Source organism: Helianthus annuus, chromosome 14 (genome assembly GCF_002127325.2).
Source record: "Helianthus annuus cultivar XRQ/B chromosome 14, HanXRQr2.0-SUNRISE, whole genome shotgun sequence".
Taxonomy (NCBI): Eukaryota; Viridiplantae; Streptophyta; class Magnoliopsida; order Asterales; family Asteraceae; genus Helianthus; species Helianthus annuus.
The window spans coordinates 39,714,305-39,786,393 of record NC_035446.2 but is presented as its reverse complement, the minus strand read 5'-3'; positions in this window follow the sequence as shown (position 1 = coordinate 39,786,393).

The window sequence follows — 72,089 nt, the reverse complement described above, 5'->3', positions numbered from 1 at the left end:
GAATTATTATTGTGGGTGCACACATAATAATAATGTGGGATCCATGTGAGTCCCAGTGAAACTTGACAAGTGTGAAAAGGGTTCCGCTATGTCAGTTGATGTTATGTTAGAACGTAGAAATCTGTAGAGATCATAGTAATGCTTGCCTCCTACTTGTACTTGCATGTTGAATCTTTCATTTTCTCATATATAGAATCATGAGCGGACGTGGCGGACGTAATGGTGGACGTGGTGGAGGCCGCGGTGGTGGACGTGGCCATATTGCTATGACTCAGGTTGAGTTAACCAATCTCATTAACACTCGCGTGGCTGAAGCCTTAGCGGCTTATCAGGCTGGTACGATGTGTACCAAACACCCTTTATCCTTACTTCGCATGCTTGAGTCTTACCTGTTTGTTTCATGTTCTTTCGTTAATAGGTTAACAGGTGCAATAGAATCTGCACCATCCGCCTGTTTGCACGTTTAAAACTTTCATGGATTGTAAGCCGCAGACCTTCAGTGGGACTGAAGGGGCTGTAGGACTCTTGCGCTGTTTCGAAAAGGCAAAGTCCGTATTCGCGATGTGTAACTGTCCGGTTGGGGACAGAGTGAAGTATGCTGCGGGCACGCTCGAGGATGGTGCCCTGACATGGTGGAATGCCCAGGTTCAGCTGTTGGGCATCGAGGCGGCGAACGCCACAACGTGGGACGACTTTAAGGAGTTGATGAGGGAGGAATATTGTCCTTGTGATGAGATACAAAAATTAGAAAACGAGTATTATGATCTGAAAATGGTGGGATCTGAGATTGAAGCATACGTGAGCGGTCGTATCAGTTGGCTGACTTGTGTCCGAATTTGTCCCGACCTATGCCTCAAAGAATGGAGTTGTTCATTAAGGGATTACCTCCACGGGTGAAGGGTTTGGTTACTGCAGCAAACCTCAATAACTTAACTCAGATTGTCCGTTTGGCTCACAAGATCGTTGACCAGGAGGTGGAGAGCAATTCGCTGCCACCACGTGTTTCTGCTACTACTACTGTCTCTACTACTACCCCCGCCACAGACAGCAAGCGTAAGTGGAGTGATGCGGACAAGTCGTCCAATTCAGTGCAGTCACAGAAAAGGGCAGATACTGGCAGCAATCGTAGTTTCAGCCAGTCTTCTTCAGTGAATCAGTATCAGGGTAACAGTTCAGGCCAGGGTTCTTATGCGGGAAAACTACCGAAGTGCAGTAAGTGCTCGGGCATGTCACAGGTGCAACAAAGTGGGGCACATGGCCAGCGATTGTAGGGTTCTACTCCCAAACCCGCCGTAGCCGTCACAACAGCAGGGTAGATAGCGGCCTCAACAGAACCAGAGTATTCATAAAGGTTGTTATCAATGTGGTGCTGAGGGTCACATCAAGCGAGACTGTCCTCAGCTGAATCAAAATGCAAGTGGTAATAACAATGGGAATAACAACAATGTTGGGAACAACAATGGGAACAATGGGGGAAATGGTGCGCGTGGGCGCGGGTTTACTATTGGAGCTGGGGAGGCACGAAATGACGGCAACGTAGTGACTGGTACGTTTTCAGTAAATGGTATATTTGCTTCTATTTTATTCGATTCTGGTACCGATTGGAGTTATGTATCAATGGGATTCAGTCGTCAGTTAGGGTTGAGTCCTACACCACTTGTAACTAATCACATAGTTGAAATAGCTGATGGTAAAACTATTGAAGCTTCACACGTACTTGTTGGGTGCAAACTCGACCTCATGGGTCAAGTGTTCGACATTGACCTACTCCCCATTACTCTTGGAAGTTTCGATGTTGTTATTGGCATGGACTGGTTGTCCAAACATCAGGCGGACATTCTCTGCAAGGAGAAAATCGTGCGTGTTCCTCTCCCTAGCGGAGAATCCTTATCGGTTCAGGGTCATCGTAGTGGCGCCACAGTTAGCATTATTTCGGCAATGAAGGCTCAAAAGTGTCTGCGTAAGGGTTATCCTGCTATGTTAGCCCTTGTTACTGATTCGCAGTCTGATGAGAGGAAGATCGAGGATTATCTAGTAGTTTGTGAGTTTTTTGATGTGTTTCCAAAAGAACTCCCTGGTTTACCTCTACACCGTCAGGTAGAATTTCAGATCGACCTTGTGCCAGGAGCAGCCCTGATTGCTCGTGCTCCTTATCGTCTTACGCCAGGGGAATTACAGGAGTTGTCAAATCAACTCCAAGAGCTATTGGATAGGGGTTTTATCCGACCTAGCTCTTCACCTTGGGGAGCCCCTGTGCTATTTGTGAAGAAGAAGGATGGGTCCTTTCGGATGTGTGTAGATTATCGCGAGCTCAACAAGGTGACGGTCAAAAACCGTTATCCTTTGCCTCGTATCGACGATCTGTTTGACCAGCTGCAAGGGTCAAGTTTCTATTCTAAAATCGACTTAAGGTCGGGTTATCATCAGGTGCGAGTTAGAGAGGAGGATGTTCCAAGAACGGATTTTCGGACGCGGTATGGCCACTATGAGTTTTTGGTTATGCCGTTTGGGTTGACCAACGCACCAACGGTCTTCATGGATCTCATGAACCGCGTGTGCAAACCGTACTTGACGACTTTGTTATTTTTGTCACACCCCCAAAATCCACACGCGGAGTACCACCGCTTGGAGGCGTGACATGACCAGGATCAAGCCATCAATCATATCAAACATAGCATTTAATAATAATAAAAGTCATTTAAGTAGTTCATCATGACATGATTGATGTTTCAAAACCAAGCATTGTTTAAGTAGCGGAAGCATTGTTGTAAACCCAAGTTAAAAATACTGAAATGTCATAAGTGTCTAACAATGTAATACGATCCTTGTCCACAACGACCGGCTCCTCTTTGTGCAAGCTCCATGTACCTAACGATCTGCAAGGCATGTAACAGAATGATCAACAAACTAGTTGAGCGAGTTCACAGTAAGTAAGTACGTAACAGTAAGTAACGGGTGGCTCTACTGGGCCGATAGTAAGCTATATAGGTGGGGGCTTCCCATGTTATGTGACCACTAGACTATTCGTATCAACTACTCGTATCATCCCTGTTCTTCTTTCGAGAACAGTAGTGCGTATGAGGTGTACGTAGGTTTTACGCACGTATCCTTCATAACCGAGGATAGGAGACGCGGGGGTGTACGTGGGTTTCACGTACGTATCCTTTGTACCGAGGATAGAAGTAAGTAATGCGTACACGTAGGTTTTACGTGCGTGCCTGACATCCGAGGCAGTGATTGGCATATGACCACGTAGGTGTTATCCTAACCTACGGAACCGTCCTGACATCCGAGGATCATGGTTGGTGATAGTCTAGGAAAAACATATGTACGTTCTTAGTCAATGGTAACCTTTATCCCATTCCCACGACCCGGGAATCCCATGCCTTAGTAGGAGTGTGAACTCACCTTGGGTTTGCTCGGTATGCTAAGTATGTGCTCAAAGTAAATCAATCACGTCCTAGGGTATGCACGTATACACAATCAGTTTACATCCAAGTTGTTCACGTATAGGTAATCATAAAAGTATCAACATGTAGTCGTTATCACATAAGTTATGTACCCACTTAACAGCAGTTAAATAATCCAGTTAACCTTTAACAAGGTTAAATCATGTTACTGTGCATGTTATCCAAGTTGGCGAAACACACTTATTGGCGAAACACAGGTTGGCGAAACACAATGTGTTTCGTCAACTATTCTCTGACGAATCTAATTCTATTTCGTTGACATCCTTGGCGAAACACAAAAATCCTAATTCGCCGATTACTCTTGGCGAAACACAATCCTGTTTCGTCAAGGGTTCCATTACGTCAAGCATCCAAATTCGTCAACATCTTAATTCGTCAATATGCCAGTTACGTAAATAGTTACAATCAGTTATGAAATATCACAGAAACCCTAATCAGCCGTCACCCTAGTAGCAATCATACGGTGATCATTTAGCACAATCATCATCATTAAACAGAGTCTTCATACAGAATTATACAATAATTATTGAGTTGGACACACGGTTTCCCATCCGTAACGTACGACCAACAAGAGCCCCAAACTCGTTCACATACAAACATGGTATTAGATCCCGCATTACCCGTTTATTTGCTATATCGATCAATTCAGTTTAGTAACAACATACATCATACTTAAACCCTAACCGATTTGTCAAGATCATAGCCGTTCACTGTTAATCATGGCAAGAGTATAACAAGAAATCATGACAGTTACTTATCCGTATTCATTCTAAGAATCAAATAAGCATGTATGCAGACATATAACAATAATCAAAGTATCAAGTTAACCGATTCAATAAACACACACTAACCGGAATGGAGGAACGATGGGTAAATTGCTAAGGGCTTGGGGAAACACGCCTGGCTGCCGTCACACACAAGAGGGTTCTAGGGTTTTTCCTGTTTTCGCTAAAGTGTGACAAATGAAGAGGTTACGTATCACTTATACGCGTCTAACGTTTTGGGCCACTAATGGGCTTTGGCGAAACTGATGGGCCGGCGAATCAGATTGTTTCGTCGAACTGAAGTTGACGAGACAGGCTTCTGCTTCGTCGGTGGGTTATTTGGCGAATCAACTTCTGATCCGTCGAGTTGTTCTTGGTGAAACACACTATGTGTTTCGTTGAGTTGTTTAAGTGTTACTAGATTAAGTTTATCAAACAGACTTCAAGTTATACAATCGAACACACAATTATGCAATCACAAACACTTTAATTTATCACAACGTACACATTACAAGTCAAGCGAGTCAAACAACTAATCAGTCCAAGTCAACAGTCGAAGTCAACGGTCAAAGTCAACGTGCATTAAATACGAGTCAAAAGGTCGAGTTGTCACATTATCCCCAACTTGAAAGAAATTTCGTCCCGAAATTTGGTACGTACTTACTGAGGAAGCTAGATAGGTTGCATCGTTCACTGGTTTTCCTGGGGTGTCACATCCTCCCCCCGTTGATCTGGAATTTCGTCCCGAAATTCCGTGGTAGTAGCTTCAGCCTCAGCAGTAGTTGTATTGGTTCCGAATAACTGGGGATACTTTTCTGTCATCTGGTCTTCGCGTTCCCAGGTGTACTCTGGGAGTTCCAACGAACTCGAACAAGAGGGATTCTCTTGTTTTTGAGGACCTTAACATCCCGGTCCGTGATTTCAACTGGCTCCTTGACGAACTGCAACCGCTCGTCAATCGTGAGTTCCTTAAAAGGAACTATGAGGGTCTCATCTGACAGGCACTTCTTCAGATTCGACACGTGAAAGACATTGTGAACTGCACCGAGTTCAGCTGGTAGGTTCAACTTGTAGGCTACTTTGCCAATCTTTTCTATGATTTCGAACGGTCCAACGTACCGCGGATTTAGTTTGCCCCGTTTGCCAAAACGAACCACACCCTTCCAGGGTGAAACTTTAAGTAAAACCCGGTCCCCGACCTGAAATTCCAATGGCTTTCTACGCTTTTCCGCGTAGGCTTTCTGACGGTCGCGTGCTGCCGCCATGCGCTGTCGTATCTGTGCTATCTTTTCTGTGGCGTCCACTACAATCTCTGGACCCGTAATCTAACTATCCCCCACCTCTGCCCAACAGAGAGGTGACCGGCATTTACGCCCGTACAATGCCTCGAATGGAGCGGCTTGTATGCTGGTGTGATAACTGTTGTTGTATGAAAACTCCAACAAAGGGAGATGTTTTTCCCAGCCGTTGCCGAAATCGATAACACATGCCCGAAGCATGTCTTCAAGAGTTTGAATCGTTCGCTCAGACTGCCCATCCGTCTGAGGATGATATGCTGTGCTCATGTCCAATCGTGAGCCGAAGGACTTATGCATCGCTTGCCAAAGTTCTGACGTGAATCGTGCGTCGCGATCTGAAATGATGGAGATGGGCACCCCGTGCCTCGAAACAACTTCTTTGAGATAAACGTCTGCGAGAGTGGAGAACTTATCCGTTTCCTTTATAGCTAGGAAGTGTGCAGACTTGGTGAGTCGATCCACGATCACCCATATGGTATCATTCCCGCGCTGGGATCTAGGTAAGCCTGTAACGAAATCCATGGAAATTTCTTCCCATTTCCATTGCGGTATCTTGGGTTGCTGAAGTAGACCCGCTGGTTTCTGATATTCCACTTTGACCCTTGCACATGTCAAACACTTGCCGACGTAGGTGGCGATGTGGGCCTTCATGCTAGGCCACCAATATGTTGTTTTGATGTCGTGGTACATTTTATCCGACCCTGGATGTACCGAGTAGCGAGACTTGTGTGCTTCGTCCATCACAAGTTCGCGTAGACCGCCATACAGTGGGACCCAAATACGCCCCGTTACATAGTAGGTGCCGTCTTCCTTTTGTTCCATTTATTGCCTCGAACCACGTAAGGCTTCAGCCGTTACATTTTCCGGTTTCAATGCTTCCACCTGAGCATCTCGTATCTGTGCAGGAAGACTAGACTGAATAGTGAGCTGCAAAGCTCGTACGCGTCTAGGTAGAGTGTCTTTCCGACTGAGGGCGTCAGCCACAACATTGGCCTTGCCTGGATGATACTTGATAGCGCATTCGTAGTCGTTCAGTAGTTCAACCCATCTTCGTTGACGCATGTTCAAATCCTTTTGCTTAAGGATATGCTCGAGACTCCTGTGATCGGTGTAAATCGTGCACCTGGTACCGTACAGGTAGTGTCGCCATATCTTAAGCGCGAAAACAACAGCTCCCAGCTCTAAATCGTGCGTCGTGTAGTTCCGTTCGTGAACCTTGAGTTGACGAGAGGCATAGGCAATCACTTTATCCCGCTGCATCAATACGCAACCAAGACCCTGTATTGATGCGTCACAATAAACCACGAAATCTTCCGTGCCCTCTGGCAACGAGAGAATAGGCGCACTGCAAAGCCTATCCTTTAAGTACTGAAAAGCGGTTTCATGGGACTCTCCCCAGCGATAGGTGACACCCTTCTGTGTCAGCAGTGTAAGCGGTTGAGCGATTTTTGAAAAGTCTTTGATGAATCGCCGATAGTAACCCGCCAAACCCAAGAATTGGCGTATTTCTGTCGGTGTACGCGGTGCAGGCCAGTTCCTGATCGAATCTACCTTGGATGGATCGACATGGATCCCATCCCTGTTCACCACATGGCCTAAGAAGTGGACTTCACGAAGCCAGAAGTCACATTTAGAAAACTTGGCGTACAATTGCTCCTTTCGAAGGAGTTCCAAAATAAGACGTAAGTGCTGCTCGTGCTCCTCCTGACTCTTGGAGTAAATCAAAATGTCGTCGATGAAAACAATGACGAACTTGTCAAGATAGGGTTTACACACCCTGTTCATAAGATCCATGAATACGGCAGGCGCGTTCGTTAACCCGAATGGCATGACAAGAAACTCGTAGTGACCGTAACGAGTTCTGAAAGCGGTTTTGGAGACGTCCTCATCCCGGACTCTCAGCTGATGATACCCTGACCTCAAGTCTATCTTGAAATAGTAACTCGACCCCTGCAACTGGTCGAATAAGTCGTCTATACGCGGAAGAGGATAACGGTTCTTCACTGTCACCTTGTTCAGTTGACGGTAGTCGATGCACATCCTGAAAGTGCCATCCTTCTTCTTTACGAAAAGTACTGGTGCTCCCCAAGGCGAAGAGCTTGGACGAATAAAGCCCTTTTCCAAGAGCTCTTGTAGTTGCTTTGACAACTCTTCCAGTTTGGTTGGAGCTAAACGATACGGTGCGCGGGCTATAGGTGCTGCTCCAGGAGCTAACTCAATCTGAAACTCGACTTGGCGATGAGGAGGTAAACCGGGTAAATCTTCAGGAAACACTTGAGGAAAATCACGCACAACTGGTATATCCCCCAGTTTCTTTTCCTTTGCTGATGCGTCAGTAATGAGTGCCAGAATGGCAGTGTGCCCCTTTCGTAAACATTTCTGAGCCTTCAAAAAGGAGATGATGCCAACCACTGCACCACTCTTGTCGCCTTGTACTTCGAGAGGTTCGTGACCAGAACGTGGAATACGAATAACCTTTTCCTTACACAAAATCTCTGCGTGATGTTGGGACAACCAATCCATACCGATAACGACGTCGAAACTACCCAAAACTATGGGTATAAGATCAATCGAGAAGGTCTGACCAGCTAGAACGATGTTACAACCCTTGATTACATGTGCCGCTTCCACACTTTTACCATTTGCTAGTTCTACGACGTGTTTAGTGTTTAGGGGTGTTGATGTGCGTTTTAACAATTTACTCATTTTCAATGACATATAACTTGTATCAGCACCCGAATCAAATAAGACAGTAACATAAATATCGTCGAGAAGAAACTTACCCATAACCACATTGGGATCATTCACTGCGTCACCCCGACCTAGCACAAAAGCACGACCCCGAGCTTCGTTGCCATTGTTGTTGTTGTTTCCCCCGTTATTGTTGTTATTGTTCCCGTTGCCCTGATTGTTGTTGTTGTTGTTCTGGTTCCTGTTTAGCTGAAGGCAGTGTCTCTTGATGTGACCTTCAGCACCACAATTATAGCACCCCTTGTTGCCCTGTTGCTGATTCTGCTGTGCCGGTGGCTGCTGCTGATTCTGATTCGCAGGACGAGAGCTTCTACAGTCTTTGGCCTCGTGACCCATCTTGAGGCATCTTTGACAACGGCCCCTGTTACACTGGCCGCTGTGGTGCCTGTTGCAGTTGTTACACTTTGGGAGGTTCCCACGATATCCGCCCTGCCTGTGACTACCTGAAGAATGCTGGCTGGGACTCTGATAACTGTCAGTCTTTCGTTGCTGGGCCTGAGACTGAATTGAAGCTGATCCCTTGCTGGAATCTCCATCCCACTTTCTCTTGCTATCACTGGGAGTAGTAGGAGTAGCTGAAGTAGTAGCGGTAGTAGTGGAGCTGATACGTTTAGGCAGTTTGTTCTGATCCACTGCCTGGTCTGTGATGCGGTGAGCGAGGCGTTGAATCTCCTGAATGTTATCAAGATTAGCCGAAGTAACATGGCTCTGGATCTCTGGCGCCAACCCCTTGAGATACATCTCGATGCGCTTGTATGGAGGGTCTACCATAGTTGGGCACAGCACGGCTAGCTCATTAGACCGTTTAGTATACGCTTCAATCTCTGACCCAACCATTTTCAGGTTATACAGCTCGTCTTCCAGCTTGTGAATATCTTCACGAGTACAATATTCCCTCTTGATCAGTTCCTTGAAATCATTCCAGGGTGTGGCGTTAGCAGCTGCCAACCCTAAGATCTGAACTTGGGCGTTCCACCAAGTTAGGGCTATTCCTTCTAGCGTGCCAGTGGCGTATTTCACCCTGCGAGCCTCAGGGCATTCGCACATTTCAAACACTGACTCTAGCTTTTCAAACCAATGGAGGAGTCCCACTGCCCCCTCGGTGCCACTGAAAGTACTTGGACGACAGTCCATGAAGTTCTTGAAAGTGCAGACAGGTTGCTGCGCGTGCTGACCTATTGTGTACGAATAGGAGAAAGTTAAATACGAGAGTTATCGTAGGATCTAAAGATCCTAGTGTGAGTCTATACTGCAGGGTATACTACCTGCTTGAGCAGCTGCAAGTGCCGCAGCAACTTGAGCTTGAACGAGAGCCTCTAGATGGGCTTGTGTCATGTTAATTCGTCCAGACATGATCTTCATAGCAAATGCAACATGAGTTAGAGAGGTTCGCGAATAAAGCGATGACAAAAGAGTGTAAACACATAGGGGTTCTCATGTAATGACGTATAGTAAGCAATGTAATCTAGCATACTACGAGCAAAGTTCTAAGCAGTTCTAGCAAGCAGGTAATAAACATAAACCTTATTACCTAAGATGTCGAGTCTTGCACGTGGAGCGAAGCGTCGTTGTGGATCGTTGAGAGCACTGTTCTGGTTATAGTCTGGTTTTAATAAAAACGTTTTCCCCATATTAAAACCGAGTTCTCTATAACCAATGGCTCTGATACCAATCTGTCACACCCCCAAAATCCACACGCGGAGTACCACCGCTTGGAGGCGTGACATGACCAGGATCAAGCCATCAATCATATCAAACATAGCATTTAATAATAATAAAAGTCATTTAAGTAGTTCATCATGACATGATTGATGTTTCAAAACCAAGCATTGTTTAAGTAGCGGAAGCATTGTTGTAAACCCAAGTTAAAAATACTGAAATGTCATAAGTGTCTAACAAAGTAATACGATCCTTGTCCACAACGACCGGCTCCTCTTTGTGCAAGCACCATGTACCTAACGATCTGCAAGGCATGTAACAGAATGATCAACAAACTAGTTGAGCGAGTTCACAGTAAGTAAGTACGTAACAGTAAGTAACGGGTGGCTCTACTGGGCCGATAGTAAGCTATATAGGTGGGGGCTTCCCATGTTATGTGACCACTAGACTATTCGTATCAACTACTCGTATCATCCCTGTTCTTCTTCCGAGAACAGTAGTGCGTATGAGGTGTACGTAGGTTTTACGCACGTATCCTTCATAACCGAGGATAGGAGACGCGGGGGTGTACGTGGGTTTCACGTACGTATCCTTTGTACCAAGGATAGAAGTAAGTAATGCGTACACGTAGGTTTTACGTGCGTGCCTGACATCCGAGGCAGTGATTGGCATATGACCACGTAGGTGTTATCCTAACCTACGGAACCGTCCTGACATCCGAGGATCATGGTAGGTGATAGTCTAGGAAAAACATATGTACGTTCTTAGTCAATGGTAACCTTTATCCCATTCCCACGACCCGGGAATCCCATGCCTTAGTAGGAGTGTGAACTCACCTTGGGTTTGCTCGGTATGCTAAGTATGTGCTCAAAGTAAATCAATCACGTCCTAGGGTATGCACGTATACACAATCAGTTTACATCCAAGTTGTTCACGTATAGGTAATCATACAAGTATCAACATGTAGTCGTTATCACATAAGTTATGTACCCACTTAACAGCAGTTAAATAATCCAGTTAACCTTTAACAAGGTTAAATCATGTTACTGTGCATGTTATCCAAGTTGGCGAAACACACTTATTGGCGAAACACAGGTTGGCGAAACACAATGTGTTTCGTCAACTATTCTCTGACGAATCTAATTCTATTTCGTTGACATCCTTGGCGAAACACAAAAATCCTAATTCGCCGATTACTCTTGGCGAAACACAATCCTGTTTCGTCAAGGGTTCCATTACGTCAAGCATCCAAATTCGTCAACATCTTAATTCGTCAATATGCCAGTTACGTAAATAGTTACAATCAGTTATGAAATATCACAGAAACCCTAATCAGCCGTCACCCTAGTAGCAATCATACGGTGATCATTTAGCACAATCATCATCATTAAACAAAGTCTTCATACAGAATTATACAATAATTATTGAGTTGGACACACGGTTTCCCATCCGTAACGTACGACCAACAAGAGCCCCAAACTCGTTCACATACAAACATGGTATTAGATCCCGCATTACCCGTTTATTTGCTATATCGATCAATTCAGTTTAGTAACAACATACATCATACTTAAACCCTAACCGATTTGTCAAGATCATAGCCGTTCACTGTTAATCATGGCAAGAGTATAACAAGAAATCATGACAGTTACTTATCCGTATTCATTCTAAGAATCAAATAAGCATGTATGCAGACATATAACAATAATCAAAGTATCAAGTTAACCGATTCAATAAACACACACTAACTGGAATGGAGGAACGATGGGTAAATTGCTAAGGGCTTGGGGAAACACGCCTGGCTGCCGTCACACACAAGAGGGTTCTAGGGTTTTTCCTGTTTTCGCTAAAGTGTGACAAATGAAGAGGTTACGTATCACTTATACGCGTCTAACGTTTTGGGCCGCTAATGGGCTTTGGCGAAACTGATGGGCCGGCGAATCAGATTGTTTCGTCAAACTGAAGTTGACGAGACAGGCTTCTGCTTCGTCGGTGGGTTATTTGGCGAATCAACTTCTGATCCGTCGAGTTGTTCTTGCCGAAACACACTATGTGTTTCGTTGAGTTGTTTAAGTGTTACTAGATTAAGTTTATCAAACAGACTTCAAGTTATACAATCGAACACACAATTATGCAATCACAAACACTTTAATTTATCACAACGTACACATTACAAGTCTAGCGAGTCAAACAACTAATCAGTCCAAGTCAACAGTCGAAGTCAATGGTCAAAGTCAACGTGCATTAAATACGAGTCAAAAGGTCGAGTTGTCATAATTTTCTTCATCGTCGACATCTTGATTTACTCCAAGAGCCAGGAGGACCACGAGCAGCATTTACGTCTTATCTTGGAGCTCCTGAGGAAGAAGCAGCTTTACGCGAAGTTTTCTAAGTGTGATTTCTGGATTCGGGAAGTACATTTTCTTGGGCATATTATCAATGAGATGGGTATACATGTGGATCCTGCGAAGATTGATGCTATTAGGAATTAGGCGGCACCAAAGAATCCTTCGGAGGTGCGACAATTCCTGGGTCTTGCAGGGTATTATCGTCGGTTTATTCAGGATTTCTCGAAGATTGCTCAGCCTCTTACCTCCTTGACACAGAAGAACGTTGTTTACTCTTGGGAAACAAAACAGGAGAATGCTTTCCAACTTTTGAAACAGAAATTATGTAGCGCGCCGATTCTATCTTTACCAGAGGGTACCGAGGATTTTGTGGTTTATTGTGATGCTTCGATTCAGGGTCTCGGTTGCGTGTTGATGCAACGCGAGAAGGTGATAGCTTATGCTTCTCGTCAGCTGAAGGTACACGAGAGGAACTATACGACTCACGACTGGGAGTTGGGGGCTGTGGTTTTCGCGTTGAAGATCTGGAGGCATTATCTGTACGGTACCAAATGCACTATTTACACCGATCACATGAGTCTCCAGCATATCTTCGACCAGAAGGAGTTGAATATGCGGCAACGACGTTAGATAAAATTTTTGACTGATTATGAGTGTGCTATCAAGTATCATCCGGGTAAAGCAAACGTAGTAGCTGATGCACTTAGCCGAAAAGGGACGAAGCCTAAACGTGTTCGCGCATTACAGCTCACTATTCATTCTAACCTTCCTGATAAGATTCGTACGGCTCAGACTGAGGCATTGAAGGAAGAAAACATCGAAGTTGAGGGTTTACGAGGTATGAAAAAGCAGCTTGAGCAGACGTCTGATGGCATCTATTATATTATGGAAAGAGTATGGATTCCTCAGTTTGGTGATCTTAGAGAACTTGTGATGGATGAAGCGCACAAGTCACGATATTCTATTCATCCGGGATCGGATAAGATGTATCAGGATCTTAAAGTTTTGTATTGGTGGCCGAATATGAAAGCTCTCATCGCCACATACGTGAGTAAATGTTTGACTTGTGCTAGAGTCAAAGCAGAGCATCAGAAGCCTTCGGGTCTACTTCAGCAGCCAGAGATACCCACATGGAAGTGGGAAAAGATCGCTATGGATTTTGTTACAGGATTACCGAGGACTCATGCTGGAAACGATACTATATGGGTGATAGTTGATCGACTCACAAAGTCAGCGCATTTTCTGGCAATCAAGGAAACAGACAAATTTTCTCAGTTGGCAGCAGTTTATCTTAAAGAGGTGGTTTCTAGGCGCGAGGTGCCAACTTCTATCATCTCAGATCAGGATCCGCGTTTCACTTCTGAGTTATGGCAGTCAATGCACAAATCGTTTGGTTCACAACTCGATATGAGTACCGCTTATCACCCCAGACGGATGGTCAAAGCGAGCGCACCATTCAGACACTTGAAGACATGCTTCGGGCATGTGTGATTGATTTTGGGAAAGGATGGGAGAAACACACTAGTATTCAGGCAGCTCCGTTCGAAGCATTGTACGGGTGGAAATGTCGTTCACCTCTCTCTTGGGCTAAAGTGGGTGACAGTCAACTCACAGGTCCTGAGCTCATTCTTGAAACTTCACAAAATATTGTTCAGATCAGGAATCGTATGACAGCGGCGCGTGATCGTCAGAAAAGCTACACCGACAAGCGTAGAAAACCCTTGGATTTCGAAGTTAATGACCGAGTCATGTTGAAAGTTTCACCGTGGAAGGGCGTCGTACGCTTTGGGAAGCGCGGTAAGCTTAATCCGCGTTATGTTGGACCGTTTAAAATTCTGGAGCGAATCGGTAAAGTGGCTTACAAGCTCGAGTTACCTGTTGAGTTGGGTAACGTTCACGATGTCTTTCACGTTTCGCAGTTGAAGAAGTGTCTGTCTGATGAGACACTAGTTGTGCCATTTCAAGAGCTGAAGATTGACGACAACTTGCGGTTTATCGAGGAACCTATTGAGATCATGGATCGGGAGGTCAAAGTGCGTAAACATAGTCGTATTCCGATTGTTAGGGTCCGTTGGAACTCTCGACGTGGACCGGAGTTCACGTGGGAGCGTGAGGATCAAATGAAGCTTAAATACCCTCATCTATTTCCTAAAGAAAAGTCTAAATCTGGAAAAGCTGGTGAATCTCGGGACGAGATTCCTCTTCAAGTTGGGGATGATGTGGCACCCGAGCAAAATCCACAGCAACCTTGATTTCTCACTTCATTCTTTCATGCTTACTAATCAAATTTCGGGGCGAAATTTCTTTCAATTTGGGGATGATGTGACAACCTGAGCTTTCAAGGTCGATAACGTTCCCTCTTTTGATCTTTACTTCTCGATACCTCTCTTTATTATGTTAAGACGTTCTGTTCGTATAACCTTGTTAGATTGTTTGGTACAATAATTTCCGCACATTAACTAGGTCGCATCTTCACACCCGAGCCCAAATACATCATTTATTCTAAAACTGGATCATGGCAGCCCATTTAATTCAATTTAACCTCAACCCAAATCACTGTGTATTGTGTGTGCAGTATGGTTTCCGGCCCACCATGTTTTAGTACCGGCCCGCTTAAATAACTGAACTTCAAATGGTATATTAACTAAACGACAAATGGTATATGACTTGTTATTTTATAAACCCCCATCATTATTATTAACAAATAACCCACCAGTCGGTCAAGGCCAAAACCGCCCCACACTCTCATATTGGTTATATACGTAATATGTAATTGTTTAGATAATACTCTGTAAACCCTACTCCCCTCTATTCCCTGATTTGCGACGCACGGCAATAGTTGAACGCCCCCGTCGTAAGCGTCATCATTATATTTTCCACATTCATTCGGTTAGTACATCATTATATTTTTCCGCATCCCTTCGGTTAGTACGTGTATGGTGTTTGCAATTTTTGTATTTATTGGACGTCAAGCTTAGTTGATTTTGATTATGCGGTGTGTCGATTTCGTGTTTGTCGTTATGCTTCTTGGTTGGGGGGAGGTATCGTAATAGTGGGATTTAATATATAGCTGAATTGTTGGTTGTTCTAGGGAGTTGACATGACTCGATTGTTCACTAGATTACCTGAATAAATTGACTACTGGATCACTAATATGAACATCACACATACGATTTAGGGCTGTTGTTTGAATGAACGCATAAACAAATTACATGTATTAATTGTTAGGCTGTTAATTGATTTAGGGATTAGTTGGACTTATTGATTTGGGCCACACATGTTCTTATAACCTTAAAGAACCGCATATTGTGATGTTGAGAACTATTAATTGGTAGTGGGCCGCATATGTGGTTACCTCACTGTGAATGTGGATTGGAAATATTTAGTGGGGTAGGATAGTTGTTTCCTTGATTGCATAATTTTGTTGATTTTCGGGTCACTGACATAACATTAAACACATGATTGGACTTAAGTATGAACCAAGTACCTTAACAGTCTATACATATATTGTTGAGCTAATGTTTGTTATAGGGTTGTTAGAACTATTAATAATATTTACCTCGTTGGGCCGCATAAGTGTAGTGTATTTGTGTTAAATGCAAACTGTTAATGTATAAATTTCATCATTGGATGTGTTATCCAACATGGGACTAATCGTGATGTTATTTGACACGTGTTTTGTTAAGTATGATGCGAGAGGTAAATGTATACGTGAATCAACCCCCCTACTATGTATATGAACAAGGACTTGTATGTCGCATGAATGACTATTGTGAAGAGTACGACGCTATGTGCAATTTGTATGAGTGGACTACAAGTGTGGCATGTGTAAAAGATACGTGTTCCAAATATACGTTGAAACTGATCGATGTGTGTAATCATTCTAGGCTTGGTTGATCAAATTGTGTTAAACAAGTAACTAGTCTTACCGAGCAAATCAAAGGTGTGTTCACTACTTTTAAGCATGCGTCCCGGTGGTTGGGACAGTCAGTGGGTATCCCGTTGGGGGATAAGTCTTTTGGGTAACAACGGGTATATATTGGATAATATTCTCATTCTATCATTTTTAAGTCCCATTCATTGTTACCGAGGAGGTAACGGGTATTAGTTGGTAGCGCTACTTAGGTTTGGCACCCTCACCCCGTTCCTGAGAGAGGGCGGGTGTGAACTAATGACCCAGTCGGGCCCAGTGCTTTGATAGGAGCACTGGGGAAAGGGCAAAACATACATCAGGAGCCGTCTTGTTCAGTATCGATATATTATCAATATGCTTATGTTAATGAACTGCTTTAAACATTTGGTAACAAACGTTTTCATAAACTGTGAACTCGCTAGCTTTGTCTGATACACTTATTGCATGCTCGCAGGTCGTTAGGTTCTTGGATGTGGAACTTGCTGTTTGGAGCGGTTTGAGTGGTCACGGGTCGTGCTGATTGGATACACTTATTGGAATATTGGTTTTTCATGCATTTGTTTTGAGAATATTTAAATTATGGTATTGATAACGCTTCAGCTGAACACATTGGTTTGTCATATAAACTCATGTTGGAATTTTATATTTAAATGGAGAGTTTTATTTTGAAACTTGTGGGTTCAATGTAATTCGTGTCTCATTGTCAGTTCGTCACACGCCTAACAGGGACACTCTCTAGGTGGTATTTTGGGGGTGTGACACTTGTCACCTGGACAATCTGCTGCTAAGTGTCCTTTCCCACGACACTTATAACATTTGCGAACTTTCGCAGCATTCTTTGGACGTTCCTCATGACTGGTCGAAGATGATGAGGCGTTAGTGGGATTTTTCAAAATTTGATTGACAAACTGAGAGTTTGAACCTATTTTGATTTTCTCTTCTTCTTTGATAAATCTTCCCCTTTAACAAACTCAGTTTTAGGGATATTTTTCAAATTCTTTTTGGGTTTCTCACGAGACTTTGGTTCTGACTTCGCATTTTGAACTTGATTGAAAATTTCAAAAATTTTATTGCTTATCAAATTCTCAATGTTATCAAAGTTTAGCTTGTCACACCCCGACCACGTTAAAACAACAAACCGTGGCGGAAAGGTCGGGGAGTGTTGCAACAGAATTATTGTTTCACAACCATGGTAACCAAATGTTTTGTTTTATTGAATTATTATGTAATGTACATTGTCTTTAAATCAAAACAAACAAACTACATATTGTTATGACTGTTTTTAAGTCACTAAGGCCTCGTCCAGGTCCTATGTGACACAAACTTCCTAGCAAGCATCATCAAGCAATATCACCTGAAACATATGTAAAAAGTAAAGTCAGCAAAGAAATTGCTGGCGAGTACATAGGTTTTGTGGGAATATTGGATTCATGGCTCGTTTATATGTTGCAGTACCTCGTTAGACTACAAAAGTCAAAAATACAAACCTCGTTTTGAAAAGTGTATTGCAACATAATTAACCAACTCAAATCAAATTGGTTATAGTTTATAAAATCTCGTAGCCATGAGTCTTAACCCAAAAACATTTGTTTTAGTAAAATAATTTGGAAACACCTCGTAAAAGCTCGTTAATAAAACTCGTATGGTATATCGTTTCGAAAACCTCGTTTGTGTGATATCGTTTCAAATCGTTTTCCCAAGTGCACTAAATAATGACACGCAATGTAATATGATAGAATCACTTATATATAAGAAGTACCAGCGGCGTATCTACCATGATTCTATCATACTACACTCATCCCATTATTTAATCACTACCCAAAGCCAATCGTTTAATTCGTTTATCTCGTTTCAAATCGTGTATCTCGTTTCAAATCGTTATCTCGTTTCAAATCGTTTAACTCGTCCCAAAATCGTATTCGTTTTAATAGTGAAAAAGATACTTTTGGTCGTCTCGTTAACAACATTCAAACCTTTGTGACTCGTTTAACTCGTTCCTCGTTTCGCATTAACAAACCACCAAAGGGTAAGTTAACAATCATCAGGTTCGGTCGTTACCTACATAACCCCCACACATAACCATGGGTGTCGTCTGATAACGGGATTTGTCAGATCCTATGGTACCATAACCTAATACTGGTCGGCTTGATCAGAGCTAATGAATGTCATTTGTTATGTAACAACAACCAACAAGTCTTGTTCACCTTATTGAAATCGTTATTAGTTTTGTATAAACCATCTTAATCGTTTTTGAAATCATCGTTTAAACCTTGAAAATCGTTTTGCACATATGTTTCACCCCAAAACAATTGAAGACAATAAAATAGGGGAACTATGTACTCACTTGAGATTGTAGGGTATCCTTGATTTTGTGAACTATCGATGCACGGGCAATCAAGGAATCAAGTGGTACCTAGTATCGGATCGCTAGATAAATAAAATCGACACCTAAATCGGGAGATAGGATGGAATGAGGTTCTATAAATCAAATGAGTACTTAAACTCATATGGTATGATTTAATAGTCCCAACATTCTGATTGGAAAGCCTACCTAAGTGCTTTTGACCCGTTTCGACCCATTATGGTAACATAAGCCACTATAATGCGTCGTTAGCGTAAAACTATGTTCGGACGGTAATCTATGTGCTATGCCAAGTCTTACATGCCCAATTATCCCTAAACATGTTACTAAATCAGATTACAAGTCAAAAATATGTTCACATAGTCAAATTACGGATTTTAGCTTCAAAAGGGCATTTTGGTCATTTCCTATGGGCATACAAGCTAACTAGCAAATGACTAACCGATCCTACGTGATCATAAGGTATAACTTCAGTGGTTATTCCCTATGGAATTATGATCACTAACTAAGCTTGGTCGGATCCAAAGATCGACCAAACGGGTCGGGTTCGGAAGTATAAGCGGTTGTTTAGACCGCTTATCTTACGACCCTAAACAAGCACGAACTAATAGTGTCGAGTTAGACATGTCAAAACATGTCTAACCTACTGATTTGGTATCAAAACAAAGTGTTTTGATACCCTAAAGTAGTTCCGTTGCAAAATGCGCGCTAAAGCGCATTTTGACCGAAACTTTGACTCGACACTACAACTAGATAACGTGGTAATCAGCGGTTATAATCGCGAAGGATTATAACTATCGTGATTACAATCACGTGTCAAAGTTCAATTGAACTTTGACTTGACCAATTGATGGTCAAAACCGAAAGTCAAACTGTTGGCCAAACTGTTTGACTTTCTGCACTACATAAGGAAAAAGAAAGAAAAAGAATAAAAGAAGACTCACAATAGTCCTTGCTATCTTTTCTACAAAGAAGACAAGTCCCAAATCAGTTGAGAGAGCTTCCAAAGCAGATTGAAGAGAAGAGAAATGAGAATGAGCAATGAAATGAGAAGTTTGGATGGCTATTTATACTTGTGGTGAGTTAATAGGATCATCACAAGTGTTTTGCTTGGTCATTAAGCATTAATCCTAGCCATACATGTGTTACAAGCTGATTAGAAGCCTTGGTGAACACACAAACTTGCCCACCACACAAAGAAATTGCACAAACAGCCCCTGAATTTGCAAACAGATGCTGAAAATGAACTTTCTGCCCAGATGAGGCACTCGCGTAGCGCGACGGCATAGGCCTTAGGGCTCGCGCTACGCTACGGTGTGCCTGATACAGCAAAGTTTCACAAAATGGCAGAAATGGTCCCTGCACGCGTTTAAAGCCTTTTTCGATGCGTTTAAACCCCGTTAACCTCATTTCAAGGCTCTAAAATGAAGTTAAAGCATAGGGGACCTGAAATATGCTCGAAAACATCTCGGATGTCAGTTCGTTTGGTCGTACGATCGCGTTGTTCGGTTAATTACGACGGAAGTCGTAACGAACGCAAAAATCGACCCAAATTAAGCGACGAATGGAATTTTTGCATGGCGATCACTAAAACAAAAATATTTTAGTGTGTACAAAAATTTTGGATGTCCAGATGTGTCCAGAACGTAAGATATGCGCGAAAATGCAAACTTACGCCGTTTTTGACACTTTTAGTCCCTGTAAGATCATATAAGCATGTTTTCGCACACCGAACCTATCAAAGCTTATTTCTAAGCCATTTTTAGGTTATATATGGTATGTTTAACTTATGATCAAGTTCCGGACTGTTCGACACCATACGAATCGGTATAGTTTCGCAGTTTGACGCAAATAGTCCCTGCGATCGAATGAACTTGATTTCGGCATACCAAACCATCCACAACTTATTTCTAAATTATGTAAAGGTTATTTAAGGTATGTTAAGCCTATTTCACTATTCCGGAGTGTTTGTCGCATTAAACTGACTGCGTTTACACACTAGTTTGCGTATAACTTTCCAGAAAGCGATTTAGAGCTTGAAATCGAACGAGAATTGATATGTGCAAACGATACACATATTTATAAAATTTCCAAGTATGAAATACAATATTTCATTGTTTTGGTATTTGTTCGATGGTCTTGGAGGCATAGATGTCACAGTCTCCCCTACTTCAGGAAATTTCGTCCCGAAATTTAATCAGAGGAAACTTGTGAGAGCTCGAAACATGAAGTCGGAAAGATAAGACAATACTGGTTGGGTTCTTGAACTTCTAGTAACTTTAATAACATTATGCTTGCAATGTAAGAGGGACACTTATATACAAGTATATGAAGTGTCATTGGTGCGTCCACCGTACCTCATTACATCGTTCACATTCCGTCATTGTTGCCACTATCAGTTCTTACACATGATAAATCTTACTGTGGTTTCTGTGCACTGAATTTCATAATTATGTACGCGTCCATAATTACGTAATTCCTTGCATAGTCCCCGTAGTGTATTTGATAATGTGTAGGGAAGAACCAAATGAATGAACCTGTGATGAGCGTGACTAGACCATCATTGAGTCCTGTAGATCAATAAATGATCTTTTAAAACAGACTACCTAGAAGTCTTTCCAGCTATATCACATTTCATTCCTGACCAGATGTTGAATCAATCTTTAACTAGACCACTCAAGGGGTCTTTTTCGAAATATGAAATGGCACTTATATAATCCAAGGGTCTTAACTACCACGTAGAAGCTCGTTAAGGATTTAAGGTAGTACCTTTGAATATCCTACTATGAATCCCTCATATAAAGATATGGGAGATTCTATGAGGATTTCGAAAACAAATCGGATCGCACAAAACACAAAGGAGAACACATAAGCACATAATCACAAAATCGCATAATTGATTAATTCGACCTTTAATTTGTTATTTTTGGACCAGGGTATTTAAAGTACGCCAGGAATCCAATCCGTGGATTTCATTTGGCACTTTAAATATTTCCAAGAGTCTAACCATGAAGATAGGAAGATCTTAATAGGAATTCGGTTCTTGATGATAAGCTCATCAAGCTTACGATAATAGATACACATACAAAAAGATCCATCTTTCCTTTTCACAAAGAGGGCAGGAGCTCCCCAAGGTGAAAAAGCTCGGACAGATGAATCCTTTTCTCGAATAACAATGGGTTTTTAAAAGAAATGAGCGTTTAAGGTTCTAGGGGAGATCACAAGTGATCATGGGATTGACAGAACCACACGAGCAGTTTGTCTTTGTGTTGACATTACAAGGTTGCTTCAAACATTCTTGCAATTGCAGTAGTTTAAAATAAAACCACAAATTTTATTTATATAACAACCGCATTGTCTGTTAAATGTTTAAAAGATAACAACCAGAAGAAATACAAAATACTAATTGTTTAAAGCTGCATCATCGATCGCCTCGTTGATGTTAAACACTCGTCCACGAGCGGGATTTACATTCACGTTCGCGTTCGGATTTAGATTAACATTCGCATTCGCATTTACCAATCTCGGGCAATTGTTGCGAAAATGACCCATTTCTCCGCAATTGAAACACGAACCAGGTGGGAATCTTGTAGCATTCCCTTGAGCTTGTGCTGGGACCTGGGCAGCTTGATTTTGACCAAAACGACAAATGTTGGCCAAATGCCCAAATCTACCACACGTAGCACACTGTTTACAGGCCTGTTGAGCAACATGGTGACCATTACATTGAGTACAGTGAGGTGCGGTACCAGCATATGCTTTCTTTGCAGGAGGTTGAGTCGGTGGGTTCTGAGGGTTCTGAGCGGTTTGATTGGTGACAGCAAAGTTTTGGGAAGCCTTGCGCTTCTTTGACTTCTTTGATGCCTCATCCTGCTTCTCACCCTTACCGTTGTCAGAATCGGTTGCTTTCTTTTTATCACCCTTGCGGGTGAGTTTACCCTTCCTGACCTGAGATTCAGTCAGGGTGGCAGACAACTCGATTGCTTGTCGAACGGTAGTAGGATTAACGCCAGTCAGGATGTCCTGAATGGAGTCGGGTAAACCATCGATATACCTCTCGATTGCCTTATCTAACGGGGTAACCATCGTGGGACATAACAAACTAAGCTCCTCAAATCGATCCGTGTAAGCACCGTGTTCTCCCCCGACTTGTTTCAAATCGTCAAATTCTCGTTCCAACACTCGAATCTCGTGTCGGGGACAGAACTCTCTCATCATGAGAGCTCGGAGCTCATCCCAAGTTTGTGCTAGTGCCACTTCGGCACCCCTATCACGCATCACTCCGTTCCACCATGTAAGAGCTCGCTTCTCAAATACGCTTGAAGCAAACTCAACTTTGCGCTCATTCGGACACTGCACATGTCTGAATGTGCTCTCGATACTCTCAAACCATTGCAGGAGTGCGGTTGCTCCTTGTGATCCAGAAAACTTAAGCGGCTTCGCAGAATTGAAATTCTTGAAATTACACGGCGCATTGTTGTTGTTATTATTGTTATTGTATAACTCGTGGATTTCGGTCACAATGCCTGGAAGCACAGCAGCCATTTGTTGAGAGACAAGGGCTGCGAGTTCCTCAGCAGTATAAGTTCGAGCATCGGTTTGAGTATTGCGTCGTGGAGGCATTGTCTAAAAAGGAAACATGGGAAACGCGTGAGGTTGACAATTGGAGGAACAAAAGAGGTATTGAAAATATCGACACCACACAAGGAAGGCGATCATTTGTTCGTTACCTTGAACAAACAAACGACACGCAGTGACAAATCAAAGTAAATAGGTCAAAATAATGTATCGCGAAGACATGCTCGCCTATAAGTGAACACGCACCCCAAGAGTTCCCAGGTAAGAGTGACTGGTCCGATAATGCGGATTTGTACGAACACTCTAGCCTTAGACAGAAAACTCAGGGTACAGGCATTCACTCTTCCAGTTTGCACGTGTTCACATTATTTAAACCCAAACTTTGACGAGATTTTGAAAATTCGAAAGGCACAAAGCCAAAGATGAATCAGACTGGAAGGGTTCAAAACCTCATAATAGAAGGTTCAAAACCTAGTAATCAATCATCTAAGGATAGATGATTAATTTTCGAAGCGGATTCGTTATTGTGTTCTTGTTGTGGTTATCACCTAAGGATAGGTGACGGTATTGTTTTAAAATTTCTAAACACAAGTAAACTTGTGTTAGGGTCCTAAAGTTATAGTCTAGGTCAAAGCAATGCTAATAACCTAATTCCCTATAACCATTGGCTCTGATACCAACTCTTCTGTCACACCCCGACCACGTTAAAACAACAAACCGTGGCGGAAACGTCGGGGAGTGTTGCAACAGAATTATTGTTTCACAACCATGGTAACCAAATGTTTTGTGTTATTGAATTATTATGTAATGTACATTGTCTTTAAATCAAAACAAACAAACTACATATTGTTATGACTGTTTTTAAGTCACTAAGGCCTCGTCCAGGTCCTATGTGACACAAACTTCCTAGCAAGCATCATCAAGCAATATCACCTGAAACATATGTAAAAAGTAAAGTCAGCAAAGAAATTGCTGGCGAGTACATAGGTTTTGTGGGAATATTGGATTCATGGCTCGTTTATATGTTGCAGTACCTCGTTAGACTACAAAAGTCAAAAATACAAACCTCGTTTTGAAAAGTGTATTGCAACATAATTAACCAACTCAAATCAAATTGGTTATAGTTTATAAAATCTCGTAGCCATGAGTCTTAACCCAAAAACATTTGTTTTAGTAAAATAATTTGGAAACACCTCGTAAAAGCTCGTTAATAAAACTCGTATGGTTTATATCGTTTCGAAAACCTCGTTTGTGTGATATCGTTTCAAATCGTTTTCCCAAGTGCACTAAATAATGACACACAATGTAATATGATAGAATCACTTATATATAAGAAGTACCAGCGGCGTATCTACCATGATTCTATCATACTACACTCATCCCATTATTTAATCACTACCCAAAGCCAATCGTTTAATTCGTTTATCTCGTTTCAAATCGTGTATCTCGTTTCAAATCGTTATCTCGTTTCAAATCGTTTAACTCGTCCCAAAATCGTATTCGTTTTAATAGTGAAAAAGATACTTTTGGTCGTCTCGTTAACAACATTCAAACCTTTGTGACTCGTTTAACTCGTTCCTCGTTTCGCATTAACAAACCACCAAAGGGTAAGTTAATAATCATCAGGTTCGGTCGTTACCTACATAACCCCCACACATAACCATGGGTGTCGTCTGATAACGGGATTTGTCAGATCCTATGGTACCATAACCTAATACTGGTCGGCTTGATCAGAGCTAATGAATGTCATTTGTTATGTAATAACAACCAACAAGTCTTGTTCACCTTATTGAAATCGTTATTAGTTTTGTATAAACCATCTTAATCGTTTTTGAAATCATCGTTTAAACCTTGAAAATCGTTTTGCACATATGTTTCACCCCAAAACAATTGAAGACAATAAAATAGGGGAACTATGTACTCACTTGAGATTGTAGGGTATCCTTGATTTTGTGAACTATCGATGCACGGGCAATCAAGGAATCAAGTGGTACCTAGTATCGGATCGCTAGATAAATAAAATCGACACCTAAATCGGGAGATAGGATGGAATGAGGTTCTATAAATCAAATGAGTACTTAAACTCATATGGTATGATTTAATAGTCCCAACATTCTGATTGGAAAGCCTACCTAAGTGCTTTTGACCCGTTTCGACCCATTATGGTAACATAAGCCACTATAATGCGTCGTTAGCGTAAAACTATGTTCGGACGGTAATCTATGTGCTATGCCAAGTCTTACATGCCCAATTATCCCTAAACATGTTACTAAATCAGATTACAAGTCAAAAATATGTTCACATAGTCAAATTACGGATTTTAGCTTCAAAAGGGCATTTTGGTCATTTCCTATGGGCATACAAGCTAACTAGCAAATGACTAACCGATCCTACGTGATCATAAGGTATAACCTCAGTGGTTATTCCCTATGGAATTATGATCACTAACTAAGCTTGGTCGGATCCAAAGATCGACCAAACGGGTCGGGTTCGGAAGTATAAGCGGTTGTTTAGACCGCTTATCTTACGACCCTAAACAAGCACGAACTAATAGTGTCGAGTTAGACATGTCAAAACATGTCTAACCTACTAATTTGGTATCAAAACAAAGTGTTTTGATACCCTAAAGTAGTTCCGTTGCAAAATGCGCGCTAAAGCGCATTTTGACCGAAACTTTGACTCGACACTACAACTAGATAACGTGGTAATCAGCGGTTATAATCGCGAAGGATTATAACTATCGTGATTACAATCACGTGTCAAAGTTCAATTGAACTTTGACTTGACCAATTGATGGTCAAAACCGAAAGTCAAACTGTTGGCCAAACTGTTTGACTATCTGCACTACATAAGGAAAAAGCAAGAAAAAGAATAAAAGAAGACTCACAATAGTCCTTGCTATCTTTTCTACAAAGAAGACAAGTCCCAAATCAGTTGAGAGAGCTTCCAAAGCAGATTGAAGAGAAGAGAAATGAGAATGAGCAATGAAATGAGAAGTTTGGATGGCTATTTATACTTGTGGTGAGTTAATAGGATCATCACAAGTGTTTTGCTTGGTCATTAAGCATTAATCCTAGCCATACATGTGTTACAAGCTGATTAGAAGCCTTGGTGAACACACAAACTTGCCCACCACACAAAGAAATTGCACAAACAGCCCCTGAATTTGCAAACAGATGCTGAAAATGAACTTTCTGCCCAGATGAGGCACTCGCGTAGCGCGACGGCATAGGCCTTAGGGCTCGCGCTACGCTACGGTGTGCCTGATACAGCAAAGTTTCACAAAATGGCAGAAATGGTCCCTGCACGCGTTTAAAGCCTTTTTCGATGCGTTTAAACCCCGTTAACCTCATTTCAAGGCTCTAAAATGAAGTTAAAGCATAGGGGACCTGAAATATGCTCGAAAACATCTCGGATGTCAGTTCGTTTGGTCGTACGATCGCGTTGTTCGGTTAATTACGACGGAAGTCGTAACGAACGCAAAAATCGACCCAAATTAAGCGACGAATGGAATTTTTGCATGGCGATCACTAAAACAAAAATATTTTAGTGTGTACAAAAATTTTGGATGTCCAGATGTGTCCAGAACGTAAGATATGCGCGAAAATGCAAACTTACGCCGTTTTTGACACTTTTAGTCCCTGTAAGATCATATAAGCATGTTTTCCCACACCGAACCTATCAAAGCTTATTTCTAAGCCATTTTTAGGTTATATATGGTATGTTTAACTTATGATCAAGTTCCGGACTGTTCGACACCATACGAATCGGTATAGTTTCGCAGTTTGACGCAAATAGTCCCTGCGATCGAATGAACTTGATTTCGGCATACCAAACCATCCACAACTTATTTCTAAGTTATGTAAAGGTTATTTAAGGTATGTTAAGCCTATTTCACTATTCCGGAGTGTTTGTCGCATTAAACTGACTGCGTTTACACACCAGTTTGCGTATAACTTTCCAGAAAGCGATTTAGAGCTTGAAATCGAACGAGAATTGATATGTGCAAACGATACACATATTTATAAAATTTCCAAGTATGAAATACAATATTTCATTGTTTTGGTATTTGTTCGATGGTCTTGGAGGCATAGATGTCACATAGCTCATTTTTCTTTGTGACTTCACTCACCTTCGACTGTTCTAAGTCAGAAGCCTCATCAGGCTCAGATTCTGACTCGCTTTGTGGTTCAACCGTTAGAGGGGTCTTTGGCACAAAATTTGCAAATTCAGGATCAATGCTTGGCATCGATGTATAATTATGGTTTACCGGTGGAGGCACTTTCTTTTAACTGATGCTGAACATTTCTTCCTCAGGTTCTTTCTTTGAGACGTTGGCTGTTAATACAGAAATTCATCACTTCAGATGAATCCCCGAACTTTTCAATTTTCCATTGCAAATCTAAAATCAGATTATCTTTTTCCAAAATGATTTTGTTCTTTTCCAAAACACAATTTTGGTTCATTTCAATTTCAGATCTTAATTCCTGATTTTTAAGAGTTCCCTGTGCCACAAGTCTCTCAAATTCAGAGATATCATTTTTCATTGCTTTTATCTTAATTCGGTGTTCTTTATCCGAATTAGACAAAACAACAATGAGTTCTCTGGATTTTTCTAAATCTGCAATCAGATTTGTGTTGTGAAATGCATATCTGTCAGTCTTGGTGACAAACTCTACACATCTTGCACACCGCTTATCTAAAGAAGTTGATTTTACCTCAATGCCAGCCATGAATGCACATGCTTCATTTTCTACGGAGTCCTCTTCCAACCTTTTTTCTTCTGCATCCGCAAATTACTGCATTTCGGCTGTGGAGATGTTGAACTCAAAGCATTCTCCTTTTTCTCCATCTTCTGTTTTGTTAGACTTTTCAACAGGCTCTTCATTCAAGTTATCTTCATTCTCAGCAACATTGCCCGAATCCAACTCTTCCCCAAAAACCTCGGCTACAACTGCAAGTTCCTCAATGCTAGACTCTTCGATAACCTCTTCACACACTTCTTCGTCGACAATTTCAGATATAAAGGCTTGTGACACAATACCTCCAGAAATGTCTTCCAATGCACAACCCCAGTCGTAAGGCTCAGTCACATTTTGTAGAGGTTGAGCCACCATAGCATTGTTTGTCGAAGGTGTAAGATTTTCAGAACCACCAGGACGGGCACTTGAGTTTGAAGTAGTTGATGCATTGTTGTGAGGTCTTGAACCGTTTCCTTGAGAGTTGCTTTCTCTGTCAGAGTAGCTCCGCATCCTTTAACGATGCACAACCAGATCTTGATGTCTTTCGCTCTTACATACCTTTCGAAACGCTCCTTCCACTCAGGAAAATCAAGCTCGTTTATCAACAAAGGAGGTTTGTCGTTACTCCCTACCTCAGCATTGTGCTTGAGGTTTTGCACCATTGCAGTCAGATTATTGTTTGCAATTTCAAAATAGTTGTGAAAGAAACAGGAAGCTTAAACAGAAAGTTAACAGTAGGTTTCCAACCAAAAATAATCACTGGGAGAGTTTTCTACGTCCAAAACCCGGAGAAAAAAACACGGAGTGCAATGTCTGAGAAATTATCAGAGTGTTGAACCCGGATCACCACCTGAAATGGAACACAAACAAAAAAACCCGGACACTACACTGTTAGGAATTAAGCTCGGACTCTCTTTAAAGAGAAACAAAACTGGGTCTAAGAACTTTAAACTGGGACCTATTAAAAACAAATACTAAACTCGGACAAGTGTACTCAAGATATAAAAACTCAGACTAAATAAAGTATATGTAAAACTTGGACTTAAACCTTGGACTTAAACCTTGGACTTAAACCATGGACTTAAACCTTGGACTTAATCCTTGGAATTAAACCTTGGAAACCTTTATAAGAAACTCGGACTAAAGCTATAGAGGTAAACTTGGACCAACTATACCAAAAAAGGAAAATTCGGACCAAGTTTGAAACTCGGACAAGCTTAGAACCAGGTTCTGGAATATCTCCCTAGTGTGACTTCACACTATTCTCCAATACCCTGGAAACACAAACACAGAATTAAAACACCTACAAGATTTTTGAAGATCAAACAAGGAATCTTTCAAAAAACTCCAAAACACAGTATGAATGCCATGAAGACTTTGTAAAAACCCAGATGAAGATCAACACAAAAATCACTAAACTACTCAAAATCCATCACCAAATCACTAGAAATGACTGAGGAATCAAGAATAAATCACAAAAACTCAATAAACACTCACTAAACCCTATCAAAGTTTGAACTTTTCTCACAAAAACCTTCAAACTAAGAAACACCTACAGTAGTATGAGCACACTGCTCTGATACCACTTGTAAGGCCTCCTAATCCAAGATCTAACCCAGCTAATGCAACCAAAAGGTGTGCGGAATCCACCTGATGATCAACCACTGTAGATGAAACATTAAACGCAAAGATCTATGAGAGAAATCAAGAATACACAGAATATTCTTGATGAGGAAGATGAATGACGTCACACACAGTAGCCGCCAGACAAAACACACACACAATAATTAGGGTTAGAAAAGGTGCACAGAATTTCACAAAGAATCGCCGCCTTGTCTATTCCACATAAAGGTATATATACAAGACAAACTCCGGACAACACATTGTCCGGAGACAAGGGCCCAAAGCTCATACAAGACAAACCACAAACTCCATGACATACTAGAAGCTCGGACAAAGCAATCTACACAAAAACCCTGACTTTTGCCTAAACACAACCCCTGACAAAAGTCTAGACATAAACTTGGACAAATTGTCCAAGGATAAACCTTGGACTAAGTTTCAAGACATGTACAATAAAGACCCTAACAATTGGAAGGCATGCACTTATCACCCAAAGTGCATTAACAATATTTATACCCACACCCACTTGTCTAGCAAACACACACCGTCAAACACATAACCCTCTCATTTGACCACTTCAAACGAGCGGGTCAATACACATTCATTTGACCATTTCACTAACTATTAAATTATCAGCATAAAATAATAAGTAATCTATTCCAACAACATCGGACACACAAACTGCACCAACATTCCTAGTTGCTTCCGACATGTATTTTAAAATCAAGATGTCACACCCCAGCCGCGTATAACATGCAACCGCGGCGGAACGCCGGAGAGTGTTATGGACAGAATTAATTGTTATACAACCAGGGAAATTAAAGTTACATCTTATTTATTAAACAAGGGTAGTACATTGTCTTAAACAGGAAAACAAAGAGTTTATAACATAGTTAACTAAGTCTATCTTCAGTTTTAGTCTCTAAGGCACAGGTCCGCCCTAGTATCGTGATCAACATCCTATGGAACAGCTCCTGAAAACACATGTGAAAGTAGGTACGTCAGCATAAAAAATGCCTGTGAGATACATAGGTTTTGTGAAAGTGGGATTCATGACTTGAGTTTTAAAGAATGTTTAATAACAGTCAGTCATGAACCTTGTAATTTGTCTTGCTTTGTAAACCATTTGAAAAACGATAACATCAAATGATATGTATAGATAAGTGCAAGGTTAAACGAGTAACCAAGTAAAATGAGTTGAATATAATAAGTTGTTTTGTAAGACAATGTTTTATGAAAAGTATGTAATTTCTATAAAATGTTATGTGTCTAAACTGAAATGATTTAGATAACGCTAAGATATGTAATGTTATACAAACATTTATATATAGGAAGTACCAGCGGCGTATCCACCATGTTTGCATCATATTACATACTCCACGTTACTCAAACCATTTACCCAAACCAATCCACCATGTAAATTTTTCATGTATAAACCAAATGTCAAGTGTTATTGTGTAAACCGTGTCAAATGTTTATGTGCAACGTAGACCACCAAATGTGAATGTCAATGTCAACGTGTTTATGTTCAATGTAAATCATGTGATGTGTATCCCAAAATGTATCATGTATGGTAAGCGAAATGTATCAACTTAAACCATATGTAAAATGCACAAAACAAGTCGTTGAAGTAAAACGTGGTTTAAATCAACGTTATGTTCTGTGGAAAAGTGCATGCTCTATTGATATTAACATTTATGCGGTATTGTAAACTATGCATGCATCCAAGCCTTGAGACTGCGGCGATAAACCCTTAAACAAATTAAAGGTTTATCTAAGTTATGTATATCGAATTCGGTCATTCCTTCCAATCCTATCAAACCCAGGATTTCAGAAACGGGAGTTGTCAATTCCTAGGGTACCACTACCTACTAACGAACGGCGTAGCTAATGTTAATGAATGTATTGTCCCATGTTAAACAACCAAATGTCATAACAAAATGAAGGCATGTGATGTAAACAATTGTACTAAGTATGCTAAGTAAACATACGAAGCAGAAATGTTCATGTAAATCAATGTGCCCATATGCTGAGTAAACATATGCAGCAGAAATGTTCATGTAAATCAATGTGTCCATATGCTGAGTAAACATATGCAACAGAAATGTTCATGTAAATCAATGTGTCCATATGCTGAGTAAACATATGCAACAGAAATGTTCATGTAAATCAATGTGTCCATATGCTGAGTAAACATATGCAACAAAAATGTAATGTAAATCAAATGTACTAAGTACGCACACAATGGGCATACGTAGCATGAAATGTAATGAAATCGTGTACTATAATGTACTAACAACATAGCAGGCATATGATGTGAAAACATGGAAAGCATGAAAGTAACAGATAGGCACATGTGTTTCACCCCCAAACAGTTTGGAAAACAGTAAAAGAGGGGTTCAATGTACTCACCTGAGATTGCTTTGTAGTTCTTGTATAATAACCAAATAATGCTAGAGATCACGGAAATTCAAATGGCACCTAATAGGTAGCTATGTCAATATACCTGACCAAATCGGAGGGATCCGATAGTATGCGGGTTCGTAAACCAAACGTGTATAGAGACTCGTGTAATATGGTTTAACAAAGCCTACATACTAAAATGAAACCTAACCTAAGTGCTTGCGACCCATCACGACCCATTTAGGTAGCTTATGCTACCTTACGCGTCGTTCGCGTAGAACGCGTCTGGAACGCCTAACATCGTGACCACAAGGTATAACCTCGGAAGGTTATAGCTATGGTCACCTAATGTGTTTGGTCGGATCCTAATGATCGACCAAATGGGTCGGGTTCGAAAGTATAAGCAATTGTTTAGATCGCTTACCTTACGACCCTATATAAGCACTAAACTAAAGTGACGAGCTAAGCATGTTAGAACATGCTTAACTAAGTTTAGAAAACAGGTTTGGCATCAAAACAAACGGCTTTGATGCTCACGAGTAGTTTGGTTACAAAATATGCAAGAATGCACATTTTGGCCGAAACTACGACTCGTCACAGAGCCTAGATAACGTGGTGATCAGTAGGTATAGTCACTACGGACTATAACCATCGTGATCACGCTCACGTTATGAAGTTCTAATGAACTTCGCATCGACCATAAGCTGGTCAATGCAGAAAGTCAACAAAACGTCGACTTTCGGACTCGAAAAGAGAATAAAAGAACGAAAGAATACTTACGGAGGGTCCCCGAATGCTAATCTAGACCAAAATGGCTCAGGTATGAAACAATGGTTCCAACTTAGAGCCTTAAGATCAGATTGTGTGGGTTTTGAGCAAAATGGGGGGGGGTATTTATAGGAAAAGTGAAACCGTTAGGATCGTTCATCGAATAACGTGCCACGATCTTGTGCGTACATGTGTCAAATTGTTAGGTTCACTAAATATGGCCCTTGGCCTTTGATTGGGTGAAAAGGCATTTGGACCTTTCGCCATTTGAAGAGCCAATCAGCATCAAATGTGGGTTCTGCTGTACTTGGGACCCCTTACGGACCGTATGGGCTTTGGCTTACGGTCCGTAAGCCCCTAGTTTGGCAGATTTACCATTTTGGTCCCTACAGCACCAAAACTTGGTATTTGGTGCGTTTTTGGCACGTTTAAGCCTCGTTAACCTCATTTCAAAGCTCTAAAATGAAGTTAAAGTATAGGGAACTTAAAATGTGCTCAAAAATATGTCGGATGTCGGTTCGTTTAGCCGTACGGTCGCGATGTTCGGTTAATTACGACGGAATGCGCATAAGCGCGAAAGACGATCCAAATTGCGCGACAAATGGATTTTTCTCATGCCATACACTAAGTCATAATATAAGGATGCTTACATAAATTTTTGGATGTCCGGATGTATTCAGAACGTAAGTTATGCTCGAAAGTGCAAACTTGTGCACTTTTTGACACTTTTAGCCCCTGAATGATCCAAAAGTTTGTTTTAGCATACCAAACCCCTCAAAGCCTATTTCTAAGCTATGTAAAGGATATTTATGGTATGTTTAACTTATGTACATGTTCCGGAATGTTCGTTACAGTTCAAATTGGCATACTTTCGCAGTTTGTCAAGTTTAGTCCCTGTAAGCGAATTAACTTGTTTTTGCTATACCAAAGCCTTCAAAACTTATTTCTAAGTTATGTAAAGGTTATTTAAGGTATGTTGAGTATATGTTGATGTTCCGGAGTATTTTTCGCATTAAACTGAGTACGTTTTAGCACCAGTTAGCGTATAACCCTCCAGGAAGCGATGTAGAGTTTGAAATTGAACAAAAGTTAAAATATGAAAAATGTAAAACAAAATCAAACAATCATTGGGATAAAATAACATTGTTTTATTGATAATTGAACTGTTCATAATGATTACAAGCACAAATGTTACACAAAACGTGTATTTTAAAAGCCAAACATACACGAATGACACAATGTAACTTTAATGCTTCATCGATGTCTCATAGGGTGGTGAGTCTAATAAAATATAGACATCTTGTATGATCTGTGGATGTCATTCTCCTGCAATAAATTTACCAACCCCATAGGATGGAAAAGCTTAGTCGGCATTCACTCTTCCAACACAATCACAACTTCAACAATTCTGAATCATAATACAACACTTTTGTGATTCACAACAGTCTTGTTAAATCATCTTGAATGGTAACTTGTTAATGTCATTTGGAAGTCATATCCACCAGCATCTTCTTGGTTATAAGGTGAACTTTCAACTTTGAGATAAATGTGTTTTGACATTGACGCTTGACATTGATAAACATCTTCCAGTACTCGTATTTCAATTAAAGCATTCTACCATTCCATATTTCCCATATTTCCCTGTGTGGATAATATTCTTCTTGGACTTTGCACACACGTCCTGTTGAGGTAGATTTTTGAAATCATGAGACCATTTGAACTAATGGATTCCGTCAACTCTCTTCATTGCATAACTCTTACACCGCTACATGATAAAGTATATATTTAATGGTTATCAAATGCAATTCCATGCTTTGATCCGGACATTGTTAGTAGTGGCGGATCTAGAAAATCCTTATAGGGGCAACGTTTTTAAAAAAAGGCGTAACGAAATTGAAAAAACGACGTTATTTTTCCAAATTAACAATATCGTCAGAGCATTGAGCCTATTAATAAATAGTGATAAGTTTGTACAAATTAACCTAACCTAACCGGAAAATTGTCAATTGTCACATACTATTGTGGGAAGGAAGAAAGGAAGCATAACCGAGCTTTGAAAAAGTCTTTCGCCCTAAATAATTAATTTATGTTGCGTTGGATAACGTGTTATACAAAAGAAAGATAGCATAATTGATCTTAGATACGCAAATACAAATTTAACTAACATAGCAATGTATAATGTATTACATCATCACGTCATAAAATAACATAAGCATTAATAGAGAATCAATCTAAAAGAAGCATGTATTAAAGGTTTTAGTGAACATGTAAGAGACTTACATTTCCATAGTCCTTGAGTTCAAATATGATTGAACTTAGAGTAAAAAAATATTTGAATGGGTTACAAGAAAATAAACTTAGAAGATAACAGAAGGTCCAAAACAAGTCTAAACACTTTAGCTCTTATAAATGGGTTAACCAAATATTAAAAGTTGACAATCATGAATGTACCTAAAATGCATCTACTAGAGATTAAAAAACTAAATAAATAAATACAAACTTAATGTTTAATATATTAAAACAATTTTATGCACATTCAAACGTATATATCTATGTATACTTGGTGACAGCTTTTTTTAAATTTTTAACCGAATAAACTATAACTATATATCTGTATATTACTTAATGTGGGAAATGTTCAAATGAAAACCACAAGTTAAAGCGAAAACTCGAAAACTAACTAAAAAGCCTAAAAAACGTACAAAATTTTTCATAAAAAACATACAAAAAAACTTTTTTGCAAAAAGAAAAATGGTGTGTTTTTTTAGTTAGTTTCGAGTTTTCGCGTTAAAAGTTGTTTTCATTTGAAACATCCCCTACTTAATGTTGTATAAGTGCAAATTGTAATTAAATATTATGTTGGGATAAAACAATTTTTATATACTGATTATTCTACCCGTTGTTAAAACAACATATTAAAACCTAGCTAATATTTACAAACATGTTCATGAACCATATCAGTATTCATAAGGAAAATCATTATCTATATTGAAATAAATTTACATTTGAAATATCAGAGAAACCTAAATGGGAATACATTTACTCGTATCATTACTGTGAATATCTTAGAAGTTTGTGCATTTTATCATAAAAAACCAAATAAAATTACTTTCGTTGCCTCATCCTACAATGACACCCAACAAGGGCAATGGTCGTCCAAAGATCAAAATGGAAAAAATGGAGAATGAAAGCAACTTAAATGTTACATTCGCCAAACGCCGACGTACCTTGTTTCAGAAAGCAGCGAGTGAGCTTTGTATTTTGTGTGGAGCAGAAATTGCAATCATCGTTTTCTCTCCAAGCGGAATGTTGATACATATGTGGACGCTGCCCGCTCGGTTCGACATCGCTACAAGACTTGACATCAAGTCTCGATGAAAGATTGCTGAACATATTAGTTGCTGCTATTGTTTATAATATGCAAGTCCATCTGTCGACCAAACTCCTACCTTTCCTGCTGTTGACCAAACTCTGATCAGATCATGCTGATGACGAAACATTTTGATGAAACACAAGTTTCGTCGGACTTGAGAGTGTGACGAAACACACTGTGTTTCGTCACATTGATGTTTCGTCGAGTTATCTTTCGTCGACCAATGGATCTTTCGTCGACCTTATGATGTTTCGTCAACCAGGTGCTTATATAAGCACAGATAAAACATAAGAGACAGAAGAAGAACACACAACACAGAGAGAAGAGAGAACTGAGTGAGATAACTGAGAAAGTTTGAGCGTATTTTATGTAATCGTTGTAAACAACTTTCTGGTTTAATACACTTTGAGCTTTAACAGTTGAATCTTGTGTCTTTGTGTTTCTCGAACTCGGTTTGCATTCCCGGTTGGATTCCGCACAACCGGGTCTGTTCGTATACAAGGATTAGGCAACTAGATCATCCGCTAGTTGGACCTACATGTTGCAAATAAATCTAACTTAGATCATATCAATCAAGTTAAAATTTTGAAAAGAAATGAACAAAACTGTTCAAAACCAAGTTCCTCGGGATCACAAAGTTCATCAACAAGACAGTCATATGATACTTCGGGGTTTGTTGAACGAAGATCATGTTTTTAGTGTGGTGAAATTGGACATATCATTCGAAATTGTCCGTATCTTCATAAGTTTGTCCGTATCTTCATAAGTTAAATGCTAAAGTTGATGTTCCCCGTGAACAAAATTATCGAAAGCGATTTGTTTCTTGAAAACAAGATCCCCGCCTTGTAAAAGAAAGGGAAAAGAAACAGAACACCAACAAATCAAGGTAATTGAGAAGGCAATTAAAACTGACGTGGTTCAAAAACAACATGTCTCTGTCAAACCAGAAATTTCTAAAACTTCAAACAAACAAGAAGTTAAAATTTCAAACAATCAAAACTGGTAAAAATCAACAGATATGGAAACCCAAATTGACCATGAATTCAGGGGGAACATCACAATTTCCAAACCATCGAAAAATTGAAGTAACTTTTGTCGATGAAAATGGAAGACCCAAGACCACAATGTCTTGGGACCCCATCTCCAACTAATCATGTGAGTTCATGTGCAGGGTGTTCCAGGAGTAACTTTCAGCAGTCATTGGATTGTTGATAGTGGGGTATCCAGGCACATGACAGACGACATGAAGCTTCTCTACGACGTTAAATTCTTTTAGAGGAGGTTATATTGCTTTTGCTGGAGATAAAGGCGGATATATTACTGGTGAAGGAATGGTGTCCAACGGGGTTGTAAGCTTTGACAAGATCAACTTTGTACAACTTGATCACAATCTTCTCATCGTTTCACAAATCCGTGATAAGCAGTTTTCAGTACGCTTTGATGCAAATGGATGTTATGTGCTGAAACCCGGCTTCAAGATTCCAAAAGAATGGATTCTCTTATCTGCTCCAAAGATTAATGATTTGTATGTCCTTGATATGAGCCAAGCAATTACTACGTCTGCACAAGCAACCTGTTTCATTTCCAAAGCCACAGAAAAGGATTCGATCTCTTGGCACAGACGGATGGGACACATTCATTTAAGAAAAATGAATCATTTGGTGTCGAATGAATTAGTGACTGGTGTTCCTCTTAAAAATTTCCATCTTCAAGACGTCTGTGTTTCATGCCAGAAAGGGAAATAAAGAAAGAAGTCGCACCCGACTAACAAGATCAACACGGTGGCCGTTCTGCTTGAACGTTTGCACATGGATTTGTTCGGTCCTGCCAAGCATAAAAGCATCAGGAATGATCAGGTGCGCCTCATGGTGATTGATGATTATTCAAGATTTTCTTGGGTGGCGTTTATGGCACACAAGAGTGATACTTTCGAGATTATCAAAAACTTGATCACAACGATTGAGAATTTGTACACCTTGAAAGTTCGACGGATAGGCAGCGACAATGGAACCGAGTTTAAGAATCATGCCATGGAGGAGTACTGTAGATCCAAAGGTATTCTTCACGAATTCAGTGTAAGTTACACTCCTCAACAGAATGGCGTCGCTGAGCATAAGAACCGTACATTGATCGAAACTGTTAGGACTATGTTGGTAGAGTCCCAATTGCCCATTCCATTCTGGAGTGAAGCTGTGGCCTCTGCCTGTTACACATTGAACCAAGTCCTTACAGTAAAAAGACACAACAAGACCTGCTTTGAGCTTCTTCACAAACGGAAACCAGATTTACAATATCTTGAACTGTTTGGAGCTTCTTGCACAATGATCGATCCGAATGGAAAGTTTGGGGCTAAAGCAATTGAAGGATACTTTATTGGGTATGCCAACCCGAACTTAAGAGTCTGGAACCTAGAGACTAAAAGGGTCGAGGAATGGTCTGAGGTCAGGGTACAACCGCACACATTGCCAGTCAAATGTCCTGGTCAGCCTTGGATGTTCGAGTACGATGACTTTTTCAATTCGATCAATATTCGAGAAGTCGAAGAAAGTTGTGCGGCAAAGATGTTTTTCGAGAGTGACAATGCAACAGATTCACCATTGGTTCGTCCAATTATTGTCAACAATCCAGAACCATCTTCAGTGAACAATAATACTCTCGACAATGAGGATTTTCACGATGCTACCGAACTCAGAGGATGATGAATTTCTCGATGCAGACCAATAAGCTGTTCATGGTACTTTAGAGGCTACACCTCTAGTGGATGCCCCCAAAATAGCTGAAGCTACTGCATCATCCTCTTCGACAGTTCTGGGTATTGACTTGGCTATTGATCTCAATCTCAACAATCTGGGTACAAACATTCCAGTTCTGGAAAAACCCTGAGACAAGAATTCACAATACCCATCCTTAACAAAACAACATCGGTAGTGTACAAAGTGGCGTTCAAACGAGAAACATGTTGCGAAACGACAACAATGCAGGCTTGTATGCGGCGATTCGAGAATCTGGTCAATAAAACGATTGGCCCTTCGCGTGTTATGTTTCACAAGAAGAACCAAAATCTGGGAAAGAAGCTTTGAAAGATAATGCTTGGGTGGAAGCTATGCAGGAAGAATTGCAACAATTCTAGAAGCTAGGTGTCTGGAAACTCGTTGATAAACCTGATGATTACAAGAAGATTGGTACCCGTTGGGTTTTCAAATGCAAAAAGGATGACTGTGGAGTAGTTATTCGAAACAAAGCAAGATTAGTCGTTCAAGGTTTTCGTCAGATTGAAGGGATCGACTACAACGAAGTTTATGCTCCAGTTGCATGTCTTGAAGCAATTCGAATCTTTCTAGCCTATGTGTCCTTCAAAGGATTCAAGGTCGACCAAATGGACGTGAAAAGCGTATTCTTACATGGTGTTGTTGAAGAAGAGGTGTATGACGAACAGCCTCCAGGTTTTGAAGATCCTATTCACCCTGATCGGGTTTGGTTGCTGAACAAAGCTCTCTATGGTCTACATCAAGCACCATGAGGTATGCAACCTTATCTAATTATCTGCTGGAGAATGGATTGTCACACCCTGGCTTTGCGGAAGCGTGGTTAATTTGGTGTGACTTCTTAATACCATAGCTTAATCATAACAAAGCTATATGAATTAAAAACATGCAAGATCATCCATTAAGTATCAAAAACCAAATACAATACCATTGTCTTGACGGGAAAACACCCTAATAACCATAACATTGTTCAACAAACAAACAAAACATAAATATGGTTTAAAGACTGTGACTTGTCCAGGAAAGAGTCACATTCCCTAAACCCCGGATGACCTCAGAAACTAGTGCAGCGGGAAAACGTGCCATACCGTGCCAGATCTTTAATTCCCTGAAATACATGTAAGTTGAAAAATCAACAATAATGTTGAGCGAGTTCATGCGAAAGTGAGTAAATAAACCTTTGTAGTTATCAAAATCCCGGTATGTAGCAAATAAGGAAAAAAGAGATCACCAATGGTTTGCAAGGCCATTGATATGTGTGAAGTGCAAGTAGGAAGACGCAACCCTTGCGATTTTGCGTCGGGGCACAAAGTCACCCCGAGGTCCGTTATGCGTTATGCTGGACCTGGGGTTGGGCTCGCAACACCCAGATAGATCTACCGCTTACGTCCCTCGGTCCTACAATGAGGATTAATGGCCTCCAGTTCCCGCCTACCCACTCACATGATCTAAGTAGTAACCCTCCTTACGCGAACCATACCATGTAAAAAGTACTCATAATCATAGTAACATGTATTTCACCCCCGCAGTTTAGAAAACTGAAAACAGTTAAGAGAAAATGGGGACATGAACTCACAGTCGGTGCGTCTCTACCAAGTACTCCAAATCAGGCAGCTGTGCAACGACCTACATGTGCTAACTCTATTAGACGGACGGCCGTGCCTCAGCTTTATATTTTAAGTTTTTGGGAAATAGTTAGACAAGTATTCCGTGTTTACTTTTCGTATATACTTGGTAGTTAATCTCCTTCCCAAGGATGGGGGATTTAATACATGTGCGTTCGAATTATAACATTAAGTCTCACTTAATATATTTTTATTTCTAATTCCAAAATATAAATATTTTTCTCAAAAATATTATATTTCCATTTCACATAATTTTCCCCAAAAATAATACGTCGATAAAATACGCGTTCATGAATATTTCCGTATAATGCGTAAGTTACGTTTTATCATTCGTGTGGTAATAGTAATTACCGGTGTAACTTATATAATTATCGTAGAGGCGTTCATATTATTTTGGATCTGTTAACGTTCGTAAATATTATTTTTACTCTAAAAATAATATTTATGTATTTTTCACAAAATAATCATAAACAGTGTGGTGAAAATATATTTACTAAATATATATATTTATCACGTTTAGTGTTTGTGAAAATCCCACCTCCGAATATTTGTAAATAAGGTCGGGGCGAAATATATTTTGAAAACATGTCAAAAATAATTCTAACACTTGTAGTGTAAATAGTTTTAAGTGTTAGGTTTTTAGAAAAATTTCGCTAGAGTTTCCTCTGTAACTGGAGGTGGCCACGCTTTCAAGCGTATCATTTTCTTTTACAAAATCAATTTCAACAACTTCTTTATTGAACCAAACAATTTCCGACACAACAAACTAGTCGACAAGTATGTAAATCGCATAATTACATGAACTTGTAGTTTTTCCGAAACTATAGTGTAAATCCCATTATATTTTGTGGATCTTTATATAAAGTAATTTGATCTCGTAAAAACCTCGTTTTTAGAGTAAATCCATCTTTACAACTTCTCGTCTTCTTTTACAAAGATTGTTATTTTGTCGAAACTTTTCATTTCACAAGTGTTTACACACTTGTGGTTTATAAAAATCATACTTGTAAGTGTAAGATCTATTTTTTTTAGAAAACATGATTTTTCTTGACACTCGGTCCTTTGAAAATACCACTTGCAGATACATAGATCTGCTAGTTTTAAACACTATTCCACAAGTAAAACATTTTTACACAAGTTCATGATTCGCGTGTGGTAGAGTTTCACCCTTTAACCCTTGTTTCATTCAAAACAAGCTTATGTCAAGATCCATGACCTTAACCAAACCGGGTTAAATGATGATCCGAGCTACCACAACATAGATCGGGTCTAGATAACCACACAAAATCAATACTACAACATTTACACAACTAGTGATCTTTTAACCAACATTATTCATGTTTTTAGTAGACTTTTGTGCTTCAAATTGCAAGTTTCCGAATTTTAACCGTTACATAACATATTAACCACTTTAGAATAGTTCAAGAGAGTGTTTTAAGCATTATACCTCTAGCTCGAGGCTAGGGAAGAGTCTATGCGAAAAATGCGTGGATAAAAGCTAGGTAGAGAGGTCCTTCGTCTTCCGTTTGCTCCGAGCTTCCTAATGCGTGACCCTTGACACTTGACACTTGTATAACCTTGGAATGGAATGATCAAGAACCGAAAATGGATGTAGAGGGGGAGGGGTGTTCGGCCATAAGGTGTAGAGAGGGAAAGAGAGAGAGTTTGTGATGTTGGAAAGTGAATGATCTTGCATGTAATCTCAAGTTACTTATAGGCAATGCTTAGGTTATAATCCAAGGGATCTTGTGTCTATTAGATATTAAACATATGGGATTAAAATAATGCATGGAGGACAAGGTATGTCCCCTCTAGTTGGGGCCGGTTTCAATGGGGGGGGGGTCTTGGTTCGATTTCAACTAGATTAGTTGATGTTTAGTTAGGTTAACCTTGTTAAGTCTAGGCATTAACTTGGTTAGTTATGCGATGTGTTTTAACGCGGGTGTTAGGGTGTTCAGGGACCCTAACTGGCTCAGAAAAAGATCAATATTGTTAATGTCAATATTTTTATGTTCCGGGTATAGTCCGGTTGTTCGGTTGGATAGTAATCCGTTAAAGCGCTTAATAAAGCTTTTAAGTGTCGTAAATACCATTTTTAGTGACACAACTTATTCCTGACACTTTGGAAAGTGTCTAGTAATATTTTTCTCATGTTTTGGCACTTTATTAGCTAGCCAGAAGCTCAAATGTTAATTAAAGTGCTGTGTTTTGTGCTCAGTGTATGTTTTAGGCACATCCAGTCATCGTAACTTATTCCTAGAGACGCAGTTCTACAACCCTTGTATCCCTACACTCACTATGGGTGTAGTAAAATAATTCTGACAAGCCTTAGAGGCAGTATTTGCCTGATGCTGGCTTTATCAGCATGTTCAATAGGTTATCCATTCATGGTGCTACTGTGCTTTTGTGCATCATGTTTGTCACTAAGGTTCAGCATGTAAAGTAATGTAGTGACGGTATGTAAAGTATGATGCAGGAATATACAAATATCAGAAATCAAGTAGCAGTTCATCAGTAATTTCAAGTAAGCACAGTAATTAAGCAGCAATTAATTATTAATTAATTCGTACGGATACCTGGTTTAGTGAGGGTTGTCACATGGATTTCGCAGAGGTCTTATAGATTGCACTCTTTTCATCAAAGAACAGGGCAGAGATCTTCTATTGGTACAGGTATACGTGGATGATATTATATTTGGTTCTACAAATGATGTTTTGTGTTGGAACTTTGAACGCATTATGCAGGATAAATTCGAGATGAGCGCAATGGGGGATATGAATTTCTTTTTGGGCCTACAAGTTCAGCAAACTGAGTCTGGGATATTCATGCATCAGAATAAATATGTTGGTGATATCTTGAGCCGGTTCCAGATGTCTGATGCAACGCTCATTGGTACCCCACTTCAGCAAAATCATGGAATTCTTCCTGACCTGAAGGGCGAAGTTGTTAGCTCCTCATACTACCGCGCAATGATCGGATCTCTTATGTACCTCACAGCATCAAGACCAGACATAATGTATACAACGTGCCTGCTTGCCCGATATCAAGTCAACCCGAAGGCGTCATATCTTGCAGCTGTGAAAAGGATTTTTCGCTATTTGAAGGGATGCCCGGACACCGGTCTATGGTACCCTCGGGATCATAGCTTTGACTTGATCGCGTTCAGCGATTCTGATTTTGGTGGCTGCAAAATCGACGGCAAATCCACAACGGCTGGATGTCAGTGTTTAGGAAATCGCCTGGTCACATGGCAGTGCAAGAAGCAGACTTGTGTCGTTACATCAACCTATGAAGCTGAATACATTGCTGCCTCAAGTTGTTGTTGCTCCCAAGTCTTGTGGATTCAACAACAAATGCGCGACTACGGTTTTGAATTCCTATCTACTCCTATTTTTGTTGATAATTCTGCTGCCTTACAGATCACTAGAAATCATGTGCATCATTCAAAGACCAAACACATCGAAATTAAATATCATTTCATACGTGATTGTTTTTACAAAAGACTAATCGATGTTGTTAAGGTCCACACCGATGACCAACGTGCCGACCTTTTTACCAAAGCATTTGACAAATTACGATTTGACTTTTTATTAATGGTAAACGGCATTAAGGTCAGGCCAGAGTAAAACCAACATCGGAAAATCATTTTTGTAATTATTTGTTTGTGTTTTCTTAATTTCTGGTACTTTTTGCATTTTAGGGGGAGTAAAAACGAAAAATACAAAAACATTGAAAAATTTTGAAAAATTGAAAAACATCGAAAAATTTCAAAAACACAAAAACAATAGAAAAACAAAAATGAGTTTCCTGGCGAGAAAAAGAGAAAATGATAGTATATCAGTGGTCTGTCGAAACCTCTTCGAACTAAACCTAAAATGAAAAACAATAAGTAGCTCTATATAAGATGTATCGGTAGGCTCACAATAATTTTAATGTGTGCAGGGTGATATAAACCTTAATCGACTGAAGACTGTGTGGGAACCACTTATTGGCATATGGTCTTGGTACCGAAATTTTGTTTGAGAGATTGCTGAGGTTCTGAGATATGTGGTCTTTATGTTGTTTATCATCTGGGTATCATGGTTGTTTCTTTTACGACCTCAATAATTGATCAACAATCACATGTCCAAACAAAATAAGTGATAATATATCACATTTATCTGGGAGTCAAGTTCGTCTCTTTGCAGTATGTTAGTACTGACCTGTTCACGGACTTGCTCTTGTGCCCTGCATGCATCGAATATCAAGTTCCTCATTAATAAATGATTTAGTCACATAGGGCTTGTATTCATTCAAAAATAAGTGAGTATCTCACATCATATACGCTGAAACAGATGATAAATGGTATACTCACCAGTAAGATGAACTCTCGTGTATACCTTGATACGGGAATGTGTCGTGTGTGGATGAACACCGGTCGGTAAGTATAAATCATACCTTAACGTATCCCCTCGCAATGATTACATCTGATAAGTTGAGCTTATGTGGACAACAATACCGATAATTGTTATACGATGCTTATATAAATGTTAACTAACTGAACAACAAGAGCATTTTGGCGTGACCGTACACTGATATGATTCTCTTACCCTCGAAACTCGCAAAAAGAATGTTTGTAAATATTTATTTAATGCTTTCAGTCTCTGCATCTCTATATATATTTATTTATTTACTGCTTTATGTCTTTACATTTCAAAAATGCAAAAATAGCAAAAAGATTTTAGGTGTGTTTTAATATAAACTCTATAAATACCAAAAAGACTTTATTTCTATCTTATTTTTTATTGTATGATGTTGGAGCTCGAGTCTTCGACGACACCTGAAATCTGATCGAAAACCAAAACAACTGACCGTCGAAATTTGCAAGTTTTGAAAGTTAAAGTGTAAAATTGAACAATTTGTTAAACTTTCAAACTGTCGGACGGTGGTTGATTGAAAACTGGTCCATGTGTGCCATTCGTTTAAATGTTAACTATACTCCAAGTGTTTGTTCTGATTACGCGTTTAGCTTTCCTGTCTGTGCAGATGCTGCAATCAAACCAGCTAAAGGCGAAGAGAACGTGTTAGAAGACAAGCTTCAGAATGAAGACACGACGTGAAGGCACTCGAAAGATAAAGATGATCGAGTTGCCGCTGGCCTCTCATCAACACCTCAAGGATCTAACTGCTAAAAATGGAGTTTATTTTAAGGGAGAGTTTGTTAACACACTTCCTAAATGAAATGGGGAGCTTGTGGATACACTATCTACTTACGACGCGTAAAGACTTTGAAGATCCTCTGACATAAAAGACATGGAAGATGAACCCTCACGAGCTGCGTCCAAGGGGGAGTTTGTTGATACACATATGTGGACGCCGCCCGTTCGGTTCGACATTGCTACAAGACTTGATATCCTCCATCAAGTCTCGATGAAAGATTGTTGAACATATTAGTTGTTGCTGTTGTTTATAATCTGCAAGTCCATCTATCGACGAAACTCCTACCTTCCCTGCTGTTGACGAAACTTTGATCAGATCATGCTGATGACCAAACATGTTGATGAAACACAAGTTTCGTCTGACTTGGGAGTGTGACGAAACACACTGTGTTTCGTCACATTGATGTTTCGTCGAGTTATCTTTCGTCGACCAATGGATCTTTCGTCGACCTTATGATGTTTGGTCAACCAGGTGCTTATATAAGCACAGATAGAACACAAGAGACAGAAGAAGAACACATAGCACAGAGAGAAGAGAGAACTGAGAGAGATAACTGAGAAAGTTTGAGCGTATTTTATGTAATCATTGTAAACAACTTTCTGGTGTCTTTGTGTTTCTCGATCTCGGTTTGCATTCCCGGTTGAATTCCGCACAACCGGGTTTGTTCCTATAAAAGGATTAGGCGACTAGATCCTCAGCTAGTTGGACCTACACGGAAAGCTATACTCATTTGGTCATCCGTCTGTAGAGATAATTGGTGATCGTTTCCTCACACAAACTTCACAACCAAGTTCTAGCAACTCCCAACTTGTTGAAGCATATGTAAATGCAAATATTTATGAACTCAATAGGCAACTGACCTATGTGCTTACTCAACTTGAGGTTGAGAAGAACAAAAGTGAGGAACTTACAAATATTAGCAAACAAGGCATAGGTAATCATCCTTGGGAGGCTCCAATAGAGAGCCTAGGATTACAAGAGCTGGAGCAGTTGAAGGTGGCTATGGAGTGGCTGAAAAACGAAATTGAGGAACAGAAGAAGAGGATTGTGGCAGGTAACCAATTGCCTATAGTTCCCGTTTCTGGTGCTAATGGTATTGAAGGAGGCTACACTCAATTACTGGATTCAGTAATAACAATGACTCATGGATTCCATATGGGAAATGGACATGTTAATCGTTGAGAAAGCTTAGTTGCCTTAAATTTCAACGTCCGTTAAACTAAGCAAATTTCACCAAATTAAGTGAATAATAGGGTATTTTATTCTCCAATAAATGGAATATGAAGTACCTGTAACTCCTTAAAAAGTTCTTTCATTTTTAGCTCATCAGTTTTCAGTTCTAAACCCTAAAGGTTCATCTCTTCAGGTTCTATTTCAGGACAACTATGTGAACTCCTCTGGCTGCTGTGATTGCGACAGATTAAATCTTCCTTATGTTATAAAAGTTTTTTTTTTTTTACTCAAAATCTGTAGAACAAGCAGTATCTTGGATATCTTTTTGTGTTTTAGCTACCAATGTGTAGTTTCATTGGAGTTTTAATAGTCTAAACCTATTATTTGTGATTTAAACAGTATTAAACCTCACAGCTTCAGTAACATACAATTTTTTTCAGGTCAGTGTTATATACTTTACCAATGTGTAGTTTCAAACATAACAACTCTTTGAACTTGTTTTATAAACTATTTCTTAAAAACAATTTGAAAGTAAAAGTGAGAATTATAAAGCTTTAGCGCTACCATGATATAGTGTTTATTCAAAGCAATGTTTTACCAGGACTAGATTTTTCATCTTAAAAATTAATTCTGGATTTATTTGTAAACATCCTTGAGTATTTATATTGCATATACACTAAAAATTCAATCAATTTTCAAGGCATTAACGCTACAAATTTTCAGCAAATAAGATGCAAATTTAATCCTATTTCCTCCTTTGAGCTTAGCTTGAATCACCACTCCAGACACAGTACTTCCCTCCGCTTCATCGCATAATCATCCATATCGATCTTTTTCTGGAGCTATTTCATTTGTATGATTCCGTCCGGGGGACGACGGTCCTTTGCTAACCCAATTCAGCAAATACTTTGTTGGTATGTAATATGTATGTGTAGTGATAAAATATAAATGCAAAAGAAATAATAAAGCTTCAATTGTCTTCGAATGGGTTAAAGATATGACTTGGTGGAGGCGTAAAATTAGGGTTAAAGACTTCTAGAGGATATTTCAGTAGGGTCTTATGTCACACCCCAATTTTTGGTTTATGCAGAAGCGTGTCGGGAGGTGTGGCCAGAGTGGCAATCGTTACAATCAATCGAGTAAACAACATATTTAAAACATAAAAGGATGTTCATCCACACATTCGTTTTGAAACCATAATTTACAATACAAACATCTTGTTCGGAATAAAATCAACTACAAGTTTAACGACATTGTTCAAAGTTTAAAACAGTTCTACATAACATGATAAGTGAAAATGGATGACATCTCAAAAGCTTGAACTCTTGATAACAACACCAACATATTTTCCCAAAGTCGTCCACCAATCTCCTGTAATACATGTTAGTTTTGAAAACGTCAACAAAAGTTGAGTGAATTCATGTTATTTAGCTTTTGCATCAAATGAGTCTCCAAAACATTTGAAGTAGTAAAATTGGTTTTGTATAGTATGATGAAAAAATCGTGTGATCATTAGTGTTTTGCAAGGACACTAATCTGTATGCCAGAATAGGAGACCTTGACAATTTATCGTGTGTGTCAACGACACTAGTTTGGACACAAAGGCACTATTAACGATCGCGGTTATCGTTGTGGTTAAGAGTGGGGCTTGCCAAAACCCAAATAGATCTATTCGTATCATCATACTATTTGTGACATGTATACATCCCCCCCGAAAGTTTAAAACTATAAACATTCAAAGTAAAAGGGGAAACATGAACTCACATATTTGCGTTCCGTGCAAATCTCTATTCGATTCCAAGTTGGTCATTTGTTTCTCGACCTACAAGTGTTCTAATCTAGTTAGACAATTAGGTTTGTGTTTGTTTATGGTACAAGTAATTCATCTTGTATTTTGTTTTTAGTTTCTCGTAATCGTTTGCTTTCTTTGTTTGTGTTTTCGTATATATATAACTTCCATATATATATATATATATATATATATATATATATATATATATATATATATATATATATATATATATATATATATATATATTCCATTTAGTTTGTGTTTGAATAGGCTTAATTTATGTATTAGATTTTAAGTCCATTTTGTGTATTTAGTGTATATAGGCCTAGCCCAAATAACTTTGTTTAAAGTGGGTCAAGCCCAAATTGATTTGTAGGAGTGGGCCATAGCCCAAAACACTTTTATAAAAGTGGGCTTAGCCCAATTTAGTTTATAAAAGTGGACTTATCCCAAACAATTTGTGTAAGAATGGGCCTAGCCCAAATTATTTTCTAAAGTGAATTTAGTCCATAGTGGTTTATGAAAATTGGGTGTTCTATGAAAAATAGACTTTAGCCCAATTTTAATTTATGGACTCCTTTTTAAATTTACAAGATTTGCGCTAGTCATAAATAATAATAATACTTGTATTTTTTATAAAAATCAATTTTTTTATAAAAATTGTTACTTATGCCATATATTAAATTTTTTTAATGCATAAGCTTTTTATATACAATTTTATATGGAAAAATTTGTAGAAGACTTGATATAATTCTCTCTCAAATTTTCGGCTAAGGAAGTGTTCCATGAGGGAATTTTCAAGATCATTTTTTCAAGGATAAAAACTCTAGTAATACTCTCTAGTATTTTCGGCCAACATAAGGTTGTCCAAGAGTTTTTTTTTTCAAGTTTGAAAAATCAAGTGCAAGAACTCTATTTTCTCCTCTCAAATTTCGGCCAAGGGTTGGTTCCTAGAGGGGAGTTTCTCAAATGAGTTTTAAGTGTAAAATCCTAGCTAGGCTTGGGGTATACAAGCTTGAGGTATTCTACACTTGAAGAATACCATTCAAGAAGCATCATCTTCTTCATATCTTTTACTCCTTGGAAAGGTAGTATTCTTGAAACACTCTATGGTTGTGTTCATATATGGATCCGGGTATTGGGTTTTACAAATAAAATGGGTTTTATATCCACAAAGTAACATGTTTTAAATATATATTCCGCTGCGTTTTTATTTTATAAGGATAAAATAACTTTGATAAACATTTGAAAAACCCAACACGCTTTGCTCGGATGATACTTGATCTCACAATCAATCATAGTCATTCAACAATTCGACCCAACGTCTTTGGCGCATATTTAACTCTTTCTGGTTAAATGTATGTTGAAGACTCTTTTGATCCGTGAATATTGTGCATTTAGTACCATAAAGGTATTGACGCCAAATTTTTTGTGCAAATACCACTGCACCTAAATCTAGGTCATGTGTGGTATAGTTCCTTTCGTGAACCTTTAATTGGCGTGAGCGTATGCAATAACTTTCTCTCTTTGCATCAACACGCATCCTAACCCTTTTCGCAAGGCATCACAATAGACTATGAAATCATCCGTTCCGTCTGGAAGTGATAGAATTGGTGCATTACAGAGTTTGTCTTTAAGCAGTTGAAAAGCCGCTTCTTTCTTTTCTCCCCAATCAAATTTCTTATCTTTTTGAGTGAGAGAAGTGAGGGATTGAGCAATCTTCGATAATAACCGGCCAATCCTAGAAATTGACGTATTTCGGTCGGTGTCTTTGGTGCAATAAATTAACCACACTATTATTGCTTTGGTGCCGAAAATTCCTACCCCTAATTTAGTGGTTGATTATAGGCTGATATCTTGCTGCAACATGATCTATAAATGTATTAGTAAAATTTTAACTGACATAATTAAAGGTAGTTTGGAGTCTTTGGTTGATATAAATCAGTTTACTTTTGTCCAGGGCAGAAAAATCTCTGATAATATTCTACTTACTCAGGAGTTAATGCATAATTATCACCTGAATATTGGCCCATCCAGGTGTACGTTTAAAATCGACATACAAAAGGCCTATGATACTGTGAGCTGGTCGTTTCTTGAGGATGTTCTGTATGCGTTTGGGTTCCATCACAAGATGGTCAAATGGATCATGGTTTGTGTTACGAATGTCTCTTATTCGCTGAGCATAAATGGCAACCTTTATGGGTATTTCAAGGGTAAAAGAGGTCTCTGACAGGGTGATCCTATATCACCATATCTTTTTACATTGGTCATGGAGGTCCTTTCGTTGTTACTTAAGAATGCGGCTTATTCTAGTAATACATTTAGATACCATCTCCACTGTAAAAAACAGAATATTATAAATTTTTCCTTTGTTGATGATCTGTTTCTATTTGCTAATGGTGATGCGGCCTCGGTTAGGGTTCTTCGGGACACCCTCCAGCTGTTTACGAGAGTCTCGGGTCTTGTTCCTAGCATGCCGAAAAGAAAAGTACGGTCTATTTTGGCAATGTCCCTCATTCCATTAAGCAGGAAATTCTTAGCATTATGCCTTTCCAAGAGGGATCACTTCCAGTTCGTTATTTGGGGGTTCCATTAATTTCAACAAAGCTCTCTTATAAGGATTGCAAAGTGTTAGTTGATAGAATGGAAAAGAAGATTGATAATTGGATGACGAGATCATTGTCCTTTGCTGGTAGACTACAACTAGTCAATTCGGTCCTTTCAGCTATGCATATTTATTGTGCTACTGTCTTCATCTTGCCAGCTAAAATCGTTAGCGATCTTGAAAGATGTATGCGTGTGTTCCTATGGTCGGGTAAGAACCAACAGACTGTTATGGCTAAGGTTGCTTGGAAGGTGGTTTGCATGCCAAAGTATGAGGGTGGTTTGGGTGTTGGGTGCATCTCTGATGTCAACAAAGCTCTAATCTCTTCTCATGTTTGGAGTATTCTAACCAACAGGAAGTCGCTTTGGGTTCAATGGGTCCATATGTACAAGCTTAAAGGTAGGAGTTTTTGGGAAATCCCTAGCCGAGGCCGTATGACATGGGGTTGGAGAAAACTTCTCGCTGTTCGAAGTTTGATCCATCCGTATCTGTGGTCTTCTATTGGAAACGGGTCTGAAACGAATGTGTGGAGCGATATGTGGTGTGACTCGTGTCCTCTTCGCAATTTTATTAGTCTGAGGCGTATTGCCAATGCTGGATTTAATCTTCAATCCTTCGTTGCCGAGCTGGTGTCTCATAATGGGCAATGGAGGTGGCCGATAGCTTGGTATGATCTATTTCCCGTTCTAATCAATGTACAGGTTCCTATTCTTCATAACATGCAGGATCGGTTGACATGGAAAGATCTTGAAGGAAACTCCTGTCATTTTTCTTCTTGGGAGGTTTGGAATAATATTCGGCGACGTGAGGATTTAGTGCCATGGGTAAGCATGGTGTGGTTTAAACAATGCATTCCAAGACACTCGTTCCATTTGTGGCTGGTTATTAGAAATAAATTGAAGACACAAGATAGATTGTCTATTTGGGAGGCGGGTAGTGCTACAAATTTAAATCTCATGTGCTGTCCGTTATGTAGTTATGACAGAGACTCGAGAGATCATCTTTTCTTTGAATGTTTCTTTGCTTCTGAGGTTTGGAATAATACTAAGGTGATGGCTAATATGGAGGGCGTAAATGGTAGGTGGATTGATGTTATGTCTTGGATGAATCAAAATTCTAACTTGCAGAAACCGGAAAATATTATCAGCAGGTTGGTGGTTGCGGCCGCTTCTGATTTTGTTTGGCAAGAGAGAAATAATCGGCTTTTCACTCGGAACCAGCGTACTGTGATGGTGCTTTCTCAGGAGATTATTGGTATTGTTCGTATGCGCCTTTTAACATTCAAATTCAAGCGGAGACCTGGGGTTGGAAGTTTACTTGACAAGTGGCAGATCCCTAGTGGCAACATGGAGATCGATCTGGGCTAGAGAGCGAATTTTTTTCAATTCTTTGTAGCTTAGGTTGAGCTGGATTGTTTTTTTGTGGTTGTTTTGTTGGCTGTTTTGGTTTATGTTTGGTTGTTTCTTTTTCTAGTCTTGGTATGCCAAGGCTTTTTGGTGTGTGACATTTTAGTTGCACTCTTGTGCTTATTGTTTTTTTTATAAAATTCACCGGGGTAACCCTTTACCCAAAAAAAAAAACAAAAAAAAAAAACAAAACATGATCTTAAATATGGCGTGTTTATCATCCACCCTACTAGATTTCTTTTCAACACATCATCATCATCATATTCCTGTAATATATATTAAAGTAAAGGTCAACACGTAAAGCATTGGTGAGCATACAAGTTTGGTTTACTAGCTTACGTATAAGAGTTTAACAAAATCCATATGGCAAAATCGTTTACTAAGGCATAACTTATCATGAACTAGCATGCATCACATACGTATCAACCATAAGATTCCACTAGCGTAATATCGTCATCAAAATCACAAGACTGTTAATGATTGAATACTTAACAATCACCCATCAAACAGGCGGTCTGCTACTCCGATAGCGCTATACATGTTAAGGTCGGCTCGTGAAGTTAATGACAAGTATTGGTGTAAGAATGACTTCTAGCATGCAAGTATCCTAGTGTATCACGTCTTTAGTATACGTGTCAACCAAAAGATTCCACTAGCGTAATCTCGCCATCAAAATGACAAGACTTTTAACGATTGAATACTTAACAATGACCCATCAAACGGGCGGTGTGCTACCCCAATAGCGATATACATGCTAAGGTTGACTCGTGAATTTAATGACAAGCATCCGTGCAAGAATGGCTTCTAGCATGCAAGTATCCTAGTGTATAATGTATTAAGCATGTGTGTACAGATTTGTTTAATTGAATCATGTGAATATTTTTTGTATGTGAAAGTTTGATATGTATATACATTGCACCCCAAAAGTGTACTTAAAGTAAAAAGGGTTTATGTATACTCACAGTTTGTACAGCTTCCAAAACGTGAGCAGAGAGTCTTGAGAGTTTAGAAAAACGCCGAGATTATCCTTCAAGGATGAAGGAGGCGTTTGAGTTTACGGAGTTCGGTATTGAGTAGGGATTAAGAATTTAAAGTAGTATATAAGTATGTATATCGCAAGAAAATACATTTTGTCTAAAGCACTCATATCGACACTATTTTAGTTATGTTGTCATGGGTGCCGATTCACCCATTAGAATCCTTAGTTTCAGGAACTTTAGTCCAAGATGAAAATGACCACAATACTTAACATTCAACCATGAGTTTGGTTGGTGTTATGATTCAATTCTTATATATAACTATTTATTTTTATATAGTATAAGTGTAACAACCCTCAAAAAGGCCCCACAACAAGTCATAATCAAGACCCCGAACGCGACGACGAAAACCAACACAAAAAACGAGAAAACCCAGTTTTAGGCCTCGTCGTGTGACACGACGGGATCCATAAGGATCATCGCTTGACGTGGCGCTTCCTTTTATCCTGAAGACACGTGTTGCCATGTGGTAGCTATGTGGCAAGCATACGTGGTGACTCATGCCACCTATGCCCTTGATCACCTCGTCGCGCGATGCGCAAGTGATGGAGAAGCTGGTCGCGTGACGCGTCCGCCTCCATTTTAGGCTATAAAGAGAGCAGTTCATGTACATTTCAATCTGCTCAATTTCATTTTCACTTTCTTTTACTCTATCGTTCTATTATTTCAAATTCTGAAACCCTAAAACCTTGAAACTCCGTAAAAAGTGTGCTAACCCCGATCACTGGTACGATACCCTGTCCGATCGATCTAAAACAAATCAGTGGATGTCAAAGTGCTGTCTAAATAATCCTATACTTTGTTAACTACATTGAGGTTTGGATCTGGTGATTATCGTTAAAGTAGAATTGGGTTAATACACTAGTACGTGTTGCATTGTGTGTTTATTTAGGAATCCAAGACTTAAACGAGGAATAACTAAAAACCCTAATTCTGCAAAGTGAGTCATTCTCTTTTACTCAAATGATTTTGCAAAACCCTAAATATTTTCCAAGTTGTATTTACGGTGATTTAGTTTTTAAATTCTAAAATTACTACCGGTATGTGGGGTTTTGTACACACTACTAGTCTAGCGTTGCTATTGGACAAAGAGTTAGCCAATAGTAATATGACCATAGTCACAGGAACTGCCACCCTGACAAATGCTGAGTTGAGTAATTAAAAGATATAAACAAATTTAAAAACCCGTGATGCTGTGAAAACGCAGCGGAAAGATAATTTAAAACATGTTACTTACAAAATATAAAACTCATTTATATGTATAACCCAATTCTCGGATCCATATAAGAACATGCATACTATCAAGCACAACCATAGGATGTTTAGAAGACTACCTTCTTGGAGTAAAAGGAAATGAAAAGGATGATGCTTCTTCAATGGTAGTCTTCAAGTGTAGAATACTTCAACCTTGTATACCCCAAGCCTTCCAACAAACACTTTAAATTAGCTAGGATTTTACACTCATGAACTCACTTGAAAATCCCCTCTTGAAACCAACCCTTGGCCGAAAATTATGAGAATTTTCTAGAGTTCATGCACTTGAAAATTGATCTTGAAATTCCCTTATGGAACACTACATGTTGGCCGAAATTTTTGAGAGCTTTTTTAAGTCTTCTGATATTCATCTCTTATTATTTTGTCATACAAAATCATAAAAGGATGTAAGAGAATGTGCCACACTCAAGACCCAATCACAAAGCCTCCAACCATGCAAAATGCATGTGATCCTATTGGACCAAAAATGGCTTAGGAAGAACACATGGGAGGGGCGGCCCTCATGTGGGATTTATAAAAAAATTTAAAAGTTTTCTTTTAATTAATTTAAGTCTTATATATATTTTATAACTTTTATAAACAATAACATCATGTGTTATAAGACTTATATAATATCTCACAAGTTTTTTATAATGTTATTTAACCCATTAAATAACAAAAAAAAAATATTCTCTCAAAATAATTGAGTTTGGGGTCGTCAACATCGAACGAATAATACAGTTGACAGCAAAAGAATAAAACGAGGGAGGCGCAAGTTTGGACAGAGCAACAACAATAAAAAGAAGATATTATTCTTTCTTTGAGGATTATTTTATTTTCTTGGAAGTGTTGTACAAACAGTTGACGGCGAAAGGCATGAGACGTCAAGAAAGATTAAAGCTAGAGACGCTATGGGTTCGGTTTTATACGCGTATTTTCATAGTTTTTTTGTAGCTTTCATGTTGAACCTTGTTTTGATAAATTGTTTTGACATGTTTTTTTGTTATGTTGAACTTAGAATCTATACTTGATGCGTTTTTGAACATGAGTAACTAAAATTTTATGCTTCCTAGGCCGTATTAATGAGTATTTTGTGACTTATAACTTTCGGTTTTGGATAATATAATTTTTGGCTTAATGTTTTGGTAAACTATCTATGAGTTGTTGATGATGATGCGTATGAATGCTACTAGTAATTGAATAGCATGATTGTTGCTTAGCATTTTCTCTAAGTTTGTTACTTTGGTAGTTTCAGATCTAGGGTTACACGTGATTTTCCACAGACTTTGTGTTAGTGATATAATCTACAGTTTTCTTGTCTTAGATAACCCTATAAGCAAACTTGTGAGTCTTCGAAATTAGTGTTTTGCCACTTTTGAGACCGTGAGGAGATCCTTACTTAGCTATCTTAGTTTTCCTAGCAAACTCGAGTTATTGTCAACAACCTTAGATTACCCCTTCATACTTTAGGGTGTGTTGTGATTAGCGAGGCCGGGAGGTGAGCGAGTCATTTCATTTGGGTACCTTAGCATTCTCTAGTGAGTTGAGACCGGGAGGTGATCCAATCTAGTAACCGGTGATTTGCACGTCCATCTTAGGATTGTCCGAGAGGTGTTAGTAGACTAGGAGGTGATCTAGCACTCTTTAGGGCTTTCTTGAGTTAGTCGTATTTTTAGGAACCCGGTAGCCATTCCATTGTCCAATTCCGAGAGTTGTGAGTTACGGGTACGATTCTAGACCTAGGTAGCTGTTTAGCCTAGTATCGAGTTTTTTTTTCTCAAGTTTCCTGAGTCTTCTGCTCTATTTTGTCTGAGTTTATTTATTTGCTTTTTTAGTATTTAGTTAAACCCAATCTTTCAAACAAATAAATTATTAGGCTAGGGCTCGATAGAGGTTTAGTATCGAGAGTCGCTAGATTGTGTCCACGGTTCGATACTCGGACTTACTTGTGATACTACTTACGACCGGTACACATGCAGGTAGTGTGTGGTTTACGAGTTTTTCCAATTTTTAAAACTTGTTGAATTTAATTAACACATATTTCACGCATCAAGTTTTTGGCGCCGTTGCGGGGGACACAGTGTGCTTTTGAGGACGACCCGAGTCGGGGATTTAGCCATTTTACCGCTTTCTTGGGTTAGTTTTGTTTTTCCTTAGTAAAAAATAATAAAAATAATAAAAATTATATAAATATAAAACGGAATAAAAAAATCATTAAAAAATTAGTTGTTTTTCTTAGTATACTTGCTAGTTCTGTGTGCCTACTTGTTTAGCTAGCTTGTTTGTGATTCGTGCCACTTTCTACTTGCTTTTCAATGTATGCACACACGTTCCTCGGGCCCACCTGATACTTCACCATTCTCTGAACCCGAACGCGAGTTTCACTATCATTTACGCCAGCCACAGGTACTTCTTTCTGATCTTGTCTTTTCTGTAGTTATGGCTGAACGTAGGACTGTTGCTGATCACATCAGTGTTGCTCCCACCACCGTTCGCTCGAGCATCACCCTTCCGTCTGTAGAGGCGAACAACTGGACCATCCCACCTACCTTGATCAACACCATTACCCATTCGGTCCAGTTCCATGGTCTGCGAGACGAGGGCCCACATGCTCATCTGCCAAGATTCGGTAGGGTCTGTAGTACTTTCCGCCTTACGGGCGTCATTGAGGAGGCCATTCATCTTCGTTTATTTCCATTCTCACTCACTGATCAGGCTGATATCTGGTTGGACTCCTTCCCACAGGGAGCAATCACCACTTGGAATGATCTTTAGTGTAAATTCTTGCAGAAATACTTCCCACCTGCGAAAACCGCTATTATTTGAAATCTCATCTACGCAATCATTGAGCAGCCGGGGGAGTCCTTCTACGAGACATGGGACAGGTTCAAGGCGCTGCTGAACAAGTGCCCACACCATGGCCATGAGGAGTGGAGAGTCGTGGAGAAATTCTATAACGAGGAGCGACTAAGAGACTGCTTGACTCCACAGAAGGAGGCAACATGATGAAGACCAAGATTGCTGCTGAGTGTCTTGAGATGATGGAGTATCTAGCCACCAGTACTTACACCGAGCCTACGGGGGCGCACTGCTTCCTCTAGCGGTATTCATACGGTAGATTCAAGCGTAGCTTTAGCCGCCCAGGTTGAATCCTTGACAAAGATGGTCAAGGACATTCAGGTTAAGATTAGCTCTAAGTGTGAGGTGTGTAGAGGTCGGCATGAGATGGTAGATTGCCTGGTAGGATCTGTGGAGGAGTTGAGTTTTGTCCACAACCAGGGACGAGGCAAGGTTTACAACTCTGGATGGCAGTCATGCAAAACCTCGAACTACCGAGGTGGGAATCCCCCTGGATTCCAACCATGTCAGAGTCTCTTTCAGACCCCTGCTGATGGACAGAGTAGTGGAGAGCCTAAGTCTATGCTGAGTGAGTTTGTAAAGAGGAATGAGGAAAGCCAGAGTAGGACGAATAAACTCCAAGAGTCGATAGTGATGCACGGTGAAGCTAGACATCAGGAGCAGGTAAAGAAAAATCAAGAGTTTAAACTCATGATTAGGAATCAGGGGACCACCATAAAGAGTCTAAAGAGGACCATAAGAGAGATGGATAATAGGATGACTTAGAGGCCTGTACGCACAGTTCCTAGTAGCACCCAGACTAACCCAAATGCCACTGCAAAGGCACTGACTACTGGGAGTGGTAGAGCGATAGAAGTATAGAAGCCGGTCGATGAGGTCGAGGAACCGGTTGATGAGGAGATAGAGATGGAGACTCCTGCTAGCGATGTGCACCCTAGGCTGCGCCCAACAAGTACAACACAGTCCAGCGAGTCTTCGGGAGATAAAAAGAAGGAAAAGGAGCCACCGAGAGTCTATAAACCCACAGCTCCTTAACCTCCTTAACCTGGTAGGGTTTTTAATAAGAGCGATTCTGAGCAGGACTCACGGTTCCTGGAGAAGATTAAAAAACTCCATGTGAACCTTCCTTTCATCGAGGCTCTGGCTAAAATGCCTAAATGTGCCATGTTTCTAAAGGATCTTCTTACGAACAAGAAGAAACTTGAGGAGCTGTCTACTGTCACGCTTAGTGTGGAGTGTTCTACAGTCGTGAAGAACAAGCTTCCTAAGAAGATGACCGACCCAGGGAGTTTCACCATTCTGTGTCTGATCGGAGACCTTACCCATGGCCGACCTAGGAACTAGCATTAACCTCATGCCTTACTCCATTTTTACTAAGCTCAATCTAGGAAAGCCATCTCCTACGCACATGAGTCTTCAGCTCGAAGATCGATCTATGAAGTTTCCATGTGGTATTATAGAGAATATGCTTGTCAAGGTTGACAAGTTCGTTTTTCCGGTGGATTTTGTCATTCTTGACATGGACGAGGATTCTAGAGTTCCGCTCATTTTAGGACGTCCACTCCTTGCCATGCCCGAGCCGTCATTAATGTTCTTGATGGTAAGCTTACTCTTCGCGTCGACGATGATGCGGTCACCTTTGACATCCAACATTCGATGAGGCATGCTCAACAGCATGACGACACTCTTTACTTTATAGAACTCTTATGACACATGTGGGTAGTTTTCTCTGTGAGGCTTACGGTGGAGAGTCCATAGAGACCCTGAAGTTAGGGGTAGATATCGAGGGCATTGAGTTGACCGAGTTTGACCTAGAGCATCACTCACCGTTACCATCTAGCGAGCCATCCATAGCATCTGAGTGTCCTATGGTTTCTGAGGTGTTTGAAGTGTTAGAGAGAGAGACTCCTGAGGAGAAACCATCAGTGGAGATACCCCCGCCTCTAGAGCTGAAAGAACTGCCATCTCACTTGGAGTATGCATTCCTTGGCGAGGGATCTTAGTTGCCCGTCATTATTTCATCAAGTTTGACAAAGGAGGAAAAGGAGAGACTGATGGTTGTTTTGAGTGCGCATAAGCATGCTATTGCCTGGAAGTTAGTGGATATCAAGGGTATTAACCCTTCTAGTAGTATTTAAAGCAAACAACTAATTTTCAAAGCATATTCTCTGAAATAAATATATATAGAAACATTTTCTAAAATTTTTCAGGTCTTAATACTACAATAGCCAATTCCAGTACACATCCAACTATTCTATGTCTTCTTCAACAACCTGATCAATTTCAGTGTCTAAAACAGATGGAGGCAAGAGATCACCTGCTCAAAAGGTATGTAAACTCTTAAGCGTAGATGCAGCAAGAACCGGTCTTTCTTCATTTTGCTTGGTCTGAAACACTGTATTTTGAGTTGCGGTAGAGGAAGTAGCGCCTTGAGCTGGTGAAGATGTTATCGGGCTAAAAACCACATCTGCGTACTGAATTTGTGGTTGAGCTTATGAAGGTGGTGCGGAATTGTTAACAGAGATTTGTTGTGTCGGAAGAGACATACCACACACATAGTTGGATTTTGGAGTTTGGGTTAGTGGGCTGAAAATAATGTTTAGAGTTAATTACTGTTTTCGTCCCTGAGGTTTGTCAAAAATAACGGTTTCAGACCATTAGTTTAAAAATTGCGATTTCAGTCCATTAGTTTCATTTTCGTAACCATTTCAGTCCACTAACTTAACTCCATCCATTTATTTTGTTAACTTTGAGTTAACTAACTAATTCAGGGACGGTTTGCGTCAGTTTTAGAAACACAGGGACTTAAGTGTAAACTCTAAAACATTAAAACAAAAAAATAGTAAATTCCAAAAAATCAAAAAAAATCCAAAAAAAACCAAACAAATTCCAAAAAATTCTAAAAAATAATAAAAATTCTAAAAAATTCTAAAAAATCCAAAAAAATCCGTTTCGGCGCGAACTGTTTCGAACCCGAACCGTTTCGAGCTTAACCGTTTCGACGCGAACCGTTTCGACCCGTACCGTTTCGACCCGAACCGTTTCGAGCTGAACCGTCCGTACCGTTTCGAGCTGAACCGTTTCGGCGCGAACCATTTCGACCCGTACCGTTTCGAAGCCGAACCGTTTCGAGCTGAACCGTTTCGAACCGAACCGTTTCGACCCGTACCGTTTCGAAGCCGAACCGTTTCAAGCCGTACCGTTTCGAACCGAACCGTTTCGAGCTGAACCGTTTCGAACCGAACCGTGCCGTATCGAACCGAACCGTTTCAAGCTGTACCGTTTCGACGCGAACCGTGCCGTATCGAACCGAAATGGTTCGGCTTCGAAACGGTACGGCTTCGAAACAGTTCGGGTCGAAACGGTACGGTTCGATACGGTTCAGCTCGAAACGGTTCGGTTCGATACGGCACGGTTCGGTTCGAAACGGTTCAGCTCGAAACGGTTCCGTTCGAAACGGTACGGCTTGAAACGGTTTGGCTTCGAAACGGTACGGGTCGAAACGGTTCGGTTCGAAACGGTTCAGCTCGAAACGGTTCGGCTTCGAAACAGTACGGGTCAAAACGGTTCGGCTCGAAACGGTTCGGGTCGAAACGGTACGGACAGTTCAGCTCGAAACGGTTCGGGTTCGAAACAGTTTGCGCCGAAACGGATTTTTTGGATTTTTTAGAATTTTTAAGAATTTTTTAGAATTTTCATGATTTTTTAGAATTTTTATTATTTTTTAGAATTTTTTGGAATTTGTTTGGTTTTTTGGAGTTTTTTTGATTTTTTGGAATTTAGTATTTTTTTTTTGTTTTAATGTTTTAGAGTTTACACTTAAGTCCTTGTGTTTCTAAAATTGACGCAAACCGTCCCTGAATTAGTTAGTTAACTCAAAGTTAACAAAATAAATGGATGGAGTTAAGTTAGTGGACTGAAATGGTTACGAAAATGAAACTAATGGATTGAAATCGCAATTTTTAAACTAATGGACTGAACCCGTTATTTTTGACAAACCTCAGGGACGAAAACAGTAATTAACTCTAATGTTTAGGTTAGCATTCAACAACCATGAACAAGACTGAACACAATGTTGGGATGATTCTAAAAAACTAGTGCATTATTGGAACTGGTCAAACCGACAACCATAAAAGAACTTTTATGGCTCAAGTCTCTTTGCTTATTCTCGATTTCACATGACTTGATCATAGCAACATAAGTATCCCAGTTCTTTGGCAAAGATTTTAAGAATTGATAATTCATGCCACTATTCGTAAGGGTAATAACAACACTTATCATTTGCGAGACTAGTTTAACAAATCTTCTAATATGATTTTCAATGGTTTCATCATAGATATGATTAATGGAAATGAATTGCTGATTCAACATATTAACTCTGCTCGCTTTCATATTAGCATTTCCTTCATATAAATTTTTAAGTGCATTCCACACTTCCTGAGCATTTATACAGTTTCTAACACTAATGGGGATATTCCCATGGTCACAATTGCCATGACATTTTCATCATCTTCTAGTATTTTCTTATCATCCTCTGTCCACAGTTTTTCAGGTTTAGGAACTTGAGTCACGGGATCAGCTTTCGTAACGTACATGCTAATGCAAGGTCCATCTCAAACACTCCTCCAAACATCCGGTTCCTTTGCCTTACAATATTGTTCGAAACAAAATTTCCATTCATAGTAGCCATCCCAATATAGTAGCATGGGAACCTTGGTAGAAGTACCGATGATTTGGTCCAGTTTTGATGAAGAGCCAAGGTTTGAGACAGAATAGCAGCCAATAAGAGTCCAGGAGCCGGCGGCTTTAGACGGAAGTTTGGATAGAAAAGAGCTAATTCGGTAGAATATTATTACTAAGAATGGAGTAAAAGTAGAAAGATTCGTCATAAGTTGAATGCTTCATTCATACTAAAAGAGTTTACATCTTTTACAAGCTGGATTTCCCCTCTTGGAACCCAAAACCTCTCTTCAGATCTCACTCACAACTCCTATTTATAGACAAACACATTCGTGCGAGTTGAGCTTCCAGCGAATGGAATAAGTTCCATTCATGCGAGTGGACTAGTGTCCCTTGGTGCAAAAGACACCTTCGTGTGAGGGGAACTTTTCTATACAAAACCGTATTTTTCACTCTCATCTATACAATATTCAACAGATGCTCTAAGTAGCCTATTCGCACAGTGACGGATATACAAAATATGCACTAGCAATTTCCCCCTTGTACGTCACTATCGAAGCTTGATCTTTGAAAAGTAGATCCGTGTTTGAATATTCTACAACTTCAATCAAGAATTTAATATCTTCAGATAATTCCCCCTTTATTGATGATTGGGCTTGCGTTCCCCCTGAAATGAATCTTCAAGTCTTTATTTGCACGGTTTCCAACCACCTCTGATTTGCTTTATAACAATCTTAACAAATAATCGCCAACTTGAAATAACACAATGTGACTTCTCCATTTCAACTTTAACCACATCCGCGTTCAGTTTTAACGCATTCCCCTGCTTGATCCTCTGATCTTTAAAAACCAACTTCTCCGCTATATATATAGTAGTTCGAACAACTAAAATTTCTGTTTTATAGAAGTATAGTATCCTTATTGGGATAAAAACATATAGATAATATATATATATATATATAACACAAATACGAGTTTTATTTCAAAGTATATTCTCTGAAATAAATATATACGTTAGTATATTTATTTCTCGATGGAGATGAGTTACGACTAGGGTTAAGATAATTATTTATTTTATAGATTGAACCCGACTTTCATGCGAGAATACAAAGACGAGTTATGGTAATTTTATCATTTGTATTCATATATATTTTATATAAATATATATTTTCGGGAAACCAATGATATATGTCACCAACGAGTCGTCGAATCAGAGTATTTTAAGACCAACACTTCTGTTGAGTCTAGCTTGTTAGGTGAGCATTATACATGACTAACTTGCATGCTAGAGGTATTTCAATAGATCTCTAGATGTCCTCACTTCTTTTAGCGCAAAATTAGGTCGGGTTTATTTCACGTAGAGGCTTTAGTTAGTTAGTTTTTTTTTTTTTTTCGCGCTAGCATATCATTCCAGGTGAGTTCATAACCTCCGGTTTTTACAGTTTTACATTTTTATAAATGTTTCCGAGGGTGGAAAGACATGCATGTTTTGCAAACGCATACAATATTTCAATGAACGAAAATCACATATTTCTAAGCCATGCTACAAACGAATTCCAACTAACACAATTGGTTTATGAAAGGTTTATGCTAAACATCCTAGTTTTACAAAAACATACACGTTTTTCGAAACACGCATGAGTTTCATGACTAGTGAAAGGATTGTCCTACATACAAACGATTGGACTGGGTTGTCCTACATACGAACGAAGGGACTGGGTGTGCTACATACAAACATTGGGACTAGATTGTCCTACGTACAAACATAAGGACTGGATTGTCCTCTACTCAACCTTAAGGGCCGTAGGGTCCTTACAACTGTACAGTGAAGTCCTTGCTACATTTCCGAAGAATTATAACTGGCAGCTAGTCTACTATCTTGAGTACAGGGTTTGGCGAGGCACTCTCTAGCTCTAGGTTGGTTATAGGCTCATGCGAGCATGTTGTCTTTTTCGTACACGGGTAATGACGGTTATACAGTTTTACAAGTACATTGTTTTTCAAATAACATGCCAATGAAAATGGTTTGTTATGTTTTCTCAATATTTTTTAAACCGGTTACCAAAAAGATTTATTTGAAATCTTTTTCAAACAAACTATGAACTCGCCAACTTTTTGTTTACTTTTTAGCACGTTCTTTCTCAGGTATCAAAGTCAAACTATGGCACGGTTGGAATAAGAGAACCCTTTGGGATTCGAGTACTTACATGCGTTCAACTTTCTAGAAGTCTTAGCATTATACTTCCGCTCTTAAATGAAGATACCAGTTGCGCCCAACTCTGATTTTGCGGGCGTCACAAATGAGAGCAGGACCAATGAGACCGTTGAGAAATTGTTTGTGTGTGGATACGTGTAATTGTTCATTACAGTCAAATCTTAAAGATTCGGAGCATGGTTCAAGGGGGAGACTATGGTTTCACTTGAAGATGTTATCCAAGGAAGATTAAGACTTAACATCACAGATTTCTAGTTACGTTCTAGGGGGAGACTGTTAGTGCACTTTTAGTGTGTATGTCCATAGTTAGAAATCTACATAAATCTCTTGAGTGTGATATAATACCGTACAGAGATCTCATTAGAATTAGTTAGATTGAGTTAGGATTCGGTATGATAAAGTTAGAAACGGAGTATAATGTCATTACATTCTCTGATTACATCATAAGAAATATAATATATATGATGATGCATGGTGATGAACATTGGAGGTCAAACGATGGACACGAGGAACATGGTTCACAGGATAACATGCATGGGTTCTCTCATACGTACAGAAGACCATTTCAACAAATAGCAAACCGCACCGATAATTAAGTAGGAGTCCTCCGTTGATGAATGTAATCCGTACAAAGTCACATGCACTTAAACTTATCTTCTAAAAATAGTTAACATCTCATTCGTACAAGATGAACTTCACACAACTTGAAGAACATCTTCAAGATCAATTCTTAGGAGAGTTTATCAAATTGTTTGTCGAGAGACCAAACATTGTCCGGTTCTTATTCAAAATAAGGAAACATTTAAATTTACGTTTCGAATCATATAATTATAGTTTTGTTTGCGGATTCCCGCAAGTAAACGAAACTGAAACTAAACGCTAATCTTGTGTTCTTAGGCGAACCACTCCTGCTCTTTCATGAAGCAAACAGTCTATAGAGGTGGTAGCTCACTAAGTTTGTTATTCCATTAGTATAATTTTATGATGTCAATGTTATATATATGATATAACATGTTTTGTGTTCTTAAAATGAATGTTATACCTACCTTAGTTTATAATATTTTAAAAAACATGTTAACAAATTTTAATATGCCAGATTAATAGAAAGTGATGAGTTTTAAAATGACAATAAAGCATAAAGGTAAAGAATGAATTTGACAACTTTTAAACATAAAGGATGTATCCTGCTTTTTTTTCTGCCAACATAAAGGATGGTTTCTATAATTTTCTCTTTTCTTTGTTGACAAGTTTGTTCTGATTCAATGTAAATCATATTTGGTTACCCATTTGCAGTGAAGAAAAAATGATTTTAAATGCTTACTCAAATGTTCAAAAGGATTCAATATTGTTAGAACAAAGTAAAATTTAATTATGTTTATGTTTTATATATATGCATATGTGATATGTACTCGATTTAGACAAGATAACTTATGTATTTTAGTTGATAAGCGGGTGAATATTTAAACAACTGCCGGAGCAGTTTTCCCGCCATATCAACCGCCAAAATTACTCATGTATATATATAAACTTGCCGGCAATATGTTCGGCACCAAGACAGTTTCTTTTCAACCGAAATTGTCCTTTCAACCGTTCATATCACCTTGTTTCTTTGGATAATTTCTGCACATTCCCAAAATCAGAAACTATGTCTATGAATTCAAACCAAATCAAATCTTCCGCTGCAAAGGTATCGATTCCCCAACATAGTGGTATCAGAGCCATTTCAGGGAATCGTGCAGAAATCAAACCAAACTCAACCACTCTACCATGCTAACACTGCACTGACCAGGAAAATGAGAAAGGCAGACGAATCCCTCGCATTAGACTTTGCTATTACTGCCACTTACCGAGTCATCAAATTTACAACTGCAAGGTCAAAGAAAATGACGAAGTGGCGCAACTGTTGAAGCATGCCATCAACACCGGGATTAGAAGACAGGAAGAAGATGTACACTGCCAGAATGAAATGATTGTCACCGGCACTGAGGGTGGACAATGGGCAGACATCTGGTATGTAAATCCGACATTCAATCATCACTTTACGGGTAATCTTAATGTTTTCAAAAGGGTGAAACACATGATGGGTGTAGAAACAAGATATGGAATGAATAATTTTCTGTTTATAAGAGGGTTAGGTCTGTGGAAATGAAGACTGGGAATGACACACTGAGAATACACAGCGTATTCTATTCACCGGAACTTGATCGGAATGTTCTAAGCCTTGATCAGTTAACCCTTCAAGGTTTCACGGTCAAGAATATCCGATGATACGTGTAAGATATTTCCCATGTTTTCATCTCCTGTAGTGAATTCGGTAAACGAAGTGAGTGGGTTAACAAAAGAGGAAGAATTGGGTTTGAATGAGAAACAAAGGTTGATGAGTCTGTGTTTGGTACATGATGAATTCAAGGAAAACTATTTAAATTCATATTTCGAATGATAGTGAGAATGACTGGAGTCGGATGATCATAAGGGCACTAGATTTTCATGAATTTGCTGATTGCAAAGCCCTGCTAGACATGATTGATGACCGAGATTTCATATTCAAATACAAACATGATCTTGAAATAAAGTTCGAAGAAATGGTGGGTTGGTTTTTGAAAGAAAAGATGGGAATATCTTCAAGATCAATTCCCCCACTGTTGTCTGATGGAAGAAGGATAGACTTGCTTGGCTTGTATGAAATGGTGGAAAGAGACGGAGGCTACTGAAGTGTCACCGTTGATAATTTATGGCCGGCAATAGCGAAGGATATGGGCTTCGAATATCAAGATGGTGACTTCATTAGAGTCATTTATGCCATGTATTTGGACGTTTTGATATACTATTACAGGTTTAAATCCATTCAAGAGAAGGTGCAGGACAAAGGGATGATGAAAGAAGGAGAGAGTTCAAAGGCCGGCAATGAACAAGGAAGAAGTAAGAGTGCAGATCCGGTACCGGAGGATGCTGCATCAGAGCATTACGTTCTTTATGCCAGAAATAGTTGGGAAGGATCATGGAATCTGCACAAGAAGCGTAGCCGATTCAATTTCAACGAAGCTGGTAAAGCCGTACATGAAGCCAATCACAGTGTCATGATGAATGCAGCAAAACATAATCAAATTTAAGGGGGATTATGTTAGAACAAAGTTAAATTTAATTATCTTTATGTTATATATATATATATATATATATATATATATATATATATATATATATATATATATATATATGTATGGGATATGTACTCGATTTAGACAAGATAACTTATGTATTTTAGTTGATAAGCGGGTGAATATTTAAACAACTGCCGAAGCAGTTTTCCCGCCATATCAACCGCCAAAATTACTCATGTATATATATATAAACTTGCCGGCAATATGTTCGGCACCAAGACAGTTTCTTTTCAACCGAAATTGTCCTTTCAACGGTTGTTCATATTCTGTACACCTTGTTTCTTTCGATAATTTCTGCACATTCCCAAAATCAGAAACTATGTCTATGAATTCGAACCAAATCAAATGTTCCGCTGCAAATGTATCGATTCCCCAACAAATATTTTGTTTGTTTCTTGAAGCATTTGATAAGATATAATATAAACATTTCAGTATATACTTTATGTTTTCAAGGGATTGTTTACTATACTGACGTGTTAGTACAAGAACCTTTTTTTGAGTATCTCACACTTAAATAAAAATCCCACAAGCAGCCAAAGAACTACAATCAGGAAAGAACTTCCTCATTCTGGGAAATGAATCAAATTCTCCACTGCAAGAACATAAACATAATACAAAACACAACCTAGCAAGAACCTCCTAAGAGTGGTATAAGATCTTAGCATAAACATACATCATTTTATTTTCTTATTAATAGAAATTTTAGGAAAGTCAAGTGACTCGCAAGCAAGAACAGAAACACATGCCAAAGACCAAAGGCAATTCTTCTTATCATATTGGTTACAAGTTTGTGTCTGATGGAATTATTCAAATGAACCACATGAATTATTATAGGTTTAAAGTACATCTTCTAGCAGAATATTGGTTTCTCAAAGACAATATGCACATATGTGCCACAAACAAGCAAAACAAATCTCCTAGGTTATGTCTAACTGAAGCAGCCTGCACTACTAAACCCTAGCACCCTATAAAATCTACAGCCACAATAGTTAGTTGTAACTCTAGCCTAGCCCCATTAAAATGCACATGACAATTAAAAGTTGCCATAAAAAAACCTAGTAGTCACCTTTGGTCGTAGTGTATCAATTTTTGCAATCACAATCCATTGTTATTTATCAACTCCACCGTCAATGACATGTATTACTTTCACGTTGTACATTTAATATGTGGCCATATATAATTTTCACATGTTTCATTGTGTTTCCATCAACTTGTCACCTCTCTAAGACCATGTGTAGTGGTTAAACAAAATAATAATGCCCCCACCATGGGGTATTATTCGACACGTGGCAGTCCAGTCAGCATGGGGCGTTATTCTAAAAGTGGCGTAGTGGGAATAATGCCTGATAATGCCCCTTCCAATCATTAAACAAAAAAAAAAAAAAAAGCAAACTATTTTCTCATTGGTGGGTCAAACCTAGTCAACCATTCCACAAACCATGTTAGGCGTTTTATATATAATGCCCCACCAATTTTTTTTTCAAAAATAATGCCCTATGTAATGGGGAAGGGCGCGTTTTTTTGCCCTATAATGCCTTACTACACATGGTCTAACAGAATAGCACACCTTCATATAACTTTTCAAGTATCTACCAGCATATACACATTAAATTGCAATGCATTTGGTAAGGATTTTTCGAAAGATTTGTCTCTCCTTTATTTCCATACATATGAATTTTAATTTAACATTGCTATTACTTTTTCTCTGTCCACCTACGTTTGGCAGAACAGTAATAGTACAACTTCCACCGCCCGCCGGGTAACGTCACCACCCCCTCCACTGCCGGCTTATCGCCGCCCCACCAGACGGTAAGGTCTCTAATATCTCTAATATCCTCTCTTTCTTCTCTCTCTCCGTCCATTCATCTCACCTTAAATCACAACGGTCGTACCACCAACAAAACCCCATTGTTGGCCATGTACGCCTATGGTCTACAAAACTACTATGTGTACTTTATGTAAATACATGTGATGTCACTAATCCAAAAATCTACTTAAATGTTTCAGCTCAATTTCATTAATCAAAACATATTTGCAAACTTTTTGGATCTAACACACTCTAAAAGAAAGAATTCTTATGCGATTCTGTTGGTATGTGTATATAGAGACTCCTAGCGATTGAATCTTACCATAGCTAACATATAAACTAATGTTTACATAATTAATATCAACATATTACATAAGTAACACCCAAACATACGTACATATTCTAGACATCATACGACATCTATTAGTAATACCAATGACCTGTCTACCTGCCGGCTATAGACATAAAAATGTATATACAAACTACCCCTTGGATTGAGCTAGTAGTCTTAGTATTGGCCTTCACTTCTAGCAGATCTCCGAGTTGCTTGCAGCGAGTATTTTTAAAGCAAAACATACACGAACGAATGAATGACACTTAACTTTAATGCTTTAATTCTTCATCCATGTCTGAGAGGGTCGAGGGTCTGATAGTATACTGACATCCTTTATGATCTCTTGATGTCGTTCTCCAATAAATTTACCAACCACATAGGATCCAAAATCCTAGTCTGGTCTCCCTCTTCAAACACAATCACAACTTGGCCCATTCTGAATCATAATACCACCGCATTAGTGATTCACAGAACTCTTGTTAAATCTTCTTAAATGGTAACTTCTTAATGTCATTTGGACGTTAGAACCACCAGCAGGTTCTTGGTTATTGGGTGAACCTTCAACTTTGAGATAAATCTCTTTGGACATTGATGCTTGACAATGATAAACATCTTCCAGCACTCGTGTTTCATTTAAAGCTCCAAGTGTATACCATTGCACGTACATCCCATTGAGGTAGACTTTTGAAATCATGAGACCGTTTTCAAATAGTGGATTATGTCAACTCTCTTCATTGCATAACACTTATACTGCTACATGCATTTACCTGGACCTTGATAGACTTTATAGACCCAATTAATAAATAGTGATTAGGTTGTATAGATTAACCTAACCTGCAAAATTGTCGATTGTCACATTATTACTGTGGTCAAGAAGAAAGAAAGCATAACTGAGCTTAGAAAAAGTCTTTTGTCCGAAATATTTTATTTGTGCTGCACCAGATAACGTGTTATACAAAATAAAGATAGCATAACCGATCTTAGATACGGAAATACAAACTTAGCTAACATGTCAATGTATAATGTATTATATTATCACGTCATAAAACAACATAAACAATAATAGAGAATGTATATAAAAGAAGCAGGTATTAAAGGTTGTAGTAAATATGTAACATACTTACATTTACAGTTTAAAACATTTATATTGGAAATTGATATTTCCATACTCATTGAGTTCAATTATCGTTGAACTTAGAATAGAAAAATATTTGAATATGTTACAAGAAAATCAACTTAGAAGATAACTCAAGGTCGAAAACAAGTCTATTTGCTTAGTCTAGACGCTATATGATATGACTACCATAGGGGCATGTAAAGATCAATGCTAGATGCGTAGACTATCATGTCAACAAAATTAATGAGGAATAATCTAGAGTTAATTACTTTTTTTGTCCCTGTGGTTTGCAGAAATCACTATTTCAGTCCATTAGTTTAAAAATTGCGATTTCAGTCCTTTTGGTTTCACTTTGGTAACCATTACAGTCCACCTGGTAACCATTTCAATCCCTGTACTTAACAGAATAATGGATTGAAATGGTTACGAAAGTGAAACCGCATGGACTGAAATGGTTACCAAAGTGAAACCACAGGGACTGAAATCGCAACTTTTAAACAATCATCCGAATTAGATCAACACAATAAACATGCAACAAAATAATTAATATGCAGACTTTGAAACATGGGTATGGAACATATCATTCCACCCCGCTTGAATTCGCCTTATCCTCAAGGTGAAGGTTGGGGTCGTCCATGGAGTCGACAATCATCATGAGTTGCGGTTTAGAACATTTGTTGCCCGGCTTATACGTTTCGTCATAATAGTAACATAACCCTTTAGCATGGCGGTCACGTATTTCGGCACTAGTGAGGCGACGGACCGGATTAGGAGCCGGTAGGGCTAATTGATGAGTGGGTTTCGGACCTAAGATACCCGTAGCAGGCTGGGTAACGACCAGGTCAAGGATGGGATCCAGCTTTAACTTCTCTTCCACCAATCTTGCCACACTTGTAGCGTCCGAAAGAGATCGAGGGCTCTGCAATTTAACCTCCAACCGGATTTCATCCTTTAGTCCTCCGACAAAATCACCAATGAGGAAGGTTCCGGAAGACCATCCACACGGTGAGA